The sequence below is a fragment of the Homalodisca vitripennis genome, chromosome 4, assembly GCF_021130785.1.
Source record: "Homalodisca vitripennis isolate AUS2020 chromosome 4, UT_GWSS_2.1, whole genome shotgun sequence".
Taxonomy (NCBI): Eukaryota; Metazoa; Arthropoda; class Insecta; order Hemiptera; family Cicadellidae; genus Homalodisca; species Homalodisca vitripennis.
In genome coordinates, this window is record NC_060210.1 from 134,389,280 (window position 1) to 134,450,227 (window position 60,948).

Genomic DNA, 60,948 nt, shown 5'->3' on the forward strand with positions numbered 1-60,948 from the left:
ACTACAGTGGGAACAAGAATATCACTTGCAGTGTCTACACTGAGTTACGCAGTCCTTCTCTCATATTATAACGTTCTTATTTGCTCATCGATTTACCGTGTCAATAAGTGCAATTTAATATGTGCGGATCAAACGTCGTCTTTTTGCCGGAAACTGGCTTGATTCCAAAAGCCATGCAATAATATAGCATATCGAGTAAAGTATAAATTAACACTACGTAGTTGTAAGTGAAAGTATTCATAAACATGCAACGTATGCTAATAGCCCAAGTATCAGTCGTGCGATTTACTTTTTTTTATTATTAAAGCACGTTGGAAAAATAAATTTGCCTCAAGGTGAATGCTGATTTTAGCTTCATATTACTTCCTCTTAGTACAGCGTCTATAATTGATAACACTGTAACAGGCTTGCCTCCTGAAATCTGGAGTCATGTTCGAATGAAGAACTACTGGTGTTGATTCCAGCTGATTCTGAACTGATTACAGACTATGCACTAAGATGAAGGGCAACTATAGCGAAACTCAACATTTAAATTGAATAAACCCTTACCACATTATGTATACAAATGTCTAATCTTACTCCAAAATATTAGAAAGATGCATAAGAAAATAATTAAAGTAAGTGTCGAATGTATTTCAGGAAAAACCTCAGCCTTGTCAGAGCTAACTGATACTTTCACCCACAACATATGGAGATAAGCTTTCAACTTATTTATTAACTTATTTTCCTATTTCTTCCAAGAGGCATTTCATTCCAAAAGCAGTATTACGAAATTATTGTTATGCCACAATTTATTTTACATATCTTAGAATATAATTTTTTTACTTTTTTAATTAGTTTTCCGAGGAAACTGTAAATAATCATCGAGTAGAGTATGGTTTACATGGTGAAATCCACATATACCTGAAGAAATCTAGTAAGGAAGTACTAGTGAAAGAGCAGTCTTGTATATTTTCACGGGTTTTCATTTCAAGCCGAATCAGTGTCTTAAGTAACGTAAAATATGGTTCCAAACCATTCATACTGTGTGAAATAGCTAGCCATCGACAGCACAACAGTACAGCCTGTCGGCGTTCAACGTACTCCCGCAACACAACGAGCCCACTTCGGCGTCTGTGTTGGTAGGTAACACTAAATGTGTGAACCATACTCGTCAGAAGGAACACAATTTTAACTCATTCTTTTATGAAGCATATCCTTCAGTCAATGGGATTGACTTTCCTAGTGGTTCAAGAGCGAACTGTTTCTATATACAGTCCATTACAATTATCCTTCGACACAGCTTTCAGATTGTAGAAAGCTTGGGAATAACCTGAAGGAACAAGATGTGTGATCTTGAAAACTTATTCGCCACAGAAACATTGTATTTCAGACTACAACTGTTATAATACGTTTCAGAGAAATCTAAAATTATATTGACACGTCATTCCGAGATCGAATTAGATTCCAGAAATCATATTTGAACATAGTAATTTGTGAACTCTAACAGGAACTAGTTATTAAATACAAAACTCCAATAATGCCGTGAGAACATTATTTATTAATTTTGTATAACTCTTTATAATAGAATTCAACAGTTATAATGGGTTTTAGAAGAATCTGAAGAACCATACTTGAGAAACTACTGAAGTGATTTAATCCTGTGCTTCTCGTTGTCCTTTGCACTACGAGCATTTTATTTTTCACTAACGTTTCATTCATAAAATACTTAATGTTATTGAAAAGATGCTTAGCTCCCTAATCGGTAGATCCTATTGGGGGAAGGTTTTGATGGCTCCTTCTATCCATATTGGATCATGGATGGTCCATAACCTGACTTCTGGTACAAAAATGCAATCGGTGCAAAGATATGCCTTGAAATTCAAATATATATATATATATATATATATATATAATTTCAATAAACATTGAATCACAAAAAGTACTTGCTCCGCCGGGATTCGAACCCAGATCTCTCACTTGCCGGGTGAATGTGCTACCATTACACCACAGAGCGCTTACTTTTTCCGATTCAATTATTTTGTATTTGGCCGTATCTGTCACATATGTGTTTTAAATAAGCAAACTAACATATGATCGGAAGACCAAAATACCTGTCAAACGACTTTTATTTACATTAAATTGTATAAATGGCAATAGCCTTATTTAATTTCAATAAACATTGAATCACAAAAAGTACTTGCTCCGCCGGGAGTCGAACCCGGATCTCTCACTTGCCGGGTGAATGTGCTACCATTACACCACAGAGCGCTTACTTTTTCCGATTCAATTATTTTGTATTTGGCCGTATCTGTCACATATGTGTTTAAATAAGCAAATTAACATATGATCGGAAGACAAAAAAAAAATATATATATATATATATATATCTATATATATAAAAATGAATGTTTGTATGTTTGTCCTTTATGGAATCGTGAACTATTGGACCGATCATGATGACAATTTGTACGTATATGTATTTTTCCACGGAGAAGGTTTATAAGCTATGCCCATCCCTTTCCCGATTCAGGATTCCGCCCCACTGGTTACAGAAATACCCATAAGAAATGCATTGCAGCAAACATATGTTAACGTCTTTTCAAATTTTTAATCAGCTGTTCTTTGTAAACATATATTACACTTATAGTTTTAAAGCATAGAGTAAGCTTAAGAGAAACGACAAATTTTGTTTAAACTGTTTTTGCAATCACTGTTAAACATAGACTTTACTATCCAGATAATACAATTCAAATTTGACGTAAAAATTCACCTTTAACTGCAATATTTATTTAATATAAACCATGCTCATGCTTGATCAGAAGAGTAATGCAGATATCATAATATTACTATCTTACGTTGGCTACAAATATAAAGAATGTTATAAAATCAACCTTAGTTGTTTTTTTTGACAGAAGTATGGTTCTCAAAACTCCGTGTGTACATATTCTCTCGATCGAGACAACAAAGCAAGCTCAATCGTGGCATCGGAGATATAACTAATTTAATCTAAAATTTATTATAGTAAAAAAAAAATTTACTAAGTAATATAAGGACTTCGGTTCTTAAGATTTGCGTGCGAAGCCGTGGGTAACAGCTAGATAGAGGCAGGAATATGGTACATACCTTCATAATACGCCCAAGAGGCTCACGATGGAACGACTATCAATTATCTCAGCAATGTTTAGAATGTGATAGAAAAAGAATAAGTGAATATAGTGTACTGTTTTCAACGGGAAATTGCGTGCGAAGCCGCGGGCAACTTTTGCAAAAAATTATTGAAATGCGCAGCAAAGCGCGCCGGGCCGCTAGTATATATATATATAAATGAATTTTTGTGTGTTTGTCCTTTATGGAATCGTAAACTATTTGACCGATCATTACGAAAATTTTTATGTATATGTATTTTTCCACGAAGAAGGTTTCTATGCTATGTCTATTGATGTAACTCGCCTCCAGGTGGCGTTGCCAAAGATAATAGTTTTTAAAGCGCCTGCACATTATAAACAGCAATTACGAGACAGTTACGAATATTTAATAGCCAAACACTATTTGAAGGCGCTAAGTTATGATTTATATCTTATTTCTTGAACATAAATTTCTGGTTGAACTTAAAGATTGAGTGTCAGACTACTTTATAATAAAATACATGTACGTGTACAATGGCTATAAACATATACAGATTGTCTTGATCGTGGCAACGAAGCAAACTCTACATCGCTGTTAGAAACATAATTTACTTGAGCCAGAAGTGCACATACACGGGTAACGCTCACGAAAAGCGTGCGAAGCCGTGGGAAACAGCTAGTGTGTCATAATTTTACCCGAGTACCTAAAGACTTTCAATATCGCCGGTTCGAAATTTCTTTACGTGCAGGTTTTAACGAAGATTTAGAACTTTAGAAACTAGAAGAAACAGCCTAGAGGTACAACACACATTTTTAGTTTATTAAAAAAATCGAGTAAAATACATTAGTATTTAGGAACTTTTTTATACAGTCTTTGGATTTAATCAATACCATAAATAGAATAGTACAGTAAAAAGTATATGAAATAATATAAGCTGAACTAATTTTTCACCCATGCCATCACTGACCCCAAGACTTGTAGACATCTAACATCTTGTAAGAGAGGTTATGCAGGAGAGTACGAGATGAGAGCATCCGGTGCCAGGAGAAGGCGTGAAGTCCGGATGCAATGATGTCTCCTAATAACTAGTAAGGATCTTAGGTAAGCTCTTAGTGAGTTCTCATGTAACCCAGGTAATGATCCTCAACGGCTCCTATTACAGTCCTTCAGATCATTGGTCCTTTGAAGCAATATATGAATTTATCAAAATGTGTTAACTGATAGAAAGGATGATGGGGTAGATATTAATGACGTTTATTAGTTAAATATCAATTGTTATGAATTTATTTTCAAGGCGTTTAATTCTACCATCCTTCCATATCTGATGTAGGAAAACGTGAAATTTGCTGTGTGTGTGTGTGTGTGTGTGTGTGTGTGTGTGTGTGTGTGTGTGTGTGTGTGTGTGTGTGTGTGTGTGTGTGTGTGTGTGTGTGTGTGTGTGTGTGTGTGTGTGTGTGTGTGTGTGTGTGTGTGTGTGTGTGTGTGTGTGTGTGTGTGTGTGTGTGTGTGTGTGTGTGTGTGTGTGTGTGTGTGTGTGTGTGTGTGTGATTTGAGAAGCCTGAACAAATATTTTCAAAGTACCCAAATAAATGTTATGGTATTTTCTTTTATATTATTTACATACTGAACTACAGTCAACATTTAATTTTGTGTTAAATAAAAATGGTGAGATAAATAATATGTCGAAGGAGAAAATGTGTAAACGTAGAAAGCAGTAGTTAGTACGCGAATTGCGTACACGGAATTGGCTTCAACAAGTGAGGAATTTCCCGATGCCATAGGCAGAAGAAACACCACAGCCAGCAGACTCGTCGTGTGAAGCGTGCAGGAATGTCTCCTAGTACAGTATGTTACTGTTCAATGTATTAATGAATGATATATTTTAAAGTTTATTAACGTTTTGAATAGGCAATGAGAAACATAGTAATCCTATTCGTAACCCATTCCTGTATTATCATGATGAATTTCAGTGCTTCATCACATAAGTAAACATAGAACATAAAAACAACGCATTACGTATTAAAATCAGAACAATTTTGTCCCATGTATAAATACAATTTTATGGAAAGTCTACGTAATTGAAAACTATAAATTCCATATTTCCATTAAGTATATATTTGGCTGCAATTTCTGTTTAGGTATGGATATCAGGAATCTGGCCAAATAGATGACTCCAATTTGTTTTATCAGAGTACCATGCATGATCCTTGATCATATTATTACTTTTCTCCTTCCTCGGTATGTTTTATGATATTTTTAGCACACAGTTTGAAACCCATTGCATTTATACATGATAAAATGACAATCGCCTACATTATACAACCATCCACTAGAAAGTACTTTCTATAGATTTCCATAGAGAAAACGTATTTTTAAATCCGAAATAGGTATAACAAAATATTATTATTAAGGGTATATTTAATGAATCAACAAAATTAACCATTATTGGGCAAATGGGCAATTTTATTTTATAATCTTTTTCAGAGGCTATGTTCTTATTCGATGTTATGAGCAATTTATAACAGATTTTTATAGTGTTACTGTCTAGTTTATAGATAAAAAGCATAATGAAACAAAATATGTACTTTTGGAAATTTTCGTACTAAATGTCAATCAAGCGAGCAGATTTAAACGCTGGAATTACCTCATTTCTCTATAATTAACGTAGTCCAGATGAATTTTGTTAGATTTATTTAATTAAAAAAATATTTTAGTTACAGGTTTAAATTACCCTTTCTAAAGAAGTAAATAATGGAAATTATTTTTATTCCACGAGTAGTTGTAGCCATTTCAAGCAGAATTTAGGAACATATTATAAGCAGCTAATAATAATATTGAATATAAATATAAAAATTTCTCTCAGTATGTATATGACCAATGACAAGATAGACATATGCAGCCTTTTTTCTACATATTTATAGAAATAAGTACTTGGGGTTTAAGATTAATTGAAGAAAACAATTAACTGATTTGTTTTTACACTTTTATCTAATGTATTTATAGATTTGAAACTTCATAATCCTGATGTCATAATTTTACGGTAGTTGGTTTACAAACATCTTGCTAACCGTTATTTTATAATAAGCATTGCAATCAAATAAGAACAGTTCGATTACAATACTTGGTTGTTATTAGAGTATAAAACATGTTTATAGTCTAGAAAATATTGATACTTACTTATTTATCTATGTGATGTTCATAGACATAAAAATTCCTTCACCGCATCAGGCATCCATGGCTCACGCCGCATTACATTCCCACACGCTTGCCAACGCACCATCACGGAATATCCCATTATATGCACCTAAGAGAGGTATGTAGGGAATTTAGCATACTCTAGGATTAATATTTGGGTATAATATGAATCCTTCATAAGTATCCTTAAGTTGTTAAGGTAACTCACACTTTTATTTATTAATTATTTAAATGTTCGAAGGTTACTACTCAACTTACGAAGTTTAGTACCTTAGAAAGAAATATTGTGGCTTTAAAAAAAATCTTCGAACATTTTATGACAGCTAACGAAAACTAATACAAATTTATTACAAAATCACTAATCTTCAGGTAACGCAGTGAAAGACTCAGGAAACTCCATATAACACTTCAAAGTGGTATTAAATTAAGATGTACAATTTTAGGCATTAAATATTGGAAATAGCATACATTTCATGAATTAAATACAAGCAATAAAATAGTGTATATATGTTTATAACATTTTGGGAAAATTTCATTTCAGAACCCTACAATGTGACAAAGATTGTTAAATAATCAATAAAAGTGTGAAAAACTAAAAACCATATTGATGTGTATTATTCATATCTTCTCCTCCCATATCTCTATAAGCACAACTAAGGTGGCAATTATATTAAATCAAATCAATGACACCATTGAAAATTTATATTTTTGGGTGCAAGTCATATTACTCAAATAATGCAGTACACTACATACTAAAAAAATAGTTGTAGAAGGCCTTTTCAAAGTGATAGTCTTAATTTCCTCTTAAAAATCGATGATCTTGGAAAACTTTTAAAATTAGGCTGTCTATAGAAAGGGAAACTAATAATAAAATATAATACGACCGAATAGGTCTCACATTAATTTTGTTTATAGGACTAAAATTAAGATGGCCGCCAGTATAGCGAGCTCTGTAGTTTCCAGATTATAAAATGGTATATTTGTAATTATAAACGTTAATGAGCGTTGTGAGCAGGAGAGCGGTAGGTTCGTGCCATTCTCCAGCGCACGGCCTGTAGCCACTTTCACCTCACTTTCCCGCTGGCTGTGGAGTGGCAGTGGCGGGGCGCGGTGGCGTGGCGCGGTGGCGCAGGCTGTGAGTTCATGAAGAGCTGTTGCAGTTTTGTAAATTGTGTTTTGTAACAGGGTGATGTAAGGGGCCAGTCGGGCACAATGTCTATATCCGGAGCCCCCTCTCACAGGCACATGCGCTATACATGGAGGGGGGTATTGACAAGTATTTAGGCAGATTTTGTACTCGTATTTTGAGGATGAACCTGTAGGAGATTGAAGGATGAGCACGTAATTAATTAATTATAAATGTGATGATGGTGGAAACATACTAATACAATGCAATAAAGTATGTTATCCAATAGTACAATGTAGGTAATGTTGGCGGTCATCTTGATTGTAATCCCATAATGTACCTTTGTTCTACCTCCAACAGTAGCTTATTTCTATGCACGTGCTATTAGCGTAGAATTATGTAAGACGTTTTAAAGATATCAATAATACGAATCCTAACACTTCTGATTTGAAAAATACTGTTATTGGTTGCTCAGAAAAGATATCTAATCTCAAAATTGTTTGCACTCCAACATTTAAATATTCACAAAGTATAAACTTTACACTGAAAACTAAAAAGCGTTTAGTTAGAGTGAATATTTATCATATCTTCAGAATGAAAAATCCTCCTTTACTCTTCAACCAAAATATTAGCACAAAAGTTAAGATTTAGTATTGTTATAAGGGACAAAATTCAAGGTTGCCTCAGTACAGGGCGACTCTATCAAAATTTGAGTTGTTTATGTGTGTACAAAATCAAAACTCGTTCTAATTTCAGGTTTGGGAAATTATTTTTTATTTAATTTTTAGTGAACATAAAGTTATGTTTTTCTGTACGCATTAGTATTGTAGAAAAAATGCTTGAGCTTAAAACAATCTTTGAGGGAGATATTTATAAATTAACAAACTATATTTATGTATTTCTTATATAGCAAACGGTGTGTTTGTATAAGTTATATATATATATATATATATATATATATATATATGTGTGTGTGTGTGTGTGTGTGTGTGTGTGTGTGTGTGTGTGTGTGTGTTTCGTTTTGATTCAATTTTATTAATAATTAAGATAATTGATTTTAATCGAATTTTAGTCAGTTTCAACGTTTTCAGATAATGCCTATTTTACCGTCAAGTGGATAAACTATTCTATAAATAGCTTACAGTTCCATAAATGCTGACGATCGTCTCGTTTGGGCTCAGAACCAGACACAAATAAACTGTCAGGTCCGAAACGTTGTAAGCATTTATGGGAGTTTAACTGTAAATTACTCATGACTACTGTGAAGTGGAAAATAGTTTAGTGGCAACAAGAACTTAATGTTGGGAAACGAACGAAACGCGAATTGCCGTTGACGATTTACGATCTACAGAATTTACAATCCCACGATTCATATCAGTTTACGACGCGTGTTATTACGGATTGAGAGGCTGAAGTAGAGTGTTATTCCTCATGTACTATTTCGAACCCGAGTGGTACAATAAGTACATTTTCTAGTCAAGTCACTCCCCAACCATTTACCGACAAAGGTCAAAGGTCGATTGTGTCATGCCAGCAGCAGAGGTCAAGGTTTTAATACCGTAATGATTGTCTCAGGCCTATAACCTCGCCCAAGCCTACCGAGAAACTCGCCTTCCAAGAATATTTTATTGTTCTTTGAATCGCCCATTACTTCACTGTTAATTCTAGTACCTTTTCTTTTGAATCTATCAAAACGCAATTTGCGGCCTTGCGCGTGTTACAAGCATTTTTCGTTTGAAGTGCCTTCACATGGATGCTAATCTTGGTTTAGAAAAGAATTAAAATTGTATTATATAATATTCTTCGAATGAGGCACAAATTTGAAAAAAACCCAAATTTATTAAACATTTTGTTCTATTTAAAGTACATAACAATATATGCAAATAAAAGTACGTTATTCATGATGTTGCAATTTTTTTAATATAACGAAGAAATAACTGAATTTTAATAAAAACAAATAATAATTACGCTAGGAATTTTAGGAGACTCGTTTTTAGCAATTTTAGGAGACTGGTTTTTAGCAATTTCAGAAGAATAAAAACATATTCTGTTATGGTATTTACGGCAATTATGTTCACTACAATAATTGTCTATATGCGTATTACGCTCCTATACATAAAATGTACTATTGTACTATTACATGTGAACTTATATAAACGAAGTTTATCCCTTATATACTTCGGAAAGTAAGATATATTTCAAGTACGATACTTTATTTACTAGTAGTAAGTTAAGTAACCCCCATACGTAATGTTCTCACTCTTTGCCATTTCTCTTCAACGTCTAACGCCCAATGCGTTTGTTATGCAATTTACTGCACATTCAAGTATGGCACTCTGTATTTTAATTACACAAGGCGTTTAGTTGCGAGAGTGGTATTTTCATTGCTAATTTTTGAAATCTACAGTTCTTTGTCCTTTAATGTAAATAATGTTTACTAATTGACACGAATAGTCTTTACTTTATTTACGTATGGTCTAAAACACTTACTTCCCTTTGCTTTTCGAATCATGATCAAAACAACAAGTAACAGGATAGAATACAGTTGTAGTAATTAAGTTATTCTAGGATACCCAAATCGTGCATTAAACTGACGTTAGTGTTATGACATCAGTAACATAATATAATAATATTAGTTATATAAATATTAGTTTAATACGTATGACATTTAGCTATCCGTTTGGAACACTCCATGTATAAAAATGCTTACTAGGAGATGTATATAGTCAAATTGGGGAATTTGTGAATTAAATTTGTAGTATTTTTTAGTCTCTAAAATTTACACTAACGTGTAATTTGAATATGTTTGGTGTTATCTTATTAAACAAATTCCTTAAATTTTACTTTTACACTAATCAAACTTATTAAATATTACGGTCAGAGTATGATAAGTGTAAATTTCGAAGACATTTTATATTTAAACGTTCGATGGAGCTAAGTTTGATTCTTGTGGGTTTTTCGAAGCTTTAATATTTTAAAATAAAGCTATTCGGCTTATTTTCGGGAGCTTAATAAGTATCGGCTTTAAAAAAAATAAAAAATGTTTTAATTTACAATGTAGCTAACTTAAAACATTATCAGGATATGAATATATATATATATATATATATATACTTCAGATAGACGTCAATAAGTTGCATGATGTAATATACAATCAACAAATTAGGTTATTATGTATGAAATAAATTCAAAATATATTAAGTCTATATCATTGATGTGAAAAAATATTCTCGATTCAAGAACTTTGTTTTAAATTTGTTTCTGTATAAACAAAAATCCTATTTAATTTATAATTAAAGTTATTATATTGCATAAATACAGCATTGTAATATAATTTTAAACTAAGCAAATAAGAACGTGTAAATTCTAACACAAATGTTATCTTTGGTCTGTTGTAGGTTACGTGCCAACAACTCACCTATAATACAAAACTAATGATTTTTTACTTACTACTGTTTTTAAACGGAAACGCATTAGGAATGCGTGTACGTTTGTTAGAAGGGAGACCTACATTTTATAAATCGTGCTCGATATTCTCAGAATAAGAGCTGAATGTAGTAAACTACCTTGGGGTTTATCCAATAAGATTAAGATTATATCGCAGTAGGATATTGGGATATCCCATGAATCACCATCTCAAGAACCATTAAATAAATATGTCTTCTAGACAAACCAGTGTGTTATATTCAGTTCCACACTGAAATGCAATCTCATTATACCATCTCATAATTGAGATACAAGCCAAATATTACCTTTTCAAACATTGAACTAGATAAAAAAACTTAGGAACTCACCATAATTAGACAATGATTATTTTCCTTAAACATACATCAAATATGGAACAACATAAAATAAAAGCAAAGTGTTCTCAATTTTTACTAGCTCGGATCTCGGTTTAAGGCACATGGCCAAGTACAGAATTGTGAGTGTACCATGATTGATTAAAATCTCTTCGGTAATGAGATTCGCCAAAATATTGTTAAAATGAATTTCCACCCGAAAATCATGTCCTTTTGAATGCAACCGCTTTCAGAATCAATTCTGGATTATAACGTGAGATACATGACGTAACATAGTAATTTAATGATTTACCAGTTTGAGACAAGATGTATTACACATTAAGAACCTCAGGTCAGTAAAATTATTGATAGTTTAAATTATAAACGCACCTTGGAACTCCTTTGGAAACTCATAAAACCATTTTGCCAAGTTTTGTAAGGAGCCCTTCACTGAAATACTCCTATAACGATATTATTAAAAACATATTTCACGAAGAAGCTCTCCCTCTCCCTCCACTGGTCAAAACGTATTCGGTGTCTATCAAGGATTAAAATATAAGTTATATAGCATTAATTCCACTTTTGGTTAGATAATCCTAATAATAAGAGGTTAAAATCAAAATTTTCTTGATTCTCTGCATCCATCTAAACTCTTTATACCCTCTGCTAATAGTTTGAAATTAGGCATTTACCTTAAAATTCAATCATAAAATTACTATGTCAAGTTTCTTAATTCTGATGCATATTCGTTACAGTTTTATCCAGAGCATTTTCTTCCATTAGTCAAATTAGGCTGAATAATAAACTTAAATTTTACACAGAAAGGTTTATGAGAAATTGTTCAAAAACGAAGGTATTATGGTGTTTGATTTATTTACAATCACTAACCACTTCATAATGGTTTTTTTTTACCAATTCATTGGTAGATTTTACTTCTTTCAGACAATTAATAAATCAGCTCGTACAGAGGAATACATGATATCGACTTTTAAGAAGTTTATTTTATTTTTATTTGGTCTTTATGAATGTTTAGATGTACAAAATATAAGAAATGTACAACATATGGTGGCTAGAAATCGCTCGAAGTATTACAGAAGCATGTTGTTCCTGGAAAGGATCTCGTACTCTAATTCTACGTGATTTAAGAGCTTATGATCTTTCAATGAAAAATTGTAAGATTTGTTGTTAAACTAAATAAACCTAAAAATGCTTCAACAATAATGGTTTGAATGGTGCAATGGTTCGTGCCAAGATACGTTTTATCCATCGCGAATAACACTATAAAATTACTTGCTACTATTCCACATTTTATTACATGTATTCCAGACCTATTCTTTATTGCATGGAAGCTATTGGAAGAGTAATGTAAGTTACGTGGAATAATCCCTAATACATGCCGGTAACGTTTAATCAACCGCAGGTTAATCACTCGGGTGTGTCTAACTGTACTGGAACCACGCAACGCCATGTAATATCTATAGCCATTAGCCGTAAGTGAAGTTATACTTTTGTACTCAAGTAACTTTTGGAAATATTTTATAAAAATTCGTTTTAGTTTTTTCCAGCCAAAATTTATATTTAAGTTGAGCAAAATTATGTAGGCAATAATGTAACGATATGATTGGCTGAGCAAAGCCTATCACTCGAGGGGCTGGAAATATTTCATTTTTGTCTATCCGTCCGTCCGTGCGATACCTCAAGACTTAAATGAACTCATTGCAAGCTTCATAAGCAATATAGTTCCATAATGGTGAATGTCATTTTGAGATTTGGCTGAACGATAGCGAAAATGTTTTGATTGTCTTATGAGTAACCATGATGACAACGAGGCAGTAGCATAAATAAAGAAACATATGTAGGAGGGATAATAATTGAAATGTTGCATGCAATATCAAGTGAACCTGTTCGGCGAGACGTTTCGTATGTATCCTAATGAGTAATGTTATGTTTCTTATAAAAATAGCAAATTTATGCAATTAAATACATGATGTCAGCTTAGCCTATTATTAAAACATGTTTAAAGTAACAATTCTTAGTTCTAGTATAAACAATTAGGTTCACTAACATTTTCTTTATGGCGTGTTTCAATGACACAGTGCTAATACGAAAAGTCAAATGCACGTAAGCTAAATAATCTGATTTTAAATAAAATGGTACCTTCAAAATCGTTTAATGTCATAAAAGTAAAGTTTTTGGTGTTTCAAATTAAATTATTGCTTAAATAGAATGTGATAATTCATTTAAATTGTTGTTAAATATTTGCAGAAAATAGCACAGTAACCTAGTGGAAAGTGGTTGTTTGGGATCAAGTTTAAAAGTTAAGATTTATGTGCTTTAGTATGTTAGAGAAATGTTGATAATCTTCTATATAGTCCCTCTACAATAATTCTTCTACTTGTTTAGGGACTAAAAATTATTGCTCTTAGTAATTTATGATAATAATTCATTAACTCTAGTTTCATTAAACAAAACATAAGTGAGTTTTTATACGATACACATGTTAATTTCAAGAACCTTAGTAGATAAATATAGAAACTTATATTGAAATTAATAGGTACACAATGTCACTATAACAAACACAAATGGAAATGGCGGACCAATGCCAAGCTTAAAAAAACGAGGAAAGAGGTTTGACCTTTATTTGCGAGTTCTACTGAAGTTCACTTTGAACAATAAAAATCGATAAAGGGATTAATAATAAAAATCTTACTTGCTTGACTTGAACAACATAAAATAAAAGGATTGTAAGTATTTAATTATTAATTATATATTTATGTCACTAAGCATATCCAGAAAATAATGAAAGAATTTTTCTGAATGCGTAAGGCCACAGACATGTTCATGGCGTAAAAATCAAAAATGCTTATCATAGGAAGGTACATTGTCACAAAATAGGTGGTTCCTTGTTATTGTTAATAAAAGGAGAGACTGATAGCATTTTAAGACTATTTTTCCCATCTTCATGGCCTACTGTTCTCTGTCAGGACCTTTTCAAACAGAAAAGGTGGGTAGGGGAGTCGATTAAATCTAAGGTCAAGTTACTGATAAATGTGCTTCGGTCACAGACAGGATTTGAACCTGTGCTAACTCTATCTCAGATTGAAAATACGTCGTCTTAGACTGTGTCATCGGTTCTCCCAATAAACCTATCTAAACATAGCAGTGCATTAACTATTTAATTACCTATGATGAAACTTAAAAATTCAGTTAAGCCTTATGTACAGAAAAGTGTAGGCTACAATATGGGATACGTACTGCATCCTAAAATGTTCTAAAAATATAAAAATGGTTCCCACTTGGATAAAACTGCTGATACTCGAGATACTTGAAGGTAAATACATGTCTCTATTTATTCAATTTGCGGGGGTTGGTGCAATGGTGCTATCCTAAAATAATTTCAAAAAACCACCACGTACACATGTAAAACTAAATTTCAAAATTGTATTAAATCGCACGAAAACTCAATTTATAGAACCGTATACTACCAAACATTTTATTTTCATTTCCTGATCCATATAGATGTATTAAATAATTTTAAGATGTCAACAGATCAATTAAATCTAAAAATTCAAAACCTTCTTTGGTCAAAAAGCACTTCTTATTTTCAAATATAATTTAAAATTTAGTATTTAATCAGTTACATTCATGTGTGTAATAAGCTTCATTACTACAATGCGTTATCAGATGATTCACACCATCGCCAATTATCATTTGTAACTATAGCTTTCTTTAATACTACACTTACGAATCGATTTTGACGATTTCTTTCGTTTAAAAATAAGACGGTCTCCTTGTGATAACACTATACTGTTACAGTTAATAAACGCCTCTGTAAGCCTCGATTACTACACTTTACAATGTGTACCACAGTTTATGATTGGTTTCCATTATCCATTTTCCAATAGTATAAAAGTCTTCGCGATACGCAAAGAACAAAATTGAAACCCAGGGACAAACTTCTATTTAGTATCTGCTTAAAATAAGCGGATTTTGTTGTATTGCATAAAAAGCATGAATACATCTAAACCAGTATAACCCATAGAAAGGAAAATACATCCTTATTACTCTCAAACATAGTGTATATTGCTCCTTTGTATATATAGTAGACTGTTGATGTACCTAAAATATTTAGGGTTCTTCATCTTTGATGAAATCTTAACAAAAGAATAATTAAAGAACTATTGTTGTAACGTTGACGCAGGATAATAGAAAGAAAAACAGTGCTATAAATGTTTTACACTCAAAACCTATATTTTGTAATGTGCTAAAAAATGTATTTTTATAATCAAATTTTGCTAGTACTGAATTAAAATCCTAAAAGGAAAGGTGGACCTATTTTGAATAAAATAATTCAAGATTGTTCAAATGGGAGCCTGTTAAATGTAACCAACTGTTCTGAGTAAACATTGTGTTGTGACAGCACAACCTCATTTTTAATAATTTAACCACTATTTTCAATTTGTTATTTTGTGTCAATTCTGTAAGGAGTCATTAGTTTTTACAGCATTTTAGATTTCAGCGATTAGGCAAGTATTCATATTCCGTAAAAATTTCCTAATACATGAGTGGTCAGAATTTGACTCCAAAGACTCCCTTTGAAGCCGTCTGTAAAAGTGATGCTAGATGAAAGTACTCTGGACTGTGCTTTAGAAACTAATGTACCAATTCCAGCTCTAAATGGTATAAAGTATTAATAATATTTTTGAGTTTATAAAGAAACAACACGTACATAGAGTCATTGTTAACGTACTTTTAACTGTATGTTTGTAGCAAATATTAAATACTATATATAAAAGACAAAGTTAGTATCTACATTTTTTAATAAATTTAAAGACTGCTACGAAACCCATCTGAGTTGTCTTTTGTCATAAGTAGGCTCCTCTGATCTGTGTATGTGTGTATATATATATATATATATATATATATATATATATATATATATATATATATATATATATTCTTGATCGAGAAACAAGGGAGAATCAACTGGAACAAAATATACTGGACAAAGAAATTACCCATAAATATAAACATTTTTACGTATTTTCTTGATAGTCGCAACAAGGAAAACTCAACATTGGCCTCGGAAATATAGGCTACACATGTGCAAGCGGGGAAATATATAATCTATAAAGTGTTAAAATTACCCAAACCTGTTCTAAGAATGTTTTCACTACGACAGGTACTAGGCTACATCCATCTTATTATAATTAAGAGCTTGGGTATAATTAACTTAAGGATAATTGTTACAGCTCACTTCAACTTTACTATGGTGATCAGTTTAGGGTTGTTTAATATCTAGTATTACTTCATACAAGGTTTTTATTTTGTATTATTATGTAACTTTATTGAGAAGTTTGAAACGTAATACTATGGTGTAAATTCTTATTTATATTATCACTACTTTTTGGCCTAGTTTCGTAAAAGATGTATAGTCTATTAATTATTATATAAAAAAGTAAAAGAGAGGAGTTTAAAATATTACGTTATTATATGAATTTAAATAAATGATACACTAAATAATGTGACAAAGAATAAAAATTGTTAAATTTTATTTTTTCGTCAAACCACATACACTAGGGCTTTTAGCATTGTTTTTGTACGTACGTGTATGTTGTATTTTACTGACAATAGTATAACTTATGTATTAATAAATTAATGTGCCAAAGGCCAAGTATTTACTCAAACATAATCACTAAAGTATTAATTTTTAAAGCTTTTTCTTAATTACATTCTTTAAATTACAGTAGTTTTTAAGATTTAGTTTTAATTTCAGACTCTTTTAAGAAATTAACTGAATTAATTTTAAGTCTGTGTTTCAAGTTAACCTCAATACAAAAAACAAATGTATATAAATGAAAAGGAATTAAATCAAACAATGTGCTAAAAATAGTATTTTTTAGAAACAATGTATAACATCATTACAAGTGAATTGATAAAGATTGTAAATTTAGTATAAAGCAAAATATGAATAATTGGCATGTTTACAGCAAACTTATCTTAAATGCGCATAACGCATTACAGATTTTCTCTATTAGGAACTTGCATTAATGATAAAAACAATTTTTTACGAACTATGTTCATTGTGAAAATGTTATATAAATTTAAGTCCTAAGGACTAGCACAACTTGCTAGAAACGGACACTGTTTGATTTTCAGTCCATAGAGTCTGAAACCCTTGATCAGGTTCACATCAGTCGTCGAAGTGTTCAAGTTGGGCTGTTCTCGGCGGAGCAAGACACGGAGAAACCTCGGTGATGACGTCATCGGCCTAAGTGACGTCACTATCAGTCCTCCAGGAGCGGTCTGGAACTCGCTCCCTTCCTGCGACTGGCCTGGTTGCGGTACTCAGTTGTCCTGTTCTTGGGCCTGGGGAACTCGAGGGCTTCCAGTTCTTCATCAGATATGATTCCCTTGTACCATTCTTTGCTGCAACAGTTGAAAACCATGAGTAATGTAGAAATAACTGACAAATAAGAAAGAGCCAACTTCTTCTCAATTCCATGACTATTACAGCAAAAAGAAAAAGAATTTTGTTACATTAGGTTTTGTTTTAGAATTTAAATCGTGAAACAAATAATAACTTTGAGTTTATGCTAAGGGAATTCTTGATTAATTCTTTATTCAAGGCCGTAAAAATATTTACGAGCAATATAGATATTATTATTTGTTTGAAGGTAGTTTTAGAATTTCTCAAAAACAATGAGTTTGTAGATAACATAATATAAACATTACTAATTTATTTTTCCAGTAAAGATTTCTACTGTTTGTAAAGGTTTGTTTACTGTAGGCTGTATTGTTCATTGTTGTAACGAATTAAATCTAATGTTTAGACATAACATCGATATCTAAGTATGTGACTTATGTTTTGCAGCACATATCATGAGTTAGAAATAATTCGACTAAATGTTTTAGAATTTGCATAAATACAAGAACATTCGTTTTTGTATCGTGTTGTCCAAAACTACACTTTCAGGTATTTTGCTTAAGGTATTATTTTTTCTAAGTACATTCTGTTTATTATCAAAGTTCAGTGATAGTTTTTATCACTCACCATTAGCATCATAAGTACTCTTACTTTTTACTTTCACCAAACTCAATTTGTAATACTCTTTTTAAAGAACCGTTTGTAAGATAGATTTCACCATTCAGAAGTTGAAAGACTCAGAAAACAAAAGATCACAACATATGATCTGGTTTTTGAAGGAGCTATTTTTAGCAGATTTAAAACATTATTGGTCTATTAACACAGGTTAGTCCTACACTGTGCGTACCAAAAACTTGTAAAGAGTTCAATCGCAAGGTTATACTTTCTCATTTTCTCATTTAAATTATTTCCCAAAGCATACCAAGAAAACCAATTTAACATTATAAAAAGATAACGAGCACACTAACTTTCCTTTTTTTCCACCGCGTTAAAACATTGGTAACACAATAAAAACATTCATATTTACGGCGGACTTAAAGTAGTTTATAAATCTAGACTTAATTCCGCACTCAAGTTTTTAAGTTCAAGATAGTCATAATATTGGATAAATTCTAAGAACATGTTTATTTTACTGTAGACGTAATGAAATACTCTAGTATGTATTTTGCTTGGTAAATATAAAACAATATACGGATTGGGTCTCAGGAAATGTCGTTAAAGATTTTTACTGTAACAATACGAGATTGAAGTCCCCATACTAATATTAAACTCCAAATTACTACTGAGAAAATAATTACATAAGTGAAGGCTAGGTCTAATATTGAAATAACTTTTAAATTTAACGCTAATGCGTAACTTGAAATTTCCCAACCCTTAGGGGTTGCTAAATTAGTTTTAATTACTTAGTACCTACAAAACAAACCAATGGGATAACAAAAATCCCTGACTACGAGAAAAACATATTTTAATGGAATTTACAGTTGACTGTTTCATTTGGTACGCAAAAACATAAGTGTTGTTACGCACGTGTCTTCCACTAGGGTTTTTACTGAAACCATTTGTGTAGTTACAACTATAGAAGGCGATATTTATTACGTACTTAGGGTCAAAAGAATTGAAACAAAAGTAAAATTATTTAAACTAATACACGCATATAGAATAACAATATTTACCTGGAAAACTTTACGATCAAATTGTATTCTCATAAATACAATTAAAAACGTGTATACGCTTATCTCTAATAAGTTATGGACATATATCACTCTTATTATTTTATTTGTTTCTCTCATTTTACTCTTCAGTTTCCCATATTAATTTTTAGTGTTATTTTAAACTGATTTTTACGTAATACAAATAATCTCACTTACTGACAGATTGCAAGTTCAATCTATACATACACTTAAACATACTTACATAAGGATTATTTATTAATTAAAAGGAAGGATTTAACAACATAGAAATATTTTCATTTAGCAAATAATTGAAGTTTATAAGCCAATTTTGAATAACATTACTGGAAATCAGACTCGTAACCTCGTACTTATGGATTTGAAGTGTTGGCCTTATTCTAGGACAAGAATCACGTTGTTTAAATGTCACAAAGAGATTTTGGCAGATGTGAGGGAAAAAGTTCTGTTGTAGAATACAAATTATTGTAGGGACATTACAAGCATGTGGCATACATACATAAAGCAGGATTTAAACCTTTATCATATTTGACAGCGTCTTTAAATTGAATATTATTATCTATGTTTGTTGTAAGATTACCCAGGCTATGGTGTAACTGAATACCTGTTCTAGAATTAATTCAAAATAATTCCCCCCACACATAACATCTACAAATCTCACATTTTTTTTACGATAGGAAAATGCATTATGCACCGTCAGGGACAGATGTTCGCCCTGGTGTGTGGGAATCTCACCCACTAAAAACCTACCGGTCCAGGCATTGGAAACCCTCTCGGGACAGCATCTCTGCAACTACTTCAAGAGGGTGCCATCGTCCGCCCAATGGGCATTACTTCATTCTAAAATCCACCGACATGAGCTATTCTGGTGCTTTATAGCTGCTCTCTTCTTTTTTCCCTTAGCACCCTCTTGCAGAACGCAGCGACAGCGCTCCACGATTCGGGACTGGACAACATCTCTTCTATAAAAGTCTCCGGCGAAACACGCCCGATAGCTGCTTCCAGCTCCCTTCTCTCCTTTCCTACCTTCTACATTTGAAGAAGATGTGCAGGGCATCGTCCGAATTTGAATCCCCGTACTGGCATTCCGGACTCGGGATCTTCCCCATTCGGTTAAGGTAGAAGCCGAAACAACCGTGCCCAGTGAGAAGTCTATCTCTCCATGCTCTCTTTCGGTCCATCCCCTCAGATCACCTATGAGCATAAAAGACCAACGTCCTCGACTCTCCATCTCCCATCGAGCTTGCCACTCATCCATTGTGTGCGAACGGGAAGCAGCACAGCTGACAGTGCCATTCCCATCGTAGACACGCTTCCGCTCAAGAGCAAGAGGATCGATGGAAATTACCCCCGCAATCACAAGGACGGCCGGCTCCGAAACGGTACGATAGGCAGATGAAATCCGGAGAGCTCCTCTCCTCTGCACCGCCACGACCTTCCTCCTGAAGCGCTTCTGCCGCAAGGCATCCGCCCATATCTCGCAACCGTAGAGGATAACCGAGTTCGTCACGGACATGAGGACTCGGCGCTTACCCTCCGCGGGTCCACCGACGTTGGTCATGAGCCTACTCAGATTGGCCACAATCCTTTCAGCTTTCTCGGCCGCACAGGCGATCTGGTCCCAGAATGTCATACGGGAATCCATTCTCACTCCTAGATACTTGACGCAGCGTTTGGTATCGATGAGCTCCGTGTTGACGTTTAGCTGCACGACGGGATCTATCCTCCTCCTGGTGAGAAGCACGATCTCTGTCTTTTCGGTGGCCAAAGACAGTCCATGCTCACCCATCCAGCAGAGTATTCGCCTCAGAGCTAGACTTAGCAATCTCTGCGCCTCATCCAACTCTCTAGCGGTTATGACTACGGCAATGTCATCTGCATAACCAACGAGGAAGGTGTCGTGCGGCATCTCCATACGAAGAACCCCGTCGTACATGATGTTCCACAGGTCTGGCCCAAGAATCGAGCCTTGGGCAGCACCTGCCGTCACTTCCCTACTACGAGGTCCGTCCAACGTTCCAAAGACCAGTTTCCGATCCCTAAGGTAGTTATTTAGCAGCCTCAAGAGATACGGTGGAATCAAAAACGTGGACTGTAGGGCACCGAGCATGTCAGCCCAATTGGCCGAGTTAAAGGCGTTCCTTACGTCCAGTGTTACCAGCATTACCAGTTTGCGGTAGGTCTCCCTGCTGTACTGACTCGAAGGCTCTGACAACCTCGCCGACAGCACCAATCGTAGAACGACCCGCGCGGAAACCGAACTGGCAGTCAGATAGTCGCTTCAACAGCCTGGATCAGCCTAGGTTTGAGCAAACGCTCGAGGAGTTTCCCCGCTGTGTCCAGCATGCAGAGGGGTCTGTATGCGGACTGGCTTGTGGGGTCTCCTTTTCCCTTGCTGTCCAACAAATCTCACATTACTATGTATCTTTACACCTTATCAAACATTTTTCTTTTGCCTATTGTACTCAAAAACTTGATGTGTGTATGTTTAAATCCCAAATGCTCTATTCACTATCATTTGGTTTCATTCATATTTTATAGTTTTGAGCTCACCCTGTAATTATACTACATTTTCAACAGTTTAAAAACACGGTTAGTTCCTGAATGTTTGTCTGAAAATATGTTTTTCAACTTATTTTTGTGTCTTCATTATGTTTTACTACAGTAATTTGATAAAATGGGTGATCTTATGGTAAATGTTCCATTTTCTCCCTTTTCCAGAACCTTAAGTGACTTGCCACAAGCGTATATGACACAATCTAAATAATTATAGCTGGAAACTTAAAAGTAAACAAAATTTAAGATAGTACTTCCATTACGACAATCCAAAAATGTAGTAAATGTGAACTACGCGTACAAAAAGTCCGTAGTCCTTCCGTTCTCGGTTCGACAGCTAGCCACTCAACCATCCCAGCAAGTAAACTATTCTAAAATAAGTCCATTCCTAAACTTTTACGAACACTAGACATATACACATCTAGCATGAACTGCTTGTACAGTTAGGCGTGGTGAATCACTCTCTGGAGAAACAAATAAAAAGCATATGCATTGCTTAAGATAAAGTATAGACAACAAATGAAGGTTATTTCCCACAACAATGTGTACTATACCGACCATTCTGCCACATTCCTGGGCCAGTCGCAGTTCCTGGTGACGTCATTGAAGACTTGCCCTCGCTTGCAACCGTTGCGTCTCGGGATCTTGCCGTCGATGCAGACATAGAAGAACTGGCAGTCGTCGGGGTCCGCATACCTGGGGTGTTGCTGGGCCTCGGCGATACCCACCTCTGGACAGCTGAACTTGAACACTTCTGTAAAGGTGAGATAACAGACTATCAGATAAAGAAGTGTTTACTTGAATATAAACCCATTACAAGTAATCACTGCAGAGTATCCTTTGCATCTAGCCTCGCTTTATTCTCATTATTACAAATTAAGTTGAGTCTTTATTACCTACCCACAAACTTTGTTTATTATGCTAACAAAATTAATGACAAACGGGAAATGGTAAAGGATAGGGATTTCCGGGAGTACTTTTGGTTCGCTCAACCCATAGAAGTCCCTGTGAACCATCCAGTTGTATAGACATGAATGGACGATCTAGTCCTGAACAAACCATACAACTCAGATTGTTATCATATTCTACCAAAATCAATTCACAAACCTCCATATTTGAGCTAGGAGGTAACACTCTTGTCATTTCTCGTTAAATAAATTCGATACTCTGACTATTGTAACTTTGAAAGTTTCCAGAGAAAATTATTTTAATTTTATCTACTTCGTGATGAAACTACTTTTTATGAGTAGGGAGAGAAAAGACTAAATCCTGATCAAATTTGAATAACTAAATTACACACATAAAGTGTACGAGACAGAAGCTCAAATATTTTTATATTATTATTCACCATTCTTGTGTTTACCTAAAGACAAGTTTATTCATTCTCAGTGTTTCTGCAAAATTTAAAGAAATATGAAACATATAGGTTGCACTGGATGTGCCAAAAGTCTCATCTTCTCGTAATTTCTGAACAGTTGGGAATTGTAGGCCTATACCTCCTTTATGGTTGTTTGTTTGATAATACGTATACAATTATATACGGGATGCACTTAAGGGGTTAAAAACTATGGCATGATACGTTCGTGTTTTTCAAACGTTTTTTGTAGGATCCAAAGAGATTTCTTTTAGGAACAATGTTCTTAATATTACTTTCTAAAACACTTTTCACATCACATTTAATTTAACAGTAGTTTAATGGTTATTTTTATATGTATATGATATAGTATGTCATGCATTATTTTATTTTTAAACTAATTTAAAGTGAAAATATAGTAGAATTATAGGAGTAAGTATCTATTTCTTTAAAAAATTATATATTACTAGTTACACTTTCTTCCACATTTCGTAAAACATTTAAATGAGTAATACAATTTTGGGGTATGAAAACCTTATTCAAATACTATATTTAGTCATCCAATGTTTGCAAGCCTCAATTCAACAGGACTAATGACTAAAAACCCAATATTTTTTTAAACCAAATATAGTAAAAAATATGGTAAATTTATTTATTTCGAATGGGCTGAAATGCATCTTCATATCTTTTATAACTACAAACGATGAGAAAAATATAATGCCTAAAGACATTGCATAATATTCAATTTTAAATGTAGGTTCTTCCAGAAATACTACAACTAAAAAGTAGCTGTAATTGAAATTAAAGTAAAGTAAAATATTAGTTTACTCATGGGCTAAAGAGTAATACCAAGTAAAGTTTAATACCATAGAGTATTTTGCGTCATGAATTTCTGTGTTAAGTAAAGTTAAAACAAACTGTTTAATCCAAACAGCTGTTAGCACGGAGGACAGTCAGCTGTTAACAGGAGGCTCTATCCGAGTCAGATAACAACTGGATCAATAACTGATAACAGCGATATGACGAAAACGCCTCGCCCACGTTCGCCTCCAATTTCGCACCACAAGACAACACTACGGCTCCTTCAGGTTTTGAGCACGGTAGTGTAATATTGTGTAACAGAGCTAATACCAATGTATGCCCTTCAGATTTTGTACTGAACTTGGTTCATGTAAATGTAAGTAACTTATAGGCGTACTACATTTATTATTTCGTAAAGGATTTGTTTAGATGCTAGTTTGAATTGTACCTTCTGTGTACTCCCTGGGCTACGTGGCACTTTCTTCTTTTTCTATTTCAGTCGGAACGGTAGAATTGGTCGGCTCTGTCGGTTGTGTTACATTGGTCGGTACTGTTGAATTGATGGATGTGGTCTCAGGAGCTATGGAAGTAGTAAGAACGGGTGTTGAGACAGTAGTCCTGGATTCACGTTCCTGATAGGTATTGTAATCGTACGAATAATCAGGACCCTTCGCTAATTTTGTATCTCTTTTCGACCAACGTCTCAAGTCAAAATCGTCAAATTCGTGATTTTCAAAAATTGGGAACCCATCTTCATCGAGCAGCATTCTTTCGCCTGTGATACTTCCCACACTCAATCGTGCACCCGAGCCGTTAAATTCGTGGACGGAAGGTTCTTCAGACTCTGAGTAGTCTTCCTCCTCACTCTGCTCTGCACTGCCGCTGTATTCTGCACTTCCCGAGACTTCCTCGGCTCTCTTGTCCTCATAGTCCGCGGAGTCATAGTCTTCAGGAACGGATTCGTTAGGAGGAGCCTCATCGGGGTTATCCCAATTTCCGTCTTCGTAGTCTTTACCGTACCCTTCCTCCGTGATCTTCTCGATCTCCGCTTCGTCCTTGTTCTCAAAGTTTGCTTCTTCCTCTCTTTCTTCATCAGTCATATAGTCGTCACTCTGAGGCTGCTCTTCCTCGTCGTTATACTCGTGGACGGTGTATCGCTTCCCCCTCGCCATCACTAAATGCCACGTTCTATTCTTGTTCGCCGTCTGTGGTAACGTTTCGATGGCGTTCTTTTCTCCACCTGAAGATTTAAACTCAGTTGGTATTAGTAGATTGTTGTCAGAACTTCAGCCTTGCGTATTTACAGGCACTTTGTTGATTAACACACAGACCACTACACAACGTTTGCGATGTAAGCTTCATAATAAATAACCAAAGTAAGCTTATTACAAACTAAAACATACATGGGAGCGTACTATCCACTTCTTTACTACACAACTACAAAACTATCTACTTCATGGTTCTATCTATACAAACAGTACAAGCAAAAATAAGAACTAATTACATACATAGCAAGCAATACAACAATTCAGTATAATAATACGTATTAAATGTTAGACATTCAATATAGGTAATCTAATAAAATTACTAATCAAACGTCATCTTAAGGAATCGTTTTATAACTATTTATATTATCTTACTTACAATACAAAATAAAAATATTATCGTAAATTACCATTATAACAATAACACATAGTTTCGAATAATATGTGAGAGATTTGATATTATAATTATATAATAAAAACAACGTCAAAATAAATCTTAGTTATATTCTATATGATTTTAACAGCTTCTGTGTTGTTCCCTAGTTAAATGAAAACAAACATAATTAACTTAAATTTATAATCTGATACTACAGAAGCTTGTTGGCATCTAGAAATAGTTTTTGAAGCATAGGCTACTAAATAAAAAGCCAAATAGTCTACAAAATACGTATTATAACTGTTTATATAACTAAAAATGTATTTTCGTGGCTTTTTAAACCATAAAATACATTATATTAAATTCAAGGTTCCAAAACTGTTAAAAGGTAAAAGCTTGTCTCATAACAATTCAGTCACACGAAAGAAATTATTTCCCCAAAATATGATGAAATATGTTGAATACGATAATAAGACTTGTACGTAACAATTTCTATTTACACGCATACATAGTATCGTAATACATTGTAAAAATATAATAGTATATTGTCCTTAATTCAATGATCAATAAAAGTAAAACATAAGTTGTTCTATATATATATAAAAAAACGGATTTAATAAACATAAGAATAATACAATTCAGTGCACTCTGTAGTGTCAAATACCAAGGCGATTATAACAACGATGAAGTGTTTCTTTGACAATAACGTAACACAGACAGACCAGACAGAGAGCACGCTGTCGTTGTGTGATGTGCCAGCGCATAGTGTAATCAAGGGCGAGTGTTTCTGTGGCAATAACGTAACACAGACCAGGCAGACAAAGACAGACCAGAGAGAGACCACGCTGTCGTTGTGTGATGTGCCAGCGCACAGTGTAATCAAGGGCAAGTGTTTCTGTGGTAATAACGTAACACAGACCAGACAGACACAGACAAACCGGACAGAGAGCAGGCTGTCGTTGTGTGATGTGCCAGCGCACAGTGTAATCAAGGGCAAGTGTTTCTGTGGCAATAACGTAACACAGACCAGACAGACACAGACAAACCGGACAGAGACCACGCTGTCGTTGTGTGATGTGCCAGCGCACAGTGTAATCAAGGGCAAGTGTTTCTGTGGTAATAACGTAACACAAACCAGACAGACACAGACAAACCGGACAGAGAGCAGGCTGTCGTTGTGTGATGTGCCAGCGCATAGTGTAATCAAGGGCGAGTGTTTCTGTGGCAATAACGTAACACAGACCAGGCAGACAAAGACAGACCAGAGAGAGACCACGCTGTCGTTGTGTGATGTGCCAGCGCACAGTGTAATCAAGGGCAAGTGTTTCTGTGGCAATAACGTAACACAGACCAGACAGACACAGACAAACCGGACAGAGAGCAGGCTGTCGTTGTGTGATGTGCCAGCGCACAGTGTAATCAAGGGCAAGTGTTTCTGTGGCAATAACGTAACACAGACCAGACAGACACAGACAAACCGGACAGAGAGCAGGCTGTCGTTGTGTGATGTGCCAGCGCATAGTGTAATCAAGGGCGAGTGTTTCTGTGGCAATAACGTAACACAGACCAGGCAGACAAAGACAGACCAGAGAGAGACCACGCTGTCGTTGTGTGATGTGCCAGCGCACAGTGTAATCAAGGGCAAGTGTTTCTGTGGCAATAACGTAACACAGACCAGACAGACACAGACAAACCGGACAGAGAGCAGGCTGTCGTTGTGTGATGTGCCAGCGCATAGTGTAATCAAGGGCGAGTGTTTCTGTGGCAATAACGTAACACAGACCAGGCAGACAAAGACAGACCAGAGAGAGACCACGCTGTCGTTGTGTGATGTGCCAGCGCACAGTGTAATCAAGGGCAAGTGTTTCTGTGGCAATAACGTAACACAGACCAGACAGACACAGACAAACCGGACAGAGAGCAGGCTGTCGTTGTGTGATGTGCCAGCGCATAGTGTAATCAAGGGCGAGTGTTTCTGTGGCAATAACGTAACACAGGACAGGCAGACAACCGACCACGCCCTTCTGGTCAAGGCGAGCCCTATCTCCACCTCCTGCTCACGCTAATTACAAGCATTTTTACTACTGTTTGTAAATTTAAATTTACTGTCAAATTTTACTAATGTTTTAGTTTGTTTCTGATCTTATAATGAATCTATATTAAGGATAACATTTTTATAGACAACTATGTGTTATCTTGTGGCAATAAACATTTCGTTGAAAAAATCAAATACTATAAATTTTTAATTAAAACGCCGTTTCGGGCTAATTAGGATTTTAAATTATTTTAAAATTAATTCTTATTTTTATAGAAGCGTTATTAATCAAAGTTAATTGGATAAATTTACCGATAATCTAGGTTAGTTTTAAGTGTTTTTTTTTTCATCTTAATAAGAGTATAAATCTACCTATAGTATCTTTTTATCTACAGAGAGTTATTTGTTTTGTATAATAATGATACTTATAACATCAAAATAGTGTATTGGTTTTAAATTAAATTATTGTGTTTAGAAAGTAAAATTGTTATGCTTTTGTGCTGACCAAAGCCTACGTTAAAAGTTTTAACATCCCAGAAATCTACACAAAATATATTAACGGATTTCAATAGATGGTAGATCGATGAGCAGGTATATTTTTTATTTTCAGAGATATTGCTTATTTAGATCAATTTGTGCTAATAGCAGAATGAAGGTTTCCTATCAAGAAATATGTCAGAATTTAGTTAACTGTATTGAGCCTCTTGTGAAATTTAAGTCAATAGCTTAGTAAAATATAAAATAACTTAATAATAAAAATCGTCACTTATGTATATTACAAAACCAAATCTTATGTTCAATGGTGCAAAGTGGACTTTGAGCTCTTATTAGCTTAGGACCTTCCTTTATATATTTAATTAATCTTTATGTGGTGTAATCTAATTGGATACAAACCTGTTTTTTAGTATTGTTTCTATAAATCAATAATATTATCTGTAAAACCTCCATTGACCTATAGTTGACAATGTTCTTATCCAAATTATTTGGATTTTTATAGAATTTTAGACTGCACAGTCAAACCTTTAATTTCACATTATGTAATGTTTCTACAACAAAAAGCCACATTCCTTACAAATAGCTTACGAACTTATTAAACCCCCTATTGCTCATAATGCAACAAAATGTCCTGCGAGACCAAGCTGTTCAGGATAGTCTAAACGACAATAGTGGCCTGTGTAAGCAGCAGAAGCTCTACAAGCCACTTACCTTGTGAGGAGCAGCCGGCCTTCTTGGCCTCATCAGGCCAGGTACAGATCCCTGTGCGCTCGTTGTACACCAACCCATCGGGACACGTGATCATGTTGAACTTGCCGTCAACACAGAAATAGAACTTGTCGCAGATCTTCGAGTCTTCATGGGCGAAGTAGCCGTTCTGGCGGGGGCAGTGCAAAGATGGTTTCGGCTTTTCTGGAATGTTAAATAACATCATCATTTTTTTGTTAAGTTCAATACTGTGTCAAATGTTTTGGTTCACCTGTTAACATATATGATTGGCTATTTATATTATGTAGGTACTCTAACAAAAGTCGGTTCTATAAAGATTCCCTGGAAGAATTTTGGATAAGCCTACCTTGTTTGGCTTATGATATTAATATGATTTTTAGCATACTCAACTTATCTCGGTTATTGGGTATCCTAGTTATTTAGCTTTAGTCCATAGAATAAGGATTTTGAGTTTAAAATCAAATTGAGTAACTGTTCAACCCAAAGAGTTGTATTTAGAAAATGCTTTATTTGGGAGACCGACTCATGAAAACCTTTACTCCAGAAATGTCTTATTTTTCGTATATGTTAGTCTACCTTGAAAAAGTTTTTCTAGACCCTCTAGACCCTCGAGTGATAGGCTACGCTAAAGCTCAGATAATAATGAAACAATAAACAATATTTTTGCTATTGTGTTATTCTGTTACGAACACTATCTTTAAATATATGTACTAATCCAAGAAGTAGAAACAAAAAATTCTCAAAAAAGAAAAAAAAGATTATTTGGAGTGAAAATCTATCATCCATTTCCCGGATCACTATTGCGACAACGTACCGTCATATTTAGCCAAGATGGTTAGACGTTTAAATTATATGTATTTCATAATACTTAAAACTGTTTTAAGTGTATAACTAATGACGTGTATCATTGCTGAGACCAATCAACATAGTTTTCGTGAAATACACAACAGACGTTCCACTAAGAAATGAATTAATCCTCAGCGCTAGTTTAGTTATACCAGAAAATCTCGAATTGAATCAAAAGGGTTGAAAACCAATAAATAGGTCATATTTTCTTAACTTGACACAATTATACTTAACTATGAGACCTAATTATAAGATTATCTATCAACTTTATTCTACGATGAAGAGAAGTCACACTTTTCAACCTAGTAATAGTTTGTCCTTATTTCGTTGGCTGACGTATCTACGTAACTGTTATCTACGTATCTGACTGCAGGTTAAAAATGTGTCAAAATGAAAAATAGATGACCTGTAAACATTATTTTACTTTAAGTCATTCTATACCTATTTAGAACCTCACCAAAAAATGTTAGCTTGACTATAAAATTTAGTTTCTTAGGTGAAACTAACCTATCGATTAAACAGAAACTAAGTTGTGACTTTATACAATGTAAATGGGTTTTCGCCTATCACACGATTATTTCGCGTAGCGTTTGTAACAGACAGTTAGTTGAATACTCACGTAATTCGGCTCTCGTGGAGCAGTCGATGTTGAAGGGCAAGTCGCACTTCTCGACCATAGTGCTGTAGTCGTTGAACACCATACCGTCAGGGCACAGCTTCTCCGTGATGGCGCCTTCTATACATTCGTAGTACTTGTCGCACTGGTAGCCGTCCGCGAAGTACCCGTTGGGTTCCGGACACTCGTCCGTCAGTTCGTCACCCTCCTGTGGCTGAGGCGAGGGTTGGGGCCGCGGGGTCGCGGGCTTAGCCCCGGGCTTCCGCCCTCCTGGCCTCTGGCACAGCACGATATCTGTGGGAAGGACTTTGTTAGTTCTGTATGTAATTTACCGTATGGAGAACTAATTCTGACCTATTCTATAAAGGACAATAGGAAAAAATGTAAATACTGTTTTATTTTAACTCAATTATATGTGTCTATAAAGACCAGTCTGAGGGACTTTACAGAGAACCCGTTCTTTTACTTTACCACAATGGACCTTTATATTGTGCACAGAGAATTATTAAATAAAAACATTGTAATCTTTATAAATAAACGTTGTTTGTGCTTCAATAGACCATCCTAAGCCTGAGCATACAGGAGAACTGCATCTTCATCCTGTGTACTGCGTAAAGAATATTGTCTTATATTTATAACAATTGCTAAGAAACAGGCACTTCTTGTTTATTTTCAAATAACAGCAGTGGAATCTTTATTCTATCTGCACGATATGTAATTATATAAATACATTTTGCTTGTGCTTCAATAGGACACCCTAAGCCTGATCATGCAGGAGAACTGCATCTTTATCCTTTGCACAGTGAAAAGAATATTGTTTTATATTTCTAAACATTGCTAAGAAACAGGCAATCATTATTTATGTTTTAATAACAACATTGGAACCGTTATTCTATCACCATTATTAATTATATAAATACATTTTGCTTGTGCTTCAATAGGACACCCTAAGCCTGATCATGCAGGAGAACTGCATCTTTATCCTTTGCACAGCGAAAAGAATATTGTTTTATATTTCTAAACATTGCTAAGAAACAGGCAATCATTATTTATGTTTTAATAACAACATTGGAACCGTTATTCTATCACCATTATTAATTATATAAATACATTTTGCTTGTGCTTCAATAGGACACCCTAAGCCTGATCATGCAGGAGAACTGCATCTTTATCCTTTGCACAGCGAAAAGAATATTGTTTTATATTTCTAAACATTGCTAAGAAACAGGCAATCATTATTTATGTTTTAATAACAACATTGGAACCATTATTCTATCACCATTATTAATTATATAAATACATTTTGCTTGTGCTTCAATAGGACACCCTAAGCCTGATCATGCAGGAGAACTGCATCTTTATCCTTTGCACAGCGAAAAGAATATTGTTTTATATTTCTAAACATTGCTAAGAAACAGGCAATCATTATTTATGTTTTAATAACAACATTGGAACCGTTATTCTATCACCATTATTAATTATATAAATACATTTTGCTTGTGCTTCAATAGGACACCCTAAGCCTGATCATGCAGGAGAACTGCATCTTTATCCTTTGCACAGCGAAAAGAATATTGTTTTATATTTCTAAACATTTCTAAGAAACAGGCAATCATTATTTATGTTTTAATAACAACATTGGAACCATTATTCTATCACCATTATTAATTATATAAATACATTTTGCTTGTGCTTCAATAGGACATCCTAAGCCTGATCATGCAGGAGAACTGCATCTTTATCCTGTGTACAGTGAAAAGAATATTGTTTTATATTTCTAAACATTGCTAAGAAACAGGCAATCATTATTTATGTTTTAATAACAACATTGGAACCATTATTCTATCACCATTATTAATTATATAAATACATTTTGCTTGTGCTTCAATAGGACACCCTAAGCCTGATCATGCAGGAGAACTGCATCTTTATCCTTTGCACAGTGAAAAGAATATTGTTTTATATTTCTAAACATTGCTAAGAAACAGGCAATCATTATTTATGTTTTAATAACAACATTGGAACCATTATTCTATCACCATTATTAATTATATAAATACATTTTGCTTGTGCTTCAATAGGACATCCTAAGCCTGATCATGCAGGAGAACTGCATCTTTATCCTGTGTACAGTGAAAAGAATATTGTTTTATATTTCTAAACATTGCTAAGAAACAGGCAATCATTATTTATGTTTTAATAACAACATTGGAACCATTATTCTATCACCATTATTAATTATATAAATACATTTTGCTTGTGCTTCAATAGGACACCCTAAGCCTGATCATGCAGGAGAACTGCATCTTTATCCTGTGTACAGTGAAGAAAATATTTTCTTATACTCATAACAATTCATAAAAAACATGCAATTCTTGTTTATTTAAAAAAATCCTTCGAACTTCCACTCTATCTCGTATGTATGTTTCTATATAAACATAATGTTTATCCTTCAACAAGTCAACCTGAGGATTTACATACAAAATCGTCCTAGCATGCTACGAGAAAAGTGGACCATTATCCTGTGAGCAGTGATAGAAAAAGTTTTTGCCATAAACTCATAATTGTTGATAAAACGGGCATTCCTTGTTTATGTTCTATAATTGATATTGGAACCTGTATGATAATATAATCATCTTGGAATAATCTGGAATAACTTTTGGATTAGTGACATACCATTTTTACCAATTGAGTTTTGAGGTGGTAACCTGGACGTATGCTCAGAACCTCTGAAGTAACACTTGTGCTATAATTTAAAGTATTATAGAACCATATGTCTTAAATAATTTTTCATTCTGATTTCATTCATATGAAACGAACTTGATTGGTTGATTTAGATAATAACGAAAAATCCAGGTTGTTAATTTGTGTTAATGTGTTAATTTGTTTGGATTTGCAAATACGTTGAAATATGGCCTTTCATATTTTCTCTTTCAAAATCGAAAGCCATATTTACTTTATAACCGTTATTTAGTTTTTTGAACAGAATCTGCGTCGTAAAATAGTTTAATAGTGAATCAACTTTCCCAGTCACTAATAGAAGTGTGATTATAGTAATCCCTTTGAACGATCAGTTCAGGTTGATAGTTTTAGAGCCGAGATAGCTACATTTATAGCCCAGTAACAGTAAGGTGTTGCTCCAGCTGCTACTGGCCTATGGCAACAAACATCTCAAACAGAGCTTGCCCTTGACGTGGACGATCAAAGTGTGAGGAACCATCGTCTGGTGCAGACAGTCATCGTTTAAACAGACGACCTTTAGACAGGTCTTTATATAAGGTTTTACACCTTAATACCAAGGAGACGTGTATACTGCTATATACCGTATTTGGTACGAGGAACGATAGTTTAAGGTTAAAGGTAAGAGACGATTTTATGAGGTAAAATATAGTAGATTTATTTTCTGTATAGCGTGATCTTGAGCTAAGTAATTGATATATTGGTAACTTGTACAAATATATATACAAGCAAATGTAGCTTGTTATACTCACACGTTTGATATGCCTTAAGGTTCAAAAGTGAGTTTCTTGCAATAAACAAAGTTTGAAAAATGTTATGAGTTACTTTTCCTTTCTCTAAACCGTTACTTTAAACTTTGAGTCTTTTCTCATATATCTGAAAATCGAAGTCATTTAATTCTTATGACGATAAAGTTGCTCTTGACGAAAACATTCAGAATATTACGAATTTTTCATATTTTATTGCATTATTATAATTTCTATGATGATTGATAGAGCGTTTAGGGAAAGTCGAGGGGCTGAAAACATCATTTCTGTTTGCCTTTCTATCTGTCCGCCCGTATGATATCTTGAAAACGAACTGAGCTAGAGACTTGATATTTTAGATGAAGCTACATTTCTAGAGAACACTGAGCTCAATGATGGTGCGTGCCACTCCATGGGATTTGGCTGAGCGTTATCAAATATGTTTACATTGACCTCATGGGTAACGATAATGGCGATGAAAAAATAGCAGAATAAAACAATTTTAAACAAGATAAGTACAGTCATATGAGATTTTAACATGAGAAATATTAACAGATGTAGCTTAATTATTCCAACTCATACATGAAGACAAGATTTGATATTAGCACATTCTTACGTTGCATTACCCATGGATATCTCACTGGAACCTTCATTATTTAAACTGTGATGTGAACAAAAACCTTAAGGTATCGTGTGGAAAAATATCTCGAGAAATATTTTAGCTGTAGACATTGAATTGTGCAAGAACCTTCATTTTTACATCGATAGTTCTCAGAAGGCGCATGTCAAAGCATGACATTTGGCTGAACATCACCGGAGTCTATTATCCGGTAGGTTGACACAATTTTCTCTTTTGTACATTTCAAGAGATTAATATCAATAAGCTCTATTGTGTCTTACATTCGGTTACTTGGTACTGACACTGCTACTTTGTATTTATACAAACTTAATTTTCGTTTGACAGTATCAATATTTCCTTATTCAGATTCATAAACGGAGACACAGAAACAAGAAACCTATTTGTAACTAACCATTACACACATTGAAATTAAAAGTTCATTACATTTCTTGATATATATTTTTTGGTTTTAAACTAATTCCATTTAACCTCCAACTCCTAACCTCAAAAAAGCTTATAAAAGTTTTTGTATACAACTGTTGCCATTGGACGGAAATGGCTTTTAAATTCTTTCACAGATGGACAAAAATACAAACAATTGCAGGATTCAGAAGCGATAGTACAGTTTTAGTATCACGTTTCTAATAACACTTTTAAGTAAAACAGGAAAATTTGCCACGGCACACGTGATGGCATATTTATTTTTATGCAATGAAAAGAGTTTTTCACAGTCGTTGAATATTGGATGAAAAATTGTCTGTAACATAATGTTTTATTTCATTTCATGCTAACATTGTGCATAAATACTTTATATTGGCATACGTAATATCGGCGATTTTGGCAATGAAATAATCAGACTTACATCTCAACAGTGTAATCGTGCCAAATCGTAGTACAATACTTGGCTAAGTAAGCTTGGCTGCAGCTGCACCAGTGGCGTAGCTAGGATTGTCAAATGGGGGTTTACCGTAGTTTATAAGTATCGACATTGAAACAACCCTGGTTAAACAAGTGGTTGTAAATTCTTTAAATTGTAATTAGTTGGTAAGCTACGGTTTAAATGCTACAGCTTCGAGTACTCAGAGGAGGGGGGAGTTATACCTTGAAAGTCTCCTAGTTTTTGACTATCTACTGAACTACATCAGATAAAATATTTACCAGAAAGTACATTGAAACCCTATATTATAGTCTAAAGATAATAAAATATAACTCCCAATTGAAAATGTATAATTCTACGTACAACTTACTATCTTACTTTGGTTTTTACAGACCGTGGTAAATTCAAACCAGAGAGAATAAAATGTATGTGTAATACCATAAAACTGTTTTAAATTTCATGTAAATATTCTGATACAGTTAAAATAAATTCTAACCCATTACAGTTTGCAATGGAATTCAAATTCGGTCCTCTGAATGAAAAGTTTTAATTGGAATAAAACCTGATGTAAATTCTTTGTAACGTTTCTAAGCTGTATAACATAATATATTATTACCCTTTTCTGTAATAGGTTTTTACACTTTATAACTACCATTTATACATTATATATTACCTAATTTTGTTTTATTAATGAATATAATGTTACGATAAGCATATAAATCTTCACAATAGTGTGTTCTATTCATAAATAAATTTATTGGTCTACCTAAAATGTACTCTTTGGCACGCAGTTTTCGGAAATAAATAACTTAAAATATCTGTAAAATAACTGTAAGAGGAATTCAGAGACGCGCATTCTGGATAGACGGCTTCGGATGCGATCCTGAGCACCCAGAACATTCCCGCGTACATACGTTTAGGAATGCTAGCGTCAGGTATCAATATACAAAAGTACTGGTATTCTAGTTGCAGCATTTTAAATAGCCTGTGTATCAGTGTTGTAAAATGTATACTGAATGTAGAGGAGAATGTAATTGTGCATTGTCTAATATAAAAATATATTTAATTTTCAAATTGTTTCAATGGTCACTTGATGACAATTCGCAAGCGTTTTCGAATCCCACACTATTTGTTATAATACTATGTTGTGTTAATACTTTTGTGTATGATCTGACACAGCAGTTATGCCCCCCTTATTGCGCCGCCCCTGAAGGGAGCCAGCTCCACCGACCCCCCCCCCCCTCCACCCCTACAGCACTGCAGCAGCTGGGAACTGGCACTCTGGCTGTGGAGAACGTAAGGGCGTGGCAACTGGAACTCTCAGAATGTCTTTGTATATCTTAATGTTTGAAAAAAGACCTAATTAGCATTCCCGTGTGCAGGTTTTATTTCAACTGACATACGTAAAAATATAATGGAAGAAAAACTAATTTAGATAAAATCGAAAACGCAAATAGTATGCTCTGGCATCAAAGGGTTATCTGATACCAATCTAAATCTAATAAGTTTTATGCTAATACTTAAACAAGGTAGGAGTACGCCACACTACGTGTAGCGTAGCGGACATCACTGAGTTTGCATATACTATTTGAAGAATATAGTTTGTTTCAAAACTGTGTGCCTGTCTATCTTTCCACATAAGAAAAAGAAACATTTTCATCCTCCCGGCAGACAAAAGGAAATTGTGACAAGCCTATCGAGGCTTCAATGACCCCATGATCTAAATTCCATGGTTGGACATGCTCGTTCATAGAACTTATTCTTGTCTATGAGGAAATAAGGTTTCATGCAAAATTTAAAATCTACGGATGATATTATTCGCGAGAAATCTTGACACATTTTTGTTCATTAAGTTAGATTTCATAGCAGCGTTGAAATAATGAAATATCCGGTGAACAAGTGAGGGTGCTGCTACACGCAATAGTGCACTGGTAAAATCTTGTCACCGTGTTTCAACTTAGACTTAATTAATTTTCTCTTTTACTCTATGAATTAAAGTGTAACATTATACAAATGTCTTAAGGCTGTACTCGGTTTGTTTACAAATGTATATTCTGCTGTTTTCTAGTCGCCAACATGGTTACGCATAAGACAAATGTAAAACTATTCGTAACTCTCATTTAAATCCCATGGAGTGACACCATCACCAAATCAACATCATCAAACTAAGTGTTGCTTATATGGAAATGAAACTTCATGTAAAATTTCAAGTTATAGGAGTAATATTTTATAACATATTTTTGTGTAGTATGAACGTAAAAAATAAAGTTTTGGCTGTGCCTACATAATTTTTCATTTGCTGTTTTAATTACAATAAGTTGATAATTCTATACATAAAAGAATACTATTATTATTAACCAGAAAAGAGACACATTCAAACAAAGGTGCAAAATAATACATAAATATTGAATAACAAAGTGCTTTAATAGTTTAATTTCTATATCCATGGTGATTAAGAATACATAAATAATTCAGCAGTACGCAATTTACTACATTTTGATTAGTATTAAAAATGTAAATTAATTTGTTTATGGAAGAACATGAACAAAATACATACTTGGAATATGCTTTAGTCGTAAATCCAAATATTTATTGCGTGAGTACAAAACTTCTAACCCAAAGGATTTTGAGATTTAATATAACATACAGTAGGCTACACGTAAAAAAACATTTTATGAACAGGTTAACATTTTTACTCAATATACCTTTTCCCACGATTTACAGCCAATTTGATAACATCGAATGTAACTTCAGCTACAAATTTTAGATGTAACATATTTACTTATCCATAAAGACAACCCAGCTGACGATACCATCTCGTACCACATCCATCCGCTGAAGACATAATATGATTTTTTTAGATTAGATGCAAATTCAAATATTGATTGTGCTTCTACTACTCTTATTGAGATGCTTTAAAAAGCTAATTTCAAATTAATATTTAAAATGTATGAGCTAGCAGAAAACATAATTTGCTGTCGTAATTAGTTTTGTATATTCTCATTAAGTTTCTGTTAATTTTGTAATTTTGATGCACGATTGATCTTACGTCTAAGATTTATTTTACAGCTGTAGAAGATATCGGATATTCGATAGAAACGTTGTACTGTTGTACCACTTCGTGTTACAATAATAAAGGGAAATATCCAAATCCTTGTTTTCATTTCACACCATCAATACAAAACACAAAAATTTGCTAACTGGTGTTTAGAGTACAACATTGTATTATTATGAATATTGCATGAGAAAATTACGTCATCAACGTAATTAACAAATCTGGCATTCTATAACGGAATGAATTACGTATCTGTTACCGCTTTTCACATCTGTTTTCTTCCTGGAAATAGTAAAAACCTTTCTCTGGACAAATACCATGTTATCTCACATTATCGCTAAATGTGCTGTGCACACCGTATGCCACACCAGCATGCCTCATGCCGCATGCCACATGCCGCGGCGAGACAGCAATGCGGTGACGTCAGCAGCGCAGAACACGTCACAGTCGAACATGTCCCGCCCTCCCGCTGACGCATGCTTGTTTATTTATAGGCCCCGTGTTTAGCACTGGGTCAGTTCTACAAAGACTGCCCAACTCGAGTCAAAACAAATACACGTAGTTGTTCTTGGAGATGTTCTTCTGTGCTGCTGTACTCAATTCATAAATCAGACCACCAATAATAGACCGGTTCTTCATCGTCATCATTTACCTATTTAAACGTCCTGTCAACATAGGAATATAGCGATCTTATAGGCTGATTATTGTACATTTCAGCGTGAAATGGAACTAGTGAAGAATCCAATCTTTAAATAGGACTTAGTAGTCAGGTATCAGATAAATACACACCTTATATCTGCAGTAGGTAAATTTAAGTACATGTTTTTTAAGTGAACACAGATTTTTAATTACCTACACAAATAACCATATTAATGGCCTGATATCTAAGGTTTCGGATTATCAACCTAAAAGCATTTAATTTAAAACCTTATAACTTATATTGTGTCTCAGAAAGATAGTTGTAATTTGATATCGCCTAAAATGTAAGGCCCTTCCAATTTTCTTAATTTTTTTTAGATGCTTTATCCGATTATAAATGGTCAAAACACTGACATTAACAGTCATTGCAAGATTTCATTATCTATTATAGTTATTATAATCCCTTCGTCGTAATATAACACATGGTTATACTTGAAATAGTACACATGAGTACACACATGAGTATAGTGCAATTCATTAATATTTTATCAACAAACTATACCGTTGTGACAACAAACTTTCATGACGTCATAATAGCGGTTAGGTATCCATCCATCGCTTCCATACAGACTACCGACAACTGACAGAAGCGGAACTATTGAGTAACCTCATTGTATAGCCCGGTTACTCAATGTATTAAACATAGGAAACAGCTAATCTTGGCTTTTCTTTGGAGTCGCCACCCAATTACAATTACGTCACAGCCCAATCTGCTAGCAGAGTAGCCACAGCGCAGCGTCGCGTCGTGGAGAATAATGCAGCTTTTTTAGTTTTGTTGTTTCTTGTTCCGGTCAGGCGCATAACAAAGGAGCTTTCTCGTCTTGTCGACGTTGAATTGTTTAACTGATTGATGGACTAGAATTTGTGTACTACCGATTTCTGGTGCCGGAAGAATGTAGAAAAGCCGTAATATACACTTACAGGGTGTGACAATATTAACAGATGTACCGTTAGTTAGTTAAATGTTATATAATACATATTTTTGCAACCCTGGTACTCGTTACTGGTTAATATAAGTTACATCAGATGTTCTTGGAGCTAAATTCTTGCCGGATTAATAACCTAATTGTCACGCACATTGAAGTTTTAATAATTATCAAGTTCGTATGCAAAATTCTTATCGAACATTGGAACCATTTGGCCCACCCCCATTATATCATTTAGTTCTTTATCACGTTATTTGGCAGCAATACATTATGTTATTTTTAACATCAAGAAGCGGTGATTTTTATTTCTATTTGCCACTATTAAACGTAGAAGTAAACTTTGCAAATTGAGTATTCAATACTAAGACCTCAGTAGTATCCAATGTGGGGTCTTTCGTCCATTCGTTACACAGGTCCCTCTTAAAATTGTCTCGTTGTTTTTCTATCCTTCTGTATTATAACTTCTGACAGAAACTCTGGTGTGGCTGCTTCTTCACCCAATTCTGATAAGGCTCTTGAGTACAGAATGTATTCATCCACACAAATGATATAGTGAGGAAGCGAAGTAAGTGTTTCATTGAAGGTAAAGTTGTCTGCAATTCGTACGGAATGTGATCGAATCTAAGCGCAGAGTTTTTATATTCTCGCAGATAACCTTTCAATCCCATATCTTGCCGAGAGAGAAATTAGACAAGCAGAAGGATGATTGTGAAGTTATGTGGAAATTAAAGTTAGGATTTAACAAAATCAGTTAGTTATAATACTAATATAAGTTTGTAATTTTATGAGAAAATTTAAAATATTGTTTTATTTAAAAGTTTTTAAGATTTAAAAATTACGGTACGTTAATTTTATTAATTTGTTAATTCATAATTCCATTTATTTGATTAATTTTACCATGTTATTTAAGTTTAATTTATTTGTTGGATTTTCTATGCATAAAGTAATATTTAATTTCTTACTTTCTTGTTGATGCAGATTAACTGTAAAGAAAGCGCCAAGTAGCCATAAAATTGCCCGTATAATTTCATTTCATCTCAGCTGCTTACGGAAGTTGCAACTATAGTCCTCCTACTCAGGCGCATAGGTGTAGTAAGGTAACCACATACCTACAAAGGCTGCACGGGCAGAATGGTGTTCTACACTTCATATCTGTTATCCCTAGAGTTGAAATCTGATTTTAAAACCTGTGTTGCACCATCCCTCTTTCTATTTTTATGTTATATTATTTTCCTGCATCATCGTCTCGTTTGATATCGGCTGTTAACCATGGAAACATTAACAGTTGTTAATAATACCACGTTGATGCATTTCAGGTTTTCAGGCATTCACCATCGTTATATGTTACGAAAAAGATGACGAGGTTACGAGTATATGAATCTATCGTTTGCTAGAGGTGTAAAAACACTCAAACGTAAAATTAGGATTTAAGAACTTGTTGGTGAAATGCTTTAAACAGTCGCTGTTTTATAGAGTAAAAGTGAAATGGTTCCTGTCACTATATGTAACACGATGACACTAGTCTACCAACTCTGAAAGTTCTGTTTCAAATCAGTAGTGAATTACAAAGTTAGTTCAAAATCACCTCACACAAACAGAAAACAAAACATTTTCTAACACATTTTCCATTAAGATAGTTTCCTGTTTAAGTGCCCTGAAATCGTTGTCATTTGTCATGTATATATACATTGTATATCAGATCATAGACAATCATAAGCTAAGTAATCAGCCCACCTACGTCTTAATTCATGACTAATTACATGACCTTCTCTACAACCTCGCAGTAACTTCCTTCCGCCCCGCCCTATCACCTGGAGATCTGCATCTTGAATACCGGAAATTGATGGTCAGCTTCTTGGAGACACTTACTGACAAAACTAGTAACGTAAATGTATTTAAAAGTTCCTTTCTTAGTTAAGAATGTAGAGTGAGACAAGACCCTGCGATTAAAAGAACAAAGACATTGAGGACACAGTGGAAATACAGTGTTGTGGCACATTGCCGGATGTATATGTCGTGACCTCTGGTAAATAAGCAACTTCACGGAAATAGTCCGGCTTGAGTTGGGCTCTACACAGTCTACAGCTGTGGACCACGGAGAGGATCTACAAGTAGATCACTTGCACGGATGCTGCTAAAATTTTTGCCTATTCCTTTTGAAATTTCAAGGTTTAATTATGGTAGAAAAATGGTAATAAATTTGTGGAACTTTCCTTTACTTATTATTACAATAACTTAAGTTGATTCTTCAGGTATTGATTGGTTCTTTGTAATTACGCAAAGATAAGAGTATGTTCACGACAAGACGATATGAAGGAGATAACGTGTAACGTTAAGCGAGCAGCATGGAGGCAAGAGGCGGCTCCTCTTGGGATATCAAGGATAGCGACCGGTCCTGTAGCCTTTGTCAAGGTCACTTAGTGTTTGTCTCACTGTAGAAAGTGAGACTCGTAAAACTCCCCTCAAGCCCCTTATTAAGCAGGGGTTTTCTGCTGGGCTTTTCTTAAAACGATGGTAATCAATTAGTGGAGGGTATTTTTGAAGAATGAATAACATAATACAATCTGTGGTAATTCTATTTCCCTCCTAGTGTGTGTATTTGTAGTTCAAGCCAGTACTTGAATATTTGGAATATTTCCACTAGTCACCTTTAAGATAAAAAAAAACGTATCACACGTTTCTATTTGAAAACTCCAATTGGAAAATGGATTTGAGATTCTTTAAGAAAATTATATTGTTTGACTGTAACAATAAAATTATAAAGGTTCATCACACATTGGTTTAACTTAAAGCCAATATAAGAAATTTAGACTAAATATAACTTTCATAATATAAAATAAACCAATATTACTAAGTATGAAAAGGCCCAACAGAACGTAGTAACGTTCTATATCTTTCTGCTATAAACTAACTGACTCTAAGAAAACTGCTTTGCTGGCATATGACCTTTTCGACCCCACAGTCGATAGTTCTTCTTTGCACCAATGGGAACTTATATGAACAAAGTTTAAAATCTATAAAACATTTCATCTACATCTTATTTGTCTTTTGACAGAATAAGGCTTCTCAAACCTGTATAATATGTATACAGAATATATTTTATCTGTCGGAAAGACCGGAGTAAATTACAAATGGCTATAAATATAAACATTTTGACAGATTCTTTTGGTTATGGCAACAAGGCAAACACACAACATTAGCGTCGGAAAAAATAATTCACTCGAACCAGAAATGTTTATACACATTTTAAGCTCATGTAATTGCGTGTGGACTGCCGGTAACTGCTGGTATATAAACAAACCTTGCCTTCTTTAATATACAATATCAGATCATCACAGTCGAATGACAACTTTTGCGCTTCGTGCTAGTATATTTTTACATACATATGCATACATACTTTGATACACACATACATAAATCCAAACTATATCAAAATACGAGAATATTTATATGCCGTCTTCCCAATTGTAACTGTTTATCTTTATGATCCATAAATCAGTAGAATTCATCCTTGGACCATGAGAAACCTACCGACGAGGTTTGAAGCATAAGAACGGACAGACTGACCACAACTCGATTTAAAAAACGTTCCTATCGGGTTCATAATAACCTTATTTAGTAATTCAATGCGCATTTTGAGACACAATCTGTTTCAGGGGAAATTCATTTCCATTGATATCAACTATCACTACATGAGTCGAAAAATCGATCTCTAGTTTCTGAACACAACGGTGGAATTAGGTATTAAAATTGGTTTTCCGAGAACAATGAACTGGAAACACTGATAACACTTCGAGAAGTGTTTATGTTGTCAATGATTCCAGTTCCATACCAAACGACGGATGTGCCGGGCGCAGTGTTGCAAGAGCTGTCAGACCACGAAGTCACCTCCCACACCTCTTCTGCAGAGAGTGGACGTGAAATGTGTGAGAATGTGTCGGTCTGTCTGTCTGTCTGCATGCCTCTGACCTTTAGCGAAAGCTGGCTCATTCACAATATGGAAAGCGACTGAATGGAAAGCTGCACCTTCTCATGTCGCCGACAGAGCTTCTGCTCACTTTGGAGCATTGTTTTTGGGGGGAAAGATTCGTCAGACTCCTCCCAGAGGTCCATTGTTTCGAGCGGAATGAATCTTGAATTATTTACAAGATGATAGGAACTAAAATTTAATCATAAATTCTTAGACACATGCGAGAAAACTTTTAATTACTTAATAAATGTAACAGAAAAGTACAAATGCTTATTGATTACATTATTTATAGTAGGCATTTTCAATTAATAAACAACACTTCTTATATTCTATCCTGAAAATATAAGTTTTGAAAAAATGTATACATACGACCCGTGAAACTTTTTTCAATTTATTTATACCTAGGTATTAAAACTTGTTTCGAACAAGGAATCCCAACAAATATTAGCTCTTCTAGTATTTTGTTATTATACTTACACTAAGGGAATTAAAACATTAGAATGATTTTATTTTATGGCAGTCTACGTCTTTGTAATTACGTAACATAAAACTGCATCAAATGTTTTAATAACAATTTATCCAAACATAATAAATACATTTTAATGTGTTAGAGAAAGTAATGGGATTTTATTTTTAGAATACGCAGGATTTTGCGTCTTTATTAAAGTTTTTTTTAATATTTATGATTTAATTGTTTCTGATTTCTATTATTGTGGTGTTTAATTGCAACAAACGGCGCACTTCTTTTGCAGTATTACAGCAATTTCGCATCAGATCTAACCAAGTGAAACAATTTTTGTAAAACTTTCTCGCAATTATGTGGTATTGAACTCTTAAATACCCATCATTATGAGCTAAATAAAAATAATCAGCTGTTTCACTTGTGGTTAGAAGTTTTCACTGTTATGACGTGGTGGAATTTTACATACCGCATGACCGCGACCATAGCACTATGGCGGTATACTTTTATCGCCTGATAGTTATATCCTTGGCTATACTATAGAATAATCGAGCTTTGTTCCAAAACCTTGTCATAGAATATCATAGTTTTCTGTTACAAATTACGGTTAGAGTTTGTTTGTTGCTTCCTTTATTTTTCTTATCAGCATGGTTGTAAATGCTGCTATTGAGTACAGTTATTTCCAAGCTATAGTGCTTGTTACTGATTCTATTAGTTATTTCTTGGCTATTTATTTACTCTTGGTTATTATGGGATTTTTGCAGAGCGTGAGCGAATATATTTACTTAGAGACTAAACAATCCATCTATGTTTGTCTGTTAGTCAGCACGATACGTCGAGAACAAGCTACAATACTCAACTCAACCTAAAATAGTTGGGATATCCATAGCACCATGTTAGAAAGCTCTGATCAATTCGCTATACTATCGCACCGCAGGTCCTCTATCTATGAGGAGTCCGAAAACAATTAAATGCAAACAAGATAAATTGTTATATCAACTTAAAAGTTTAAAGATCAATTATCAACACCTTTATATTAACTCTAAATATTCTAAATTCATCTGGAAAAAATTTTAAATTTTGATTCTCGACAGCTCACTGAAGCTCGTTGAAGCTCAATGACTTACGAGAATTTTTTGCTTTTGAAACTGGATAAAACATTGTTAAGTGTGGTTCAAGGTGTATTCAATTTTAAAGCAATGATGCCATATTAACAGAAATATCAGTAATTTAATTGATGACCTCACTAACGCATGGCCTATATGACTCGGGAGGCTCGTAAATATTTTTATGTGTGAATGTCTGTATAACTTTTTGCCTGCGCACAAGATATCATGAGAACGAACTGACCTGAAACTTGAAATTTTGCATGAAGCTTTATTTCTATAATAAGTAACATCGAGTTCAATGATGAATGTCTCTTTGTAGGATTGCGATATTGAAGCCTGTAATGCAGTAAGCTGGCAAATGTTTCGTTTGTCCGCCGAGTGATGTAAAAGTGACTTTTCTTTATGAGTTTCAATTCATCTAACTATCCGCAGGACAAGCATGAATGGACTTTAAATTCTGTATGCAACATAAGTAGCACGTGATGTGGTGTACTCTTGGCTTGTTTTCTTGATGTTCCAATATAAATATAAAAAACATGAATCATTCTATCATTCTTATAAGAAAATATTGACCGTTGACGAGTCAGTTAGAAGTTTCAAGCTTCTGGGCATAGAGGAGCATGATCAGATGAATTAAGGAGATAAGAGTTTTAAGTCTGGAGCAACAACTTAGGTCATATCGCAAACCTAATTATTGCGACGTTAGTAAAACAAATGGAGAAAACTAATATACACTCACCTCGTATATTTCTATCTTTTTCTTATGAGGTTGATTTTTATACTCTAATTTTCTAATATTTTCACGCATTACTATGTGAAAGTTATCTCACTCGGATATTCGATTCGTACTTGACGAAGTTGAAACACCTTCGACTTGTGGTAGCAGTTATGTTCCGAGCAAAGTAAAAAATGTTTTTAATCAAAACAAGTAATGCTATAGTAGAAGACCAAGCATAAGTATATTATGTGCAGAATTGCTCTTCTAGACGATTCTTATTACTCACCAATTGCTTTCCTGTTAAATTTACCTTTATCTAATCTTATCTAATCACCCTTACTAATCGCTCCTGCTTGTTTAGTAGAACTAATCTGCGGTTCTGTTGAATTAACAATATTTCATGTAACATCAACACCGGGAAATAATTTCTAGCATGTTGATATAAATCAACAGAGATCGTTTGTTTCTGGAGAAAAGGCGACTAATGGAACTACATCGTAGTGGAGAAGAGTTTTATAGAAACATAACTGTACTGTGCATTTCTGCCAAAGCCAGGAGGAAACTGCTCTAGTTGAATCTCATTTATGGAGCATGCCATCTGCATGAGGCCTCTATATTTAGCTCGGACTCCAAGCCAAACAGGCGCCATTGACTGTAGGCCCCACGAATACGGCAGCGCGTGCGCCAATTTTACTGACCTCTGCGATTTTGTGGTTTGAGTAAATAACTTTCATACTTTATCTGTGCATTACAGACTCAATTCTTAAATATTGGTCTTTCAATACAGATCAATAGTAATCTACATTGATACTTTACTGATACTGTTATTACTTTTATTATCATTATTATATAATGATATATGATACTGTAAGTTAAAATCGTCATATAAAACAAATACTCATTATACTTTCTTAATAAATACATTACATCGTATCATTTTGTTCAAAATGAATATAATAACCAATAAATAATGTACTTTAAAAAACAAGGATTAGAATTTAGCCTATATTGATAAACCATATAGCTTTATTATACGAGTACGATTGTCCATGCCATTTAACACACCCAGCTGTGATACAGATTATTATTTTTGTAAAATTACTATAATTGTATTACATGTAACTTTATGTGCGTACACTAGGACAGTGGTTGGACACCTAAAATGTTTTTTTGAAAACTCCTTGAATACTTTAACCTTACGCAGTAACAGTAAAGAGTAATATCGAGCAAAATTGTGCACTTTTGTGCAACATTTTCGTTCTTACGCAGCTGTACAGTGGCGACCTAGGATGAAAGTTATCGGGCACAAAAGCTGACTGAAGGATAAGAACGCTGAGCGCAGGACATTTTGTCATCCAGTTTGTTCCAGTTCCCTATCTGAGTAGTTGCCTGATAATAAACCGCGTACATTTACTACATTGAAGCACTTAGCTTTCAATGATAGCTGGGAACATTGTACTCTTTTACCTAGTCCCACGTAAAAATACTTTGTGTAACTCGGTGTATTCATTTACTTGGTAATAATAAATTATTCTCTTGGGGAAAAATACATTTTCTCATCGTAATACGTGGTAGTAAAAACGTCAATGATTTAAGTCAAATTTTATTCATAACTAAACTAGCGATACTCTTATACATCCCATTAAAGGCTGAGCGTTAGCATCTCTGCCACTATTCTACTACAACAGATGTGCCAGCTCGTGCAATTCAACTGGGTTGCCCTCAGGCACCTTAATTTAGATGGCCGTACATCTCTAGACATCCCTGAAATTAGTAATGGCCTGAATTATAGCAATTCAGGGTAATGGTTACTTGGCAAATTCTATCAATGCACTCAACTCCATCATCTGCAACGACGTCCGGAGATTAGAAATTCCAAAAGGGTCAGCCAACTTTGTACACATTTCATACGGCACTAAACACTGCTTGTTTGTTATGGGTGTTTGAGGAAAGTGAGGTATTTAGTTGACATTTTAGCCAGATTGCCATAAAAATATTTACATAATTCAGAAGCGATAAACACTTGTAACTGATGTGTTATACCCCTTATAACTTTATATTAAACGAAAAGAGCAACAGTGACAGCAGTATTTTCACTTTGGGCTGTAGAATATTGAAAGCTTGACCATTGGTTCATGCCAGCTAATACTGATATGGTAACGGTTAAATAACTAAGTAAACTTTTGAGAACACAATAGTCTAAACTTTCAAACTGAAATAAACAGCTGAAAAATGTATTAGAACATCCAAATTTTAATCCACCTGTTGGCTATTTAATTTACTAATCAACTTGTGCTTTGAATAAAACTTTTCTACAAATTCATGGATCTCACCCTTGATATTGTAAACTAATGGGGTTCTTCTTGTGATATAATCACCTGAATATTCAGAATATATCATGTGTGTTGATAGACGGACAAAAACAGACACAATATTTGTTTAAGTTACCTTTATTTAGCTCAATAAATAATTAAAATGGTAACAACCTTATTAAATATTTCTATATATTGTCGTCCTAATCCAAGATATATATTTAAAAACAATAGTAGACAGCGATCCAAGCCCTCTGAGTAAGGTGAATGTCGAGAATGCCTGTTTTGTTTAAGGTGTTTCTAACAGCTAATGATTTCTAGAAATATATATCTCAATGACCAGAGAAAGTAAAATATATTAAGTCTGAAAACGAATCCAAACTAGTGAAGATAATTTAATTTCTGTGTGGTTCACACTACAGCAAAACTTGGTTAAACAAATTATAATATTTAAGTAGTTTTTTACAGGTTTCTTGCACAACTCTAAGTTTTGGAACAGTTCATTGAACTCTGATAGAAACCATTACAAAGAATGTACTAGTCTATTATTACTTTGCCCTAACTAACTGTACTCTCAACAAACTAAGAGTGAGTGGGAGAGAGATACCATTAGCCAGGCTTGTCTTACCTCTAGAGGCTGTTTGGCTAGAGGTCGCGGGAACACCGCAGTTCGCCATGTAGATGCCGGCCCAAGATGCCGCAAATAACTCGATTGGGCGCAAGTCCATGCCGGTGTTGATACGACTTACCTCCAGAGGCTGTTTGGCTAGAGGTTGTGGGAACACCGCAGTTCGCCATGTAGATGCCGGCCCAAGATGCCGCAAATAGCTCGAGTGGGCGCGAGTCCACGCCGGTGTTGATACGACTTACCTCCAGAGGCTGTTTGGCTAGAGGTCGTGGGAACACCGTAGTTCGCCATGCAGATGCCGGCCCAAGATGCCGCAAATAGCTCGAGTGGGCGCGAGTCCACGCCGGTGTTGATACGACTTCCCTCCCAGCTGTTTTATTCGTTCCGTGCAAAATCACCGTTTCACCAACTTCACGTGTAATTCAATGTTATAAATCATATATCATATGGAGATTTCAAGTATGGAGATTTTATTTTTCATTCAATAATTGTAATAAAATACATTTTTTGTTCAGTACACTCATTATAGATTGAAAGTTAAAATTTAACATATAGTAATATAGAAAGAAAAAAAAATTTGAAACATAACATTTCAAAACCTTTAATTAATTGAGATGGATATGTAACAAAAGTGATTCAGACAAATGCTATTTTCCTCCCTAACACAACATACTAGAAGCAAGGCTAGATAACAGTTTTATACCGAATTACTGCAAAACGCGACTTTCTATTATTTTGGACTGGTTCAAAAACCAACTTTATTACTCCTGAAGCTTTTGAAGCTTTGAGTAAAATTCATCCTAATATAAATGGAGCGAAAAATGTGTCTGTTTTAAGGTGTAGTTAGGACCAGGCACATTTTTTATTTAACTTCAAATTTCGATAGGTTTACTACGAATGTTATTTATTTGCCATTTTCCAACAGGTCAGAATAAAATATTTACTTTATTTTAAATTACCAAGTTTCTCGATTTTACAGTCATCTTAATGGTATGACTTTAAATTATGGTCCGTTTTGAGTTAAAAAGCGAAAACCCCAACTGTTCGCCTTTCTAGCTTTTTTGCGAAGGTGCAATATACTCTTTGGTTTAGAGGAGCTACGAGAAGGTTTCAAAAAACTAAAAACTATTTATTCTATTTATTGGGCAGACAAACCCTTTTTCTAAACGAAAGCCACTATCATACGTTTCTGTGTGTGCAATATATTTTTTAGTACTCGTATATGAAGTAAACATAGCAAATTCATTATTAAAACAAATTGATAATCACTCGACCCTTTCGCCGTTTGAATAATTGTGATAATTTTTTCTTGGGTATAATTAGAAAGGAACACATATTGAAAGATATAACGTGTTCCTTTGTAAAAGTCCTATCTAATTCACGTCTGAACCATCTTTAAATGTGTACAAGGCATTACTTTTCATACATAGAAATATTTCTGCAATCTCCACGACATTTATCTGCAATTATGACACAAAAGCTCAAAATATCAAAGATTAATAAAATAGTAAAGCGTACTTTTCTTTGGTTTTGAGAGTATCAGAATGTTTTATCTTTTGTACCTCGTAATGTGACAACTGGAGTCTGAACTGTTCTCAATGTTGTACTGTTTCAAATTATTTCACTTAGTTAAGTATATTTTTCCTACAGCTCTCATGGTTCATTTATAGATAACCGATCATAATACCGGCAGTGTATTAGGACTGTCAAATAATGTGTTTTTGAGGCTATAAGTTGACATAATACTACAATTTAGCACAACAATATAACCAACACTACCGTTGATAATTTCGTAACTAATCAACTTGATTGTCGTCCTTACTAAATTGATAATATTAATTACCTGGATATATTTAAAGTTGGCTTATTTTATTAGATGAAAAGCTTAATTTAACTTACGTAATTTTAATTATAATTTTCTTGGACGTCATCATTAATATTGCTATAATATTAAGTTTGTACGCATTTTCTCTCGATGTGTAATTATAGAATTCAGCTTAACCTGTATTATGTGTATGAAGAAGTGTTTGTACTACGTTCTCATATCGTATATCTTAAATCCACCAAGGATTGTATGCTTAATCCAAATAAATTTCTGGATACATTTAAGCTTGTAAAGTCTGACCTGCAAATCAACCCTTTTATCCAAACCAAAACGTCTACTCATTCCTATTTCTCCTTCAATAGGAACTGAATAGTGCAATGACAGGCAATTGTGCTAGGCGGTGATTTGCAGCATTTTCCTCTTCCGGGCATTATAAAATGCCTTACTAGTTCTGTAGTATTGCAGCTATTTCAATATCTAGAGATTTGCATCATACCATTTTCAAATACCCCCATCATATTTTTAGCCTCTGAAACGACTAAATTAGTCATTTTTAACAATAATTATTGTAGTCATTGTAACCTCATTATCCTCCAAGGATACTTAGTCCTTACCTAACTATGTTTTAAAACGTAAACTTTTTACCTATATTATATTCATTTACAAATTTTCAGTGAGAAAGTTTGAAATAGCGTGGTTTAATTGCAAATATGTAAATTCAATTTTTGCCATGATCTTTAATATCCAATCAAACATTTCAATGATTCATTATTTTGACAAGCATTAAATTCATGTTCAATAAACTAATATCTAACAAATATAAAGTTCCCCCCAAGTACTATAGTATATTTAGAATTCTTTGGCAATCCAAAATTGCCTCCTAACCAAGGCCTGTTAATCTACTCAGTATGTTATATAATCATGTGATTAATGTTCTTTTAGAACAAGACAAATTTAGTCTGTTTCCGATATTCATAATATACAATATAATGGTCACAGGGAGGAGAGTAGTCGTTTTTTTTAGATTTTATCAGTAACAGAGGTGAACCAGTTTTCTCGTTTACTGCTGGTTTGCACTGAAAAATGAAACAAACCTTGTCTGTTGGATTGAGAAGTAGTCTGCTCGGCCTTGACCTTTACCTCTAATCTAAAATAATATATTTCTTCCTTTTTGTGTAGAAACATTGTGAAAGATATTTTATTTCAAAGGTATTTTTTGAGTAATGAGTATAACTTTTCATAACTGAGTTGGTATATTTGTAAATAAATATAATATTAGAAAGATTAAACACGCATGGACACAAGAAACGTGTATAACAAATAGAATTCAAACGTATTAAAATAAATTATCTCAGGTTTAACATGATATTAAAATTAAAACTTTACAAGGCTGACTTGTATATAGAAATTTGTAAATTTAATAACAAATGTCGCAATTCGTTTGACCAAGTTATTCAATTGATTAATTGTAATTACTGTATAACTTAAGATGTTCTGGGTTTAAAACATTATGCCTACACATACTTCCTTGAAAACATATACATTACTATAAACATATAAAATTGCATTAAATATATTTAACAATCAGACACATCACACAATTGAATTGATATGTTCACAGTTATTACGAATTCTTTCATGGTTCTTGTTTTATATAGAGCACACAAGAAGATATTTGCTTAAATGGATTTCTTTTGTGAATAATTGTAAATTAATGTTCAATTGATTTTGTATTACATTCCCTGACGATGCTCATGGCAAATTTAAAACTAAAATGAAGCTTGAAGCCTAACTCAGATCTGAGTGAGTAGTGGAAGCGAAGTACCCCAAATTTCGTACGGTAAAAGTAAGGTAGAAAGCTCCTCCATTCCTTGATAAATGGATGACGAAAAGGATTCAAAATACTTGTATAGTCATCCAATAGAATAGGAACTATTCTTACATGGCGCCAACAACCTAAGGACTCTGTCATAGACACAAGTCCAAGGTTTTTCTGAAAAGTTGGAAGACACTACATTTTCATCTGTAAACTTCTAATCATTTCATATGTTTACTAACTTAAAACGTGATATGTTAATAGAATATTAACTTTTTCTCCACTTGAGACTGCAAGAACATAATACAATTGTAGAAATTTGATTTTTTAATCTTTTCAGGTTTATAAAATAAAGTATAAAATCTAAAAACCACATGAGGCAGGCAGATGGTAAACTAAACATTTGTGACCACGCTTACATTTTATATTCTTAATATATTATTTTTGTTTGCCTTGACTCGAGGAAAAATCCCCATAATATTATTGGTGAGTTTGAGAGCACCTGTACACCGTAAAACGTGTCGTAACGTGGTTTAAATATGATTGATGATTGTTAGAAGCTGCCCTGCGGCAGAATAGCAAGTGAACCAACGAGCCGAGGTTTGTACACACTCGCCTAACTCTCCAGAATTCATGGTTCAAAAGAAACCGTCACGGTCCCACTGCCATTCTGTCCAAGAAGCGTTGCAGGCTCACAAGTGTGGAAATCCAATAACGTATGGAACCTGTGAGACGGTGTGGCGATGGCGGTCAGCGTAGACAGCGGTATCACGGTATCACGGCTTATCTAACCGCTCGCTACTAAGGACAACATTGCACAGAGTCCTGGGGAAGTGTTCCGCCCATAGAGCGGCTGATGGCTGCTCGCTTATCCTTGTAATAGTCTTTGTGGCACAGCCGCTACCACTTTCCCCCACAGTCACCCACCCAGGATAAACTTATGTAAATCACAAACGTTCCTAGTATAAGAAGTCCTCTAAATACGAGCTTTTGAGTATTTGCGTTTTCTCCGCTCTTATATAAATCACCGTAAGTACAGTCCCAATAAATTGTGCAACAGGAAAATAATCGATCCATAAGGAATTCCTGCCCGCTATGAGAACAAGGCCCGGTTGATCAGCGTTCGCTTCCCCACCACAGGCAATGCTAAGTTCATTACAGTATAGGGTAAATAGTTTTATTTTTTTAAGTATCATAACTGTCTGACAAACATATTGTTGAAAGTATTATTTATTGAACGGTACAAGTTATCGAACGCTGTTGTTTAAGATGTCCCAAGTACGAGTTCCAATAAATAGAAAAAGCGAAAACGGAATGATTAGTGATTTTTGGAACACTTTATGATTATAGCAAAAGCAAGGATATATTTTATCACTATCAACCATTTAAAAACTGATTTCACTGAGTTCCAATTTGATAACGTGAGTTCCAGATTCCTACGCTTACACAACCAGTGTTAGAACTAACAATCTAAATTGTGTGGTTCACGTCATATCAAAAACATTGATCACAAAATTAAACTCTTGTTACAATGCTGCTTCGCTTTGGATGGTCAACGGTTTAAAACCAATTATTAACTGAAGATACGAGTTGAAAACTGTATTTTGATACAACTTTTGACAAGAAAGATATCATTCTTTTAAATTAAAAAAAATTATCCATAACTTCCAAAATCATTTCTACGCGAGTAAAAAAACAAGAACTTGCCATACGACACTTGTTAAAAAAGGACTTTAATATTCCTAGTCAAATTTTATTGACTAATAATTTATTATACTGACCCTCAAGACCTAATCATAGAACTCTAACCAATCAATATTGACATACCAGGCATTTCTACATTTTTACAAACTATTTGCCAACTCGTGAATACCAAAGTAAATTGGCAAGATTTTATGGGACTTATTGCTCCAAATATTCCTGATGGCTCTTCCTCTTATATTTGTATTACAGAAGACGTCCAAACGCGAGAGCACATAATTTTAATTAATTATACTGTGATAAAAGGTACACCATAAAAGCTAGATGTAATTTTAATATGCCCTAAAATTTGGAAAACCCACAAAATTCTTAATTAGGAAGTATTTCTACTAGTACCGTAAAAAACGAATGATTTATAATTATTAATATCAGCCATGCATACAAGGCTCCTTATTCGTGGGATTTCCCATGCTAGGGGTTTTTCAAGTTTATATTAACAACACTGTCTAATAATGAACTACATTTGTTCATCACCTTCAATTCATAAGTACAGTAAAAGTTATGAAAGCTTGTGAAAGTGTGAAGAAACGGACGTCTACAGGTATGTGTAGAAGGTCAAGCTTTCATGCAGTACGCCTTTCGAAACTCGGTACACACAGTTAGCCCATGGATCATAGAACACAATTTCAGGACCAATTATCGGTTTGGCGGTGTGTAAACAAACTGCAAATTGGATATTACGCTAAAAATGTTACGAAATTAGTAATTGGTAACAATCGATGGAAAACCCTGTATTCAGTCAATCACTCGGATCGCTGACTCCTGATGTAATCCGTCCGGCTTCTATCACGTCGTCCAGTAATGTTGTTTGTCATACCAAATGTAATTATGGGGAAGTTTAATAACACGTCGCATTACGGATATGACATAGTGACACGATCTAAGATAAATAAATAAGTGGCTTTCAAGATGTCAATATCATTTCAAAACTAATATATCCTAATTCTGAATTTTGTGCGTGTGAATAATATTCAATCGTATGAGTAATTTGAGAAATATTAGTATTAGGAGTTCATACAAGTAACGGATAACAAGGTAAAGTTTGGGATCTACATTTTAGTATGGCATTCGATTGATGCAGATTTACACGTTAAAAACTAAACGAGTATTTTTTCCTTTTTTAAAAACAAAAATTTCGAAACCTTTCTGTAAAATGTTAAATAGTTAGAAGAGTACGATACATAACACATCTAAAGGTTAATGGAAATTTCGAGTACCATAAAGGCCTAGATAATCCAAATTCTAAATGCTACCAGACACCGGGAGGCGTCAGAGCCCTGGCGCTAAAGCAGCCCAGTTTCAATGCTGTCAAGATGGGAGATCCTAGTAGCTAAGAACTCTCAGGATTTTGAGGTCCCAAAATAAAGAGCTAGTAGAGGTCGGAAGCTCTCAATTTCTGGGGACCCTCTTGAGGTTCAGTGCTGCTGGAGTGTGAGACCTCTCAGGGACCTGTCTACACGTTGTTTTGAATATGAACTACCAAATTTAAATTTCGCATAATGTTTACATTGAGTTTTATGAGGGTGCACGTTACTCTATGAATTTTGCTCGATGATGGTGCATGTCCCTCCATGAGATTTGGCTGAGCTTTACTGAAGCCTATCACTCACAGGACTGGAAAATTTCTTTCATGTAAGATTGTCTGACTATCTCTGTCTACCGGATATCTCAAGAGCAAAATGACCTATAGCAAGAAATCGTGGTTACAACTTCAGCAAAGCTGATACACGATCGTGGTCTTGAGTGGCCTACTCCTACCTTAACTAATAATACAGTACTTCATATATGTCTAATTTTTCGAAGTTGCACAAACTGTGCGTTAATCTGATATTTTAGTTGTGCTACAGTGATTGTCCTTTCGTTGTCCAACATGAAGTCTACAATTTAACTAATTTAGTTTAGAACACGTTCAACATTTTTGAGATTCTGCTATAACTATTGTCAACGTTTTTTCGTGCAGATTTTTTTTAGTTTTTACCATGTGCTTAGCTTTATTTTTAGCATTAATTTAAATACTATTGAATTGATCATCCATTACCAATTTTGTTGTTGCCCTCTACCCAAAATTTTGGAAGAGAATAATAATTTTAAAATCCTTGAAATTACAAATCCCAAAACGAAATCTAAGGATTCTGACTAATTTTCAAAATTAAAATATGGAAAAGTAACACTTTTGAGTACTTAAATGAACTTAAACAACTAAAAGAAATTGTACAGATAAGTGACAGATTTCATATATTGGAATTAAATATGCCAAGAACACCTTTAACTTAAAACATGTTAAATTAAGCACTTTTAAAACAAACTGATTTCAAAGTGACAAAAAAGTTAATTCCGTTAATTTCTTTAAAAAAGTCCAGTTTATCTTATATTATTAATAGTAACAAGGATATTATTTAAAGAAGGTGCAGCTCATTCCCGTCAGCCCTGTCATTCAAGGGCTGGAAAAAATTAATTTCTGTCAGTCTATCTGTCTCCAAAAATGACTTGAAATTTTGCAGGAAGCTTCATTTCTACATAGGCGAATGAAACGAGAAAGTTGCAGAATGAATACATTTTTAAACCACTGAGTAAAATCATATTACATTTTAATATATAATGTAATAGTAATGTGTCTATAGATTTGAAAGTTGTATGCAACTCAAAGAAGCCTGTTACGCGATACGTGGTATGGCGTACTCCAACCTTGTAAGTAAAGTGTTTAATGGATTGGTATGCATGTCATTACAGTAATACGGGTAATGTATTACAACGATTCTTAGTATTTCATTTTTATGCATCACTACTCTTATGTCATTGGGCTAATATGAATAATGTATTGTAATGATTCTTAGTATTTTGTTGCGATGTCTTACTACTCCTGTCATTGAATTAAGACGAATAATGTATTGTAACAATTCTTAGTATTTTTTAGCGATGTATTCTTACGTCACTACATTAATAGAGTAATATGTTGAAACGATTCTTAGTATTTCGTTGTGATGTCATATTACTCTTATGTCATTACAGTAATACGAGTAATGTATTGAAACGATCCTTAGTATTTCGTTGTGATGTCATATTACTCATATGTCATTACAGTAATACTAGTAATGTATTGTAACAATTCTTAGTATTTCGTTGTGATGTCAAATTACTAATGTCATTACATTAATATGAGTAATGTATTATAATAATTCTTAGTATTTTAGTATTTTGTTGCGAAGTCATACAACAGTTTATAACTGAAATGCTTCCACGAACTTTAATACCAATAGTGGGCTACTTGTAAACCACAATAATCATCAGATTCCTTCCTAACTCAAATTAATCTTTTCTAATAGCAACCTATAAAATACAAAAAACAGTATACACTACAAAATATTCCTTTATCAATTATAATACGATACGGATATAATTCACTCCTGTTTTGCACCAGTAACATAATTAAGTAAAAATGCATGTATATCACTATTTGTTTAGCCTTTAGCTAAGCTAAGTATTATAATCTTCCCTGAATTTTAAATATTTTGTAGTACTATTGTTTAACGTCAGTTAAATAATAGTCATATAATTTTGCTTGAATTGGTATAATTATAGAATTAATCATGATTGATCAGTTTAAATTAATTTGCATGATATAAACCAACTTTGGAATACACGTTATCAATTGGGAAATACTGAAACCAGTTTTAAGCAAGAGTATAAATAACCTTGTGGTTTTCCTGTGGATTTGTTGTTCCAGGTCATGTCAAGACCTTAAGAATTACTCAATCATGGCTTTTTAGTTTCTTTAATAAAATATAGTATTTTAAACTTATTTTATTTTGGACTACTTTTATATTTTTGTCAGATATGGATTATATGTATGAAACATTAAAATAAGAACTGTATTATAAAATGTAAACTGTATTGTAAAATGTTTAACAAGCAAGCGGGAAGTGGGCAGTAGTGTCCTCTACTAATTACTAATAATAAGTTTAAAGCAATAAATAACAATGTTGTTATGGAAATGGTTTAATTATATAACCATCTAGTTTAGTTTATTACTAACAAACAGCTCATAGAGTTATTGCACCGGTAACCTTCAATTAAAAAAAATTATTTCAACAGCTTTCAGAGTTTGAAGGTTGACTGAATTAGAGGGTGTTCCCAAAATATAATGGAAATTCCGTTGCCTGTATTCTCACTATATTTCGAAATTCCATGATAAATTTCCTTGCTTTTGATCGAACTATAATTTTAATCCAATGAAATGGCAAAAATTTTATCAGAAAAAATTATTGTATTTATTACATAAAATACATTACATTTTTGCTTTTTAACCTTCATCTGCTGTCATATATCGTGCGGCCTTAAAAATTATGAATGTTATCTATTTGGAAAGATTATACAATATTTGTATACTTCTCGGATCAAAACTATCAAAGCACTGTTTGTGATAGTGGTAATGGTAAAGGGGATTTTTTAAGAGTTACAATCCTTTAATTCCTAAGGTGAGCTTGCCACCATATCTTTAGACATGGTAATTTATAAAATGTTATAAAAATACAATTCCTTATGAGAGTATTAAGTATTTCAATTTTGGTTATTACGTTCAATATAACTACCAACACTGTTATTAAAACCCAAGTCACGATTAAAATGAAGCCATTTCATTTTTACTTGTGAGCCTAAAATACTGGAAGTAATCAAAATAATGTAATTTTATCCTTATCATACGAGTATATTTCAAAGAACATTAAAATATAAATTTTAAATTGTTAGTTTTGGATCAAAGTATCGACATTTTTTAAATGAGAAAACTATTTCTAACGTTACGTAATAACGTCTTGAATTTAAAAATACCATATAAACTATTGGAAATGTATACCATAACAGTATCACTGAGCTGTTATCACTAAGTATTATCACTAATACTTACCGGCTGCCAGGACGGCTAGTACCAGGAGGACCCAGTGCGCTTGCGCTGTGCTCGGCATCGTGTAACGGGACTGACTGGACGCGACGACCTTGGAACTGCTTTATATCTCCACTCCAGCGACCGTAGCTCCAGCTCCAGTAGATGATCACCCCAGGAAGTTTGCTCTAGTTGTCCAGCCTTCAGACTTACTTCCTCGTCCAAAATGTGTTGCACCGAAGGTTTTTGCACCCTAGGTTACTATCTAAAGTTACATTAACTTCAACAGTGGTCTTAATTAAAAGGATAACAGACAAATACTGCAGGGTGACATTTGATATTTGTAACGGAGTATTATAGTTATAATTCAACATAGTAGTTATAAGATTCAACATTATTTCCAGTTGGAAATAATGTTGAATCTTTTAAACTTTGAGAAAGTGGAATGAAAAACTCAAATAAAAAATAAGAACGTATTTGTGAGAACTAAAACTTCCTAAACAATCAAAATTAAATAATATTGTTTTGTATGATACAAAATGATGTATTAATTTTCATATCCATTTTTAAGCAATGCTAATTTAAAAAAATTATGTATCATTTTCGTCTGTGTTAACTACACAACCGTGTGTAAAACAACAAAAACAGTGACAGAGATTACACACACAGTTAACAGTGATTAACAGAGTGTGTTGATAACAACATTTTGTGTTTAATATACTTATTTATATTGGCAGAAACATATCATTTAAATATTATATGTTCACCATTTATACATCATCATCCACCAACTATCCAATATTGTGTTTTTATAAAACATTCTCTCTCCTGTCAGTATCAAAATGACGTTGAAAGTGTACAAGAATCTCTATATCTTGTCATAGTCAAGGCATCGGTGGAGAAATGGAGTGCCATAAACCCATGCTAGTTAGCCTCATGGTCATCCAGCCTAACTGGATTTAGAAACGATGCAGTCCCTCATGGTAACATTGTAAATACCGTTGCACGTGATTAGCCCAACAGAATAACAGAAAACCTTCCTCAATACTCTCGTGGTTGCGTAGGGAATTCACTGAATTGATAGTTAACTGGCCAACCTCATGGTAGCTTTGGGAATGCAACGAATTGACAGTTGACCTTGGCTGGCCAACCTTATGGTAGCTTTGTGAATGCAATAGATTTGCAGGTGATCTTTAGTGACTAGCGTCACAGTAGCGTTGGGAGTTTAAAGGATTAACGGTTAACCTTCTCGTATCAGCCTTGTGACAACAATAGGCATTTACTAAATAAAACAGGATACATTTACAGTACTATATTCTGGTAACTTTGAGTGTCACTAGTGTACTTTTTCAGCCTCAAGATAGCATAAGAAATGCAATGGATTTACAGGTGCATATTCTGGTCGTATTGGAA

The 60,948-nt window shown here is 34.0% G+C and overlaps 1 protein-coding gene across 1 annotated transcript; it reads right to left on the reverse strand.

The window, feature by feature from the left end:
- Window positions 1-17,089: 17,089 nt before the first annotated feature.
- On the reverse strand, window positions 17,090-59,685 carry LOC124360211 (protein obstructor-E-like). The gene is made up of 5 exons (XM_046813621.1): window positions 59,560-59,685; window positions 30,400-30,690; window positions 28,917-29,117; window positions 22,438-22,633; window positions 17,090-17,637 (listed from the first exon to the last, which is right to left on the reverse strand). The coding sequence occupies exons 1-5, from the start codon at window positions 59,615-59,617 to the stop codon at window positions 17,496-17,498; spliced, it is 888 nt and encodes a 295-aa protein (XP_046669577.1). The 5' UTR covers window positions 59,618-59,685; the 3' UTR covers window positions 17,090-17,495.
- Window positions 59,686-60,948: the final 1,263 nt, after the last annotated feature.

Excerpts from the sequence above, each read along its gene's own strand:
- LOC124360211 (XM_046813621.1), bottom strand. The coding sequence starts at position 59,617 with ATGCCGAGCACAGCGCAAGCGCACTGGGTCCTCCTGGTACTAGCCGTC. Across the intron at positions 22,634-28,916 it reads GGCCGGCTGCTCCTCACAAG|AAGTGTTCAAGTTCAGCTGT; the intron begins GTAAGTGGCTTG and ends TCACCTTTACAG. Across the intron at positions 17,638-22,437 it reads CCCAGGAATGTGGCAGAATG|CAAAGAATGGTACAAGGGAA; the intron begins GTCGGTATAGTA and ends CAACTGTTGCAG.